Below are 64,449 nucleotides of genomic sequence, written 5' to 3' on the forward strand. Positions count from 1 at the left end.
ATGTGACACACAGTGTTTTATGTCTAAGCAGAGAATAAGGCAAAAAGGGAATAGTGGGGGATAATGCCTTATCCTTTCCTGGACACACAGGCACACGAACATACACCAACAGGTTCCTCAAACTGTCAGGTGACCTTTTTTAGGGTCCAACATTATGCAGCTATTTAGATCTCCACTTCATAAGGCAGCAAAAGATTCCACCTAAAGATAAAGCAATAACATTTTTGACTGCCCTTGGGAATATTTTCCATTTTCTCAGAGGTTTATTTTTACTACTCAGTTTCACTATTGCAGTGTTTACTACTAAGTTCCAAGATATCTTCTTTGAGCTCAACTTCTTGATCCATGAACCCTGTTAAAACAAACATTTTCCACTGCTACCTCAGTGACATGGCTGACACCAATTTGAAATGAAAAAATAACCTGGGTATCTAGCAGAGTCAAAACAGCTTTACAACAGCTTTGCAAACAGCTTTAGCAGAAAGAAAAGTACAAAGGATTATGTGTAATTCCAAAAAGTTTTGATTAAATTTGGAGTCAAGTACATGAATTGTGCTCTAGAAATTGTTTTTAGGGCATAGAATTCACCTTAAATTGAGGAAAGGCCAAGGATACATTGTTTAAATGTAATGAAACACAGAGAAGTGAGGCACACTTACAAACCAATGGCACAGGACTTTTTAAAGAATAAGCAGGCAGAATTAAAATTATCATAGAAAGGATATCCTTCACTGTGAGCTCCAGTTCCATAGGCTTACACCTAAATAATCCTGCTTAGACCCTGAATTCTGCAATTTCTTGAATACAAACTACCACAGGGGTCAGCAGGACCTGACACTAACCCAAAGTACCACCACACACCTATATACGACTGCTTAGATTTTATCCCAAGGTAATTTCCTTCCATAAGGAAAACAGTATGAAAACAATGGTACCTTCTTACTCTAGGCACACATTCCTCTTTTTTTTATTTTCATAAAGACTTATAAATACTTAAATACTTTAGGACCAAAAAATATATTTACTTTTTTTACTAAAACTCTGACAAATAGATGCGCTCCATCCCCACACAGTGGGACTATATTCCCCTTTAGGCATCACCAAATAAACTTATTCGGTGCATTTCAGTGACAAAACACCAACCATGGTGTAACAGGGGGATTTTCAAGACTCAGTTTACAGTGCTTATGTTGAAAATTATGCTTTTGATTTGTAAATGGAGCTAAGTGAGTATAGGAACTATTCAGACAGAAAACCTATGGAAGGGCCACTTTACCAAAACGTTTTTCTGACTGCAATGCCTAGGCACAAACATGCATAAAATTGCTTTCTTCCAAAATAGGAAAATGGGTCTCTTGGATTGATGCTAATAAAGAGAAAAGGGGAGCAGAAATAACTACATTTTTGTTCTGCTTAAAAATTAATGTAGCATGGAATTTAAATCCAAACCTGAGGCCTTTCAAAAATGGGCAGTAGTAACTGCCATAAGCATTAAATTAAAAAAAAAATCACACAGAACCCAGGGGCATTTTCATGTAGAAGTTATTACAGAACTGGATTTAACAATGAATTCCATCTGACTTTGAGTTAACTGTCTGAGCTGCAAGTATTGAGAGCTAGCTTTCAAATTCTTCCTTGCATATATTGCATATTTTAAAATACAGGGAAAAAAATGGTGATTTATTTCAGAGTCCTGATACTCTGGTTCCCACACAGCTGTCTAAGAACAGCCCTGATTACTCAGTGCCAGCTCTCCTTGTTTCCAGCTGCTAAATCCCATTAGAAGCAGCTAAAAATGCATTAAGCGCTTTCCTAACATTCCTTTTCCGTATAATCAATTTTTGTAGTTGTCATATGGCTAAGAGACACAAAAGCTGGATCAGCAATAAAATTAACTGCTTTCAGAGATGTGTTCAGAAAAGTTAGAACATACACAACCTTTGATTTCTGGGGTAATCAGGCACCTAATACCCATAAGGATTTTTTTCTTAAATTCTTGAGCACAGCCCTGGCTGTGCTATGATTAATTGTGAAGTTTCAGGAGCGATTAATTTCCCAGTCTCACAATCCTGCTCTCAAGCATACAACTAGCAAAGGGTAGATGAAAAATTCTGAGTGTCTGCAATTTCTGTTGGAACACTCCTGCTTTGAAAGTGGGATAAAAGTCAGGCAATTGCTGGATTACAGTCGTCTGTCAGTCCACTACAGAGAATTGCAGAGGAAAAGCATCATTTCCAAACAAAACAAAGCACTGGTTGCTTCTGAAGTGAAAAGGAGCCATGGAGCCCACTTGTATGAAGCTACACTGGTTTGCCAGGACTCACTGGAGCTGTAGTGCAAGGACTTTACAGAGGGGCAGTGACAAAGTGACTCAGATGTTGATTTGAAAAATCTGGAACCAACAATGACAGGATGAATTAAGACTGTAGCTGGAAAACACAAAAAATGCTGATGCCAGGGCCAGCACGTGTAAGTCAGGCCACAGAGACTGTCATGTGCCCACCATCAACAGCTGCAACAAGGGCTGTTTCTTACATTTTAAGTGAGACTACATATTGGCATTAACAGCACACACTTATATTTGGAAATTATGTATTTTTGCTGAGGAATATGCACTTCAGCATCTTGATAATAGTTCCAGTCAGAGGATAAGAATCAAGCTCTTTTAGATAAAACTATTGTTGCATCAAGATCCTGTTTACTTCCAGTTTTGCTTCTCCAGAAGTGTTAGTCAGGCTTGGCGTGTTTCCGATGTGGGGATCAGAATACAGGAATTCCTTAATTAACTTCACACAACCTCTGACACAGGAGCTGAGGCCTCTGCACACGGAAGATGACGTGGAGAGTCAGTAATGGCAATACAAGACACACATCCCCCCTGCATTTCCAATCCTGTGCCAGGTTACAGGGCTCTGCATCTGCTCTCATTGCTATCAGTGCAATGGTGTTTCTGTGGCTCTGAAACTGTAAAAAAGACAAAAAAAGTAAAAAAGACAAAAAAAATCTACACAAGACAGATGCTGTTTAAACAAAGAAAATACCTAAACACACACACACACACAAACCCTGAAGAACACAAATAATAGTCTTTATGATTTGTGAAAAGATGCTTTAAACCAGTTTATACTGGAGTACAAACCGAGTGCAATCTCAAGGCCCAGTGTGTGGATGAAAAATCAGTGTACACCCACTAAACCATCTGCAAGGCTCTGCCTCAACAGGAAGATTTCAGCCTCCGGAGATGTCAATTAAAAGTTCACACTGGATCAATCCATATTAATCATAACAGCCTCGAGTCCATCCTGCAAGCAGAAGGACCAAAAATATTACTTGGGCTGGCATGGGATCATGAGACATTTGGGTAGGAGCACAGCACAGCAGCGTTTTTCTGCTCACAGCTATCCTGTGCCATGTAAGAACACGCACTGGAACAGATCGTCCATGGAGAGCATGGAGTCTCCCTCACTGGAGCCATTCCAGCACCGTCTGGACACAACCCCGAGCCTGTGCTCTGTGAGGCCCTGCCTGAGCCGAGAGGCTGGGCCGGATGACCCACCGTGATCATCCGGACCCATTCTGTGAACTGTGTAACCACTGTGGCCACGCACCTCATCGCTGCTGCCAACACTCAGAAAATAACACCTCAGCTCCTGCCCAACCACGCTCAGGCTTCTCGAGGGGGGGAGCCGGGAGCGAGGGTCCCCAATCAGCTCTAGCACACAGCGCTGTGTCCTGCCCCGGCTAGGGGGAAGTTTCGTTTAAAGGCGCTGAGAAGCGCCCGCGGGCCGGGCTGGGGAAGGGACAGGAGGCAGCCCCAGCGCGGGGCCACCTCACGCCGCCCTGGCCCCGCCCCTCGGGCCCGGCCCCGCCCCTTTCCCGCCTTCCCCGCTCTTTGCCGCGCGCCTTCGCGCCCCCGCTCCCCCCTCCCCGCCGCCGCGGACTCCGCCAAGTCTCGCGAGAGCCGTGCGGTCCGGCGCGCGCGGGCCGCGCCATGTCGGACGCCGTTGGGCGCAGCCGGGGCCCCGCCCCGCCCGGCGGCCCCAGCGCCCCGCACTGAGCCCGGAAGCGCTTCCCGGCCGCGCTCTGCCCCGGGACCCGCTCCCTGCTCCAGCCGCCGCTCCCCGCGCCCGCCCGCCCGCCGGGCCACGCGCCTCTGCCTCTCCCCTTCCTCAGGAGGAGCGGGGGGGCCCCCGCAGCGCGGCCCGGGGCAGAGCCGGGGGGCGGGAATGCAGCCGCCGGAGCCGCAGCCGCAGCCGGAGCCGAGCCCCCAGCGCAGCACGGTGAGGGGGGGCGGTGGTGAGGGAGGGCTGTGGGGGTGAATCGGGGGGCGGGCAGGGCCCCCCCGCTGCCGGGGGCCAGCGAGGGAGGCTCGGGTGACACCCCCGTTCACTTCCCCATCCCGCCGGGCTGCGGGTGTCCCCCCTCCCCGTGCGGGAGCGGGCTGCAGCCGTGCCGGGGGAACAGATGGGCTGCCCCGGGGAGCAGGGGCTCTCCTGCCCTGCGTGGGCCCGGGTGTGGTGACGGGAGGCGGCTCGTGTTGATCCTGGCTCCTGTTTTGCTGCTGCACTCCCACGCACCGAACAGGGAAAACTTTGGTCTTTGTTTTTGGAGCCCTTTGCGGAGCGAGGCGGGCGGAGTGCCCGGGGATCCCGTGCGGGTGTCCCCTGAGCAGGGGCTGTGCTGCCTGCTGGGCCACTGATGCTGCTCTTGCTGCGTAAAAATAAATTAATTAATGAAAAGCAAATGGATTCACAGGTAAACGCTGCCCCTTGGACGTGACTGCAGCGCGATGCTGCTGCTGCTGCTGTGCCTTGGCTCTAGAAATAGAAGGCCCCCAAAGGTAGCAAGGCCTTCCTTGGCTGTGCTCTGTCCAGAGTCTTGGCTTCAGGTCGGGTTTGAGATCTTATCGGCTGCTTGTATTGGCTGTGAGGAAAATTAACTCGAGTTTCGTTTTCGGTGTTTTTTTAAATGTAAGTGGATATGGAGGATGGATGCAGCTCTTATTTATACCGTTCAGTGTTAGTGTAGGACTGTGCAGTCGCTGTGCTTTTCCCCTTGTTCAAACATAACTTGTAACATGATATTGGCCCTTGTTTCCCTGGCTTTGGCAAGGAGAAAACAAGGATAGGAAAGACAATTGCTTAGGTGGTTTGGGAGTATCTATACTTCAGGTTTTGGTAGAGGTTCCCTGTGTCCAAAAAAAATGGAATGGCTTAGATTTGCCATACTTGGAAAGTAATGGAAAAAATTAAAAGTAAGACACTGTGTTCAGGTAAACATGCATGAAACTGTTATGGAAGGTCTCAGTGCTAACAGGTTTGAAGACACTATTCTTCAATTCTAAATAAATCTTGAGAGTGGTCAGGTCAACCTATCCAGCTGATGTGTCAATATGTGTTTGTTATTTTTAGTGCTGGTGTTTACTGTGACAAAATTGAGTAGTATTTCTTTTATGGGCTTATGTTCTCTAGCAGGTCCACCTGATCACTAATATTTCCAGAGGACTTAGTAGAACAGAAATTTACAGGTAAAGCTTGCATGGTTAAAGGCCAGTCACTGTTCTGGTAACTTTAATTTTGTTTTCTAGCTCTGTGAAAAAAGCAATACTTTCTTCTGCCCCTCCTTAAGTATACTTGCAGTTAACATATTTCATGTAAAAAGAAATGTTAAATTCATTTCCTCTTTGTAGAGAGAGAGGAACAGGATTCTTAAAAATAAAGTATTTCACAACATTTGTTAAAGCTTGCACTTTGTCCTGCCTTATGAATGGTGTCTATTGACAGAAGCAATCTGAAGAGTGCCTTAACAACCTGTATTAATGTATATATAGAAGTCTGTTTGTCCATAAAATTACCAGCTACCAAATTTTGTGCACATTAGTAAAGAATAATAAAATCAGCATTTAAGCCTGCCTTTAATCTTGAATCTTTTGGTTTAAACACAGGTAGTCAGATGAGTATGATGTATTCTTATTATGAAATTATACTTTTATTATGTATTTTTTTTCATCTTGTGTCATAACCTTTACATATAATGATGCCAGGTAAATGTAATGAGGGAATTGTGAGATCTGTGTCCATTCTTGTTTCCTGAATCTCATTGAGGCTCCTCTTCCTTTCCATGACTTTTCATCTTGAGGAAGCCTAGACAAGTTGAATAGGTATTGTGAAAACACATCTGACATTCAGCCAGCTTTGGAGATGTCTGTGCTGGTGTCTCTGTTGAGTTGCAGAGTAACAGGAAATCCTGATGGGAAAATACTCCTTTGGAGTCATCCAGGAGAGTACATTGATGTGATTCTTTGGGTCATCTGGCAAACTCTCCTCTGTCCCCTCTCGAGAATTATGTAGGGCTTAAATGAAGGTTTTGGTTGTGCTGGTCTAGAGGCTTTCTCCTGATTTCAAACCTGCGGTGATTCATTTTGTTTGTATTTGTAAACAGCATAAGAATCCTTAAAGCATGACCTGCAGAAGTATTCTTGGTTAGGGCAAGAGTTACATGGGTATGTACTGCAGTTCATAATAAATAGGAAACCTAAAGTATTTTTTTTAATTCTTTTTCAAAGCACTTTGCCTTCAACTGGGATGATTTTCAAATCCCTACTTTCACAGCTTCAGTGTTTCAACAAAATCACCAACACAAGCAAAAGCCTTTGATTTACTTTTTTGACACCAAAGGTATTTTAGTGATGATCGAGCCATTGAGTAAATGATCAAATCTAGTAAATTTTGGGTAACATCAAGTCTGAGTGTGTGCTTAGTCATCCAACTCAACTGTGCTATGACACATTCTGCTCTGGGAGCATCTATGATGCTGCTGTTCCTCTGCTGTAGGTGCAGTGCCTGTGAGCTCACTCATAAACACAAGGAAAGTGTAACTGAAGGTGTTTGCAGTGGAAGTTATTTTTGTTATGTGGTATGGTTAAAAGGCAGGTGAAAAACAGTGTGAAACTGAGAGATTTTGTACAGAGCCTGAAACATTACCATGAGCACCTTTTGGGCTACTCTGGACTGCAAGATATGTGGTAGAAATATCTGTGACTTGTGGTTCTTGCAGTATCTTTTCCTGTCCCTGTCTTTACTCTAACAGAAAAATAAAGCTGAACTGAAAAATGTTGGTGCTACCTAGTGCACTAAACTGATATTAGGGATTTACTTTCAAATCTCTGGAAAAGTTTTCTCTTATTGTCACTTTTTTTTTTTCCATGTTGGAACTCTTGGTTCTTTCTAGAGTACAAATTTTCTCTAGGCTTATTTCCATATGGTCATAGTAGACTAAAATACTGTCCAAAAGGCAATATTGACTGTCTTGTTTTTGTGAGAGATTGAGAACTGCTTTGCAGAAGTTGCATGTGTGGTGATGTCATGGTGCCAGTTCTCACGTGTGAAACTCTCTCTTGCAAATGGAAAGATGAGTTTTGAAATACTTGTTTAGACTCGTGCAAATGTTGAAGGTGTTGGTTGAAAGCACTGCTAGAGTAGGTTCTTGTAGTCTGCCAAACCTTCAAGTGCCAAAGCTGTCCTTTGAAAGGCCTTCAAACTGGCCATGTGCTCATAATACTTGAACAAAATGCTCTCTCCAGCTCCAGGCAAGTGGTGCTAGTGTAGGTGGGTCTGTGGTACTGAATGCCCATGCTGGGTGTCTCCTGTTCTGTGTGAGGAGGGTGGTTGGTCAGTCAGCAACTTCTGTGCTGTATCTGTCAGTGTTTAAGAAGTGGCACTGTGGTATTGGAATCCAGGAGACTCACGTGCACAACTTCCAGAAGAAACACCATTGGGGTGTTTTCATTGAGTTGAGAAGCTGAAATACATGTCACAAAATTCAGTATGTAATATGGTGAGACAATGCCACAGTATTGCTGATATAGTTCAAGTTGTGCACTGAGTTCTTATTGTTTGGAATTTTTCTTGTTCTTTTCTTTTTGAAGATTATTTATACCAGATAGATCACAATGTCTGTCTCAGCTTAATGTCACTGTGGAAATAACATTTCAATATTCTTACACCCCATTGATTACTATGTTGAATGTTTCTCCCTTTTCAGGTATTGTTTTAAAGTAGCCAGCATAACACTAGAGATTAAAGATGAAAAATGCCATATCTGTTAAAGTTATATACAGTTTTGTGTTTTTAAGAAACATTTGTTCTTCAGTTTCTGGTGGGCTTTATTTTATTAAGGGTCTGAATTCAAAGCAGTGGTATTTTAAAAGCATTGAATTATCAGGTTTTGTCCTAATCTGGCTCTTCTGTAAGGAAAGTTACTCCTCTTTTCAGAGAGTTGTTTAAAGCAGGGGGCTTTGTAAGCAAATAGCAAAGGGAGAGAAAGGAGGGAGGTCATTCTGCTGTGGTGGTGCTGAGCAGCCTCGCTGTCACAGCTCAAGTACAGATGTTTTCCTACCTGCATGTGGGCTTGCTGCTGGATCATTAAGAGTGTTTTCTGGAAAACACCCTTCAGCAGATTCCGTTTGGTCAGTCTTGTTCCACACTCAAAATGAAATACTTACTTTCAAATGAAATTGCATGTCTGCTAAAGTGTATGTTAGTTTGAAAAGTGGATCAATTTATGTGAAATCATGGTTGATCTTGGGGCAAATGGAGAGTTTTTAGAAAAAGAAAACCTTTATTATCGGTATTTGTTTTGGATGTTGTGGCAGGAAAAAAACTTGAGCAATTTAATAAACTGCATTCAGTATTGACTGTTTCTTACTAGATTTGGTAAAAAGAACCACAGCAGTGCTGGTATTTTAATCTTGCAGCTTTACACTTAAGCATTTTTCTATTCCTAGGTTATATTCTGAGGTGATTTGCCCCCAAGTCTCATCTGTTTGAACTCTTCCTGGTTTACAATGCCACAGCTGCATTAGCAATTGGCTGGCAAAAGGCTTTGCTTCTGCTAGGCATGTTATTTGTCACGTTGGTATAAATCCTCAGGTGTAATTCTGTGTCTTCAGTGAGGAGTTTGTATACTTTGGCTTGACTCAAGATGTGGGCATTTTTTCTTAGCACTTGAAAGGGTTACAGATTTGTTTTGTTCTTCTTGTTGGGCATTGGATCAATGATAGTTGATGAATAGGAGATGGTTGGGTTTTGTTGCCTTTTTTTTTTTACCTAGATGTTGTGCAAGTTATGAAAGAAATATAGGACTTGGCTTTCTTGTGGATGTTCTTAAGATCAGCTGGCAGAAATAGTAAGCCAGGTACTAGGCTGTTGCATAGCATTGCTAAAGTGTACCTGCTTTTTTTTCTTGGAATTCTTATGTTAATCTTGAAAGTAATTCTTACTGTAATCCTGCTAATGCTGGATCAGAAATTACATGTCTAGATAAGACCAAGTGTTAATTTGGTACAATTTCTCTGTTGCTTCATATTTGCTCAAAATACAAATAGGTTAAATTTCTACTAGCAAGCATTACATCAAATATCATCTTCTCACTGCTGATTTGAATGTGTTAAAAACTTTTAAGTTATTTGCTGGATATCCTGCTGAAAAGTCACTTTATGTTCTTTCCTGATAAAAATCAAGTTTTAGCTGCTGGGCGATCTGGACATTTGCAAATGGGACTTCAGTAATTGCTGAGTAAGTGTTGTAGCTGAATTCAGAACATTTACACAAAATTATATTTTAAACTTTTGTCGGTGCTTTTGTACATTACCATGGATTTTTTTCAACTCATTAGTCAGTTTCAAATGGACAGCACAGGGGAACAGGTATTTTAGTCCTTTATCTATGCTTTGTTTCCTGCTGTTTGGGCAGCATCATGAAAGTGTTATAGAAATTTGCATGCTGTTCTAAGTTCATGAGCATCAATGTTCAATGCATGTGTTTCACAACAAATCTCATTGTTGGGCTGAATGCTTCATCCCTTGTGAGTAAGAACTTTCTGAATAATTGCTCAGGAATATGTTTGCAGTTTTGTACTTTGTCCTGCTCTTACACTGAAGCTGTTGCTCTTCAATGTGTACTGGTTTCAGTAGCAAGTAGTGACTGAGCATTATCCCTGTTTACATCCAGCTTCCTTCTGTGTTGGTTTGAGTTCATTGGCACTTTCTGGAACAAACATTTTTTAATTATTGTTTTCTTGGAATATCCAGTTTAAAGGAAGAGAGGTCAGACAGGGAAGAGAGAGTTTGTACCACATCTATTGCAGCTGAATTAAGTTCATAAATGGCAGAATGTAGGTTCTCTTAAATGAAATATGCCTCTTGGCTTTTGAAGCCCAGCCTTAGATGCTGTAAATGCTTCTTTTGCTTTAAAGAAAGTTCCAAGTCAAGTAAATGTTCTACCTGCCAATCCCTTTCAAGATTTGGGAGTTGAGGTAAATGAGGCTGAAGGTAGCCTTAGGCCTAAGAGAGACCTGAGTAAGATCAGCTATTTTGGTCTGTGTTTAGAAATCATGATCTACTGTATTAGAAAAAAAAAAAAAAAGGAGAGAGAGAGAGAGTCAAAAATGACTTAAGTGTTGAAATAAAGTTCCTTGATCTAGGAGTAAGAGGTCTGTAAGAGGGAAGTGGCTTCTGTAGAGGACAACTTGAAGTTTTCCAAAGAGAAGAAAGAATCCTCTCAGGAGCACTGTGCAGCAGGTCTTAATGGTCTTAGTTCCATCAGGTGAGTGACACCTTTCTGTAGCAGTGTGGACACTGAGGCATCTTCAGTGATCTCTGTTGTTGTTACTCATGGAGGCACTAGAACCAACAACACAGACGTTTCTGGTGCTGTGATAAACAGTACTTCTATTTCTGTAGGAACACTCAGTCACTTAAAAGCTGCTTTGCCTTAACTGAGACATTTTTTCTGTAAAATTGTAGCAAAAATTTATGACACTTCTCCTAAGAGCATATGTTACCCAAGATGTGATCAAGGCATGGAGGCTTGTGCTGCTTGGTTCTTATCTGTACCGTTCAGTTCTTGGGTTTTGGTTTCACAAATCCCACTGCAGTTTGTGCTCATGTCCGTCTGTTATGGAGAGGTTGAAACACAGCAGTGGTGGACTGGTGTCTCCAGTCTGATGGAGGATTCCTGTCCTGGAAACACAGGAGATGGAAGAAGAGCTCCTTCTCTAACCTTTAAAGAAATCCATATCTTCTGAAAGAGGGATTCTGCTCACTCTCCTGGTAGTTGGATGAGGTGGAGAAAACTTCTTGTTGTCATTCCTGGGCTCAGTGGAGCCATGGTCCCTGTGGGTGTCAGTTCATGGACTTGATGGCTCAGAGAACTTGCTGAAGGGGGATTGGTCATGGGGAGCTGACAGGAAAGGATCAAAAGAAATCTGACTCCCTTCTGTGAATTGAGTTTTAGAAAGATCCCCCAAAACCAAACAGTCCTTATGTGCTTTCTCCCCTACCACTGAATCCTGTTAAAATCTATACCATAGATCATTGTTTTGTCCTGCTGCCCGTAAAAGAGTTTAAAGAATGAGATTCTAAAGTCTCTAAATGCCTCATTTTTTGAAAGTTTTGAAAGGTAAGGTTTTTGTGGGCTCCAGAAGAAGAGGAAAAGAAAGAAATAGGTTTAAGTGTTAGAATTCCTATGGTTCAGGTGAGAGGAAAGTAGTTATGACACTGACATTTTTATATGCTTCTTCTTATGTTTTGATTTTGTGCTAGAACACAGATTCCAGAAGATGTGTCTTATGTGAGGAGTTGTGTCCTTGTGACAGTAGCAAATTTCTGCTTTGGGGTTACTCTGAATAACTTCTCTTGAGCATAATTCTTGGATTACTCTATCCACTTGACAATTCATGGAATATTTGAGTTTCAGCTTTGCCAGTAGCCTTACTTAGTCAGCCTTGGAGTAAGGGTTATAGGTATTTTGAATTAGTTCCTAAGTTTTACTTTCTGAACTTTTTTGCAACTGTTGGTTGTAGTGCCATCAGTAAAAATGGTTGAGTGCCACAGGCTTATGTAAGCTGCACTCATTTTTTAAGTTTAACTATTTCTGGCACGAGCTTTTTAGTCTGTTCAGAAGATGAACACTCTACATACTTAAGGGGAATGCATTTAGACTTGCTTAGGGCTTTCTTTTGTCTCCTTTCTGAGTTTGGTTTTGTTTTGGTTTTTTTTCACTGTAGTTGCTTTTATGGGGGTTGAGGGTGGTGTTTGTTTTGTTTTCCCAGCAAGTGTATGGTGTACTTAGACTTGTAGGGCCAGTTATTTCTGTTTATAGTAGAATTTGTGAATTATGTAAGCATGTTACATAATCATAAATAATCTTAATTTTCATTAAACTATAAGAAAAGTCAAGCAAGGAGAAAAACTTAATGCTTGGGGTTATTTGTTCAGTTCTACTAATGATCCTGTATTCTGTACTATAAGCATCTTAGTTGTTTGGTTTCCTGATAGCCTGTACAGTGTGGCAGAATGCCACTAGAAGACTATCCAGTAGACAAATACTCTACCAAAAAAATGGACTTTTTTTTTATATTCAGAAAGTATTTTGGTGATTATTTGAATAATGCTTTCTTAAAAAGCAGTTTTAACAGCTGTATTGCATTTGTAGTAAGCAGTATTTAATTTGGGTTCCTTTAATGGTTAATTTTACTAGCTATGAAAAAAGACTGCTTAAACATGAAATGAGTTTGCTAAGGTGCAAACCTCAAGGTTGAATTGTAATAGGTTTTTATTGCACATATATTCAAGTACATCAAATTTGTGTTAATTTTATTAAATACTCAAAGATGAGTAACTTCTGAATATATTACTGTGATTGTAAGTCTTTCTGCAGAATAACTTTTCAGGAGGGATCTGTGAGGATTGCAAACTTGTCTTTAGATGTGTGCTTCAATTTTTATATGATACTGGATCAAACTCATATCAGTTCCATGTATCTCAAAGTTCTAACATTTTTCAATCACAATATTTGTATTTTGTATAGTTTGCTCTGGTTTTTGGATTATTTTCTCTGTTCTGTGCTTCGTATTTGCTAATCCCTGACATTCATAACTAATCTGGTTTGATGGCTTTGTTTTTCCTGTGGTCAAGGCTAAGAACTTTTCCCAGTTCTTCCAAATAAAAAAGAAAATGAAGATTCAGGAAGGCAGGTTTTCAGGAAGCTGAGAACAATCAACAGTACTCCAAGCTACTTAGGTTAGGTTTCTGGCTTGCTTGAATATAGATCATCTGGATTTCAAGGAGATGCTGTTTTTTCTATCATTTAACATGGAAGATAAGACTTTTACAAATCTTACATGTTTTCAGTGTCTAAATCACTGGGTAAAGTGTGACCAACCAGAACTGTTGGTTGTGTAGTTCCTTGCACCTATGAGGTTCCTGTAACAGGAAAACTGCTAAATGGAATCAAAGAGTTCAGCCTCAGACTGTGACTTGGGCTGCTCTCTTAATGAGAAAGTCTAATTTCCAATAAGTTTTTGTGCCTTACCCGAAGGAAGAGTCTGCTCTGAGGTCTTTGTGGTCAGATCTCATCCTGACACTTTGGTCTAACACTTCTGACCCTGGCTGCTGCTTCTGTCTCAGAGTTCTGTGTCTTTCTATGACACAAGATATTGGGGGGTTTGGGGGGAGTCAGTTTGGGTGAGTATTTAGTGTTTGTAAATCAGAGTTTAGCTGTAGTGATGTCCATGTCACCATTTGGTCTCTAAATTTGTGGTGGTATGTTGGGAGGAGCAAGCATTGAAAGGAAAGGAGAAGCAAATTCTTTCTTCAGATTTATTGTGTTTTTACTGGTTTAAAATTATTATGAAACAGCCAGATGAGACTTCCTTTGTGACAATTCCTCTTGAGGAAGCACCCAGTGTGTGCTATTGGAGTGCATTTTATTGTGATAAATACTTGCCTAGACAAAGATTCCTCCCCCCACCACCACCCCAGCTTATTTCCTGAAGTTAAAGGCTTTCTGTGCCTAATACTCACCTGTTTAAACTTTTTAATGTTTTTTCAGAGTTCAACAGCAGTATCAAAACCTCCTCTCTTTTGCTGGGGTTGCTGTTTCCTTGGTGTTTTGAGCTGTGACTCTGTATGCTGGACAAAAAGAAATTTAAAAATTATGAATTTGGATGTTCAGTATTGCTTTTCCCTTGTAACTGCATATTTCTGTGTCTCTGCATAGAAGGGAATGAGATTGCAGCCCCCATATTCCCAGTTAAAGTTTGTAAGAAGCTTGGTATTTGAGGGTGGTATGTTTGTAATGTTTGGTGTGGTTTTTTTCCTTCTGTTAATTATTTTGCACTTTTGATGTTTTTTCTCTCTCCCTTTATTTTTTTTTCTGGAAGTAACATTCAATGGCATCTTAGTAGTTCTAATATTACAAAATTCTCTGCTAAGTTATCTTTGTATTGACTTCCAGACCAGTATAGGATATGTTTGTTACATAGTTTTCATTAGAGATACATTTGTCTTATGCTATGAATTTAAAAACTGCTTTTAAAATGTAAAATACATTCGGCAGTTCTGTTTTATTTAGGTAAAAGCAGTTGTATGAAAAATTTTGTAAATTAGGAACACGTACTTTTGATTTCTAGTAATGAGATTTCCTTCAAATATTTGGTTCTTATTTGAAAATAATAATTTGAATTTTAGAAGTTCTTTTTTGTAATAAATAATGCAGATTGAGAATTTTAAATAGAATTTTATCATTCTAATATGATGTTTTCATGATGTCACTGAAAATTTCTAAAAAATAAATAGTGAGTAGAAAGTCAGTACTACTGTGTTTGAACCTGTAGGGGTTAATCATGCACCTCTTTGGGGTTTTTTATGTGTTTGTATTTATTCTGGACTGGATTCAGTTGAATTGAAGATGTATAACTACAGAAGGAATGTCTTTACTCTTACAGGTACTCGGAAATGTGTTATTATAAAGGCACTTTCTCATTTGCTGTTTTGTGTGTGGACTGTGTGCAGTTCATGAATGTCTCAAATACATAGAAAGTTGCTCTTATCAAACTGAATGGTTGGGTGTGGAAATCTGACAAATAATCCAAGTAATAGAGATTATTGTGTATCTGAGGAAGTATGTACAGAGCTGAATGTGCATTGTCTTCTGCAAATGTTTAAATTTCTGTGAAATTTACTTTTAATCCATTTGAAAATTAGACAAAATAATAAGATACTTGAATTAAGAGTAACTCCATAGGCTAAACGGTGCAGACAGTAATGGAGAATTAGTGGGTGTTGAGTATCCAAAGTCTTGTGTATTCCCTGTCTGGAGCCTTTCTTGGAAGGTGGCTAAAACAGGGAATCTGTAAGGTTGGATGAGATAGTATTATAATGTAAATCTGGTAACTGGAGGTTCTTTTGATTGTGGTTCTCAGGTAAATATTGTTTTTTAAAAAAAAATTTCATCATTTTTCAGCCAATAAAACCCCCGGACTTTAAATAGTACTGAGTTTGGTTCACTATAATGGAAAACTGGTGGTATGCAATAGTTGTGAAAATAAGCACCAATTATTATTGTATTGTCTGGGATTTTTTAAAGCATGAATTACCTTTGCTTTTTTAAAGCTGATGCTGAATCAAAGAACATGCTTCTCTGAGGTACCTAATTACTTAATTTGCATATTCCTCCAGCAGTTAGAAGGAACAGAAAATCTGCATATGATTTATAGAGAGACTTAACAGGTCTGTTGTGGTATTGCTCAGCTCATCTGGCCATTCACATACTGAACATGGAGCTTTGCTTTCCATCCTGTGGGGGAGGAATGACTCAGAACAAAATCAAATAAGGCTTGTGCTTAAACAGCACTAAAAATGTCAAAGGTTTTCATCTCCTTACTTCTTCTGTCTCCTCTCAAAGCAGAGAGAACCCAAAGCTTACACTTGAGTCTGGGCTGTGTAAATGCTTAGAGCTGAGTTTGTTTGCAGTAATGTTGTGAGAATTCTGAAGGAGTCATTGGGCTGTTTGGTGAAGCAGAGGGTGTGACTTGTGCTGGGATTTTGGAATCAAGGCATCAGATTACAATGTTATTTTAATATAAGCTGGTTAGGGGGTTTTTTATTCAGAAATGTACAAATTTCTCACTTTGTGCTCCTTTGTCCAGGGCTGGCATTTCGTGTCACTTACTGCCTCAGGGGAATGCTCTGGTGGCAGTTGTGCTTGGCTGGCCAGGGGGGACAGCAAGTTATTTTAAACTTTAGGTTTTTCTACTGTCTAACCTCCTGTTGGATGTAAGACTGCATTGTATTTGTGGGAAGATATGACCTTGAGTTTTTTCTTATTTTCCCCTCTGTGTTTTCTGTACATGATTCCCCTGGAGTTAAAAACAAAAAAACTGGTTTGAAAAGGTTGAAATTCTTAGTTAGTAATTGAAGAGCTGGGCGTGTTCCACATTGTTGCTTTCTACAAACCATATGGACACTCCCACTTCTTTCCAGTAAAGAAGCTGGGAGATTGGTTAATGCCACATCTCTTCCTTTGCTGCAGTATCCAAGCAAAGGAAACGACTGTGACATATCAGGTGAAAGAAAGGTTTTTGTGTTCTTGTAGTGCATCTGCTCAAGTTGTTGAGTGGGTGTCAGTTCCAATATTCTGTTCTGATGGAGGTGAAGAGCCCTGAGCACAGCACAAATACCAGAGCAAGCTCAGGGTAGTGTAGAGAATGTTTCAACACTTCTTTAGCTATTGCTTTACTGAGGTACCCTCAAAACTCCATAAGTCCTGAGAGAAGAGCAAGGTCTATTAAAACAAAGAATGGCATGGATTTTGGAGGCTGCACCTACCCTGAGCTGCTGGACAGCATCTTTTTGGTTTTGAGTGAAATAATCCAAACCTCTTCAAAAGAATGAGTTAGTAACTATTTTAGGTTGAAGCTGCCTTTGAGCCCTAGTGGTTTTTTCTTCTTCTTCTAAAGCAGGATTATGAGCATAGCTTCCTAAAAGGGAAATGAAATCACTGCAGTTTATCCTACCAACCTTAATGGAGTACAGTAAGGCAGATCAGAGTGGAAATGATTTGGCTTTAGAGAGATGCTGATTGCTTAAAGTGTTTAACTTGCATGTGTAACTTATATTAGGAAGGATATTTGTCATGTAGAATAAAAATAAGGTATTGTAAAAATACCTTGAAATGATACCCTTGAAATGGTGAATAGGGACTTTTGGGTGAAATGCTTTGAAGAGTCAAGTACTACTTATTCCTGAAGGTTCCAGAACATGGGCCTCATTCATTTTGTCTCATATTCAGATTTATACCTTTTTTTTCAGTATCTCTATCTGTGACATTTATTTGTAACTTCACCATCAGCCAGCTGTGCAGTGTCAGCTGTGGAAAGACTGCCTAGTAGTCAAAGACCTCTTTCCCTCTACTTTGTATCCTACAAGGCTGATTCTATAAAGCCAAAGGATTGTTCAACATGTTCTTGATGTAGGTTGCAGTCACAGGCTGTGTGAAAGAGCATCCACCTCCATCATCACAAAATGCTCAGCTGTATGTAAAAAGTTACATGTGCTCCAGCCAGGAGTTGTGTCAATCTCATCACTTGGATTTGAAATTTTCTGGCCTGGTGTAGACCAAGAAAAATAAACAAATGTTATGACAGATGACCTGAATACTGCCAACCTGCCTTTGCAGGCAGTGTCATTGAGTTGAGTAACTAAGGTCCAGACTGCAAACACAGCTTTGGTTAACCTACCAAGGTCATGAGTTAAAGCCTTTGAGAGAGAGCTAATGTGTGGGTTTTAGGAGGAGTTTGTGCTTCTGTGTAACTATAGCTGACCTATGAGTGATTATAATTCATTCATCTTCCAATTTAATTTTAGAAAAATAAAGGAAATTAGAATAAATGTTGGAAAAAAGTCTGTTCAATATTGTACCCAGAGTGCACAGAAGAGCATGAAAGTTATTTGACAGTATGAAGACTGCTGCATTATTAGAATAGAATATTCTAGCCATAAGTATTGATTGTTTTTTCAAATGTACAGTCTTTGGATACTGAGTTGGGAACAGAAGAATTTACCAAGTAGCTATTAGATTTTTAATTTGGCAGAAGCAATGAATACAAGAAAAATAAATAATAAAAATATATTAACAAACATATATACAAACGTACACACACATGTATACATATAGTGAAAAGGTGTCACTGCCCATGGCACTGGGTTTGGATCTAGGTAATCTTTAAAATCTCTTCTGACCCAACCCATTCTGTGACTCTACCAGAAATTAATTTTGGTCATGAAAAGGTTTAATGTAGGTGGCTGCAATTTTTCAGCTGTTATCTGTAGTTTCTCAGGTGTTACACCCACCTGGTTTGGAACTCTCTGTAGGAAGAGGATACTCTAAAGCTTTCATTAAGTAAAGATACTGGATACACTTCAAGGTCTGAAGCTGTACAAGAATTTTGGCAGGACTGCATTTTAGGATGAACAACTGTATTCATATTTTAGTCTTTCCATTATCTCTTTTGGCTTATTCCATTTCTGGCCAAGCTGATAGAACAAGTGAATCTGAAATATCAAGGCTTCCTTACAGAGATTTGCTGTTCAAGCAATTCCATAGACAGGACAGCTACAGCTTTATCTGAGTGTTGATTAAACACTACCTTACATACCAATGCTTCCTGTTCCAACAGATGTAACATATGGAAAGCTTATGGAAAGAGGGGAAACAGCTTTCCTTTCACCAGAGTTCTCTTTTTTCATTTTTTGTATCCCATTAGTATTTTTAATAGGTAATGTTGAAGTTAATGTAGAAAGAAAGCATTTCAAAATGTCTGCATTGTGTAGTATCTATGGCACATCCCCCCAGAAAGTCCATCTGGGGCTAAGATGAGATAAAATAATGTTAATAGAAGATGATTGTGGTCTGATGTTGCAGAAGCCGTCTGTTGTAGAAGCAGCAATGTAATTTTAAGGTATTCTTCCCTCTCTGCCCCAAAAGCAAAAGAAAGAAAAAAAAGAAGAAAAATATGTAAAAAGCATAATCTAGGGTGTAAATGACATCTCTATATATACATATAGAGCTCATACACGTACATGTCTGTACGTAATTATGTTGTTGGCTGATTATTTTTTATTTTACAGCCCAAGGATATTGGGCACAGCAGTTTCTGACTGTGGCACATGGTCGAGCACCTCTACATGTACAGGTGTGATCATGGATAACCTCAATGTGTCAATGTGTTATACTGCAGTAAACATAAGTAACATTAATAGAACATGGTATGTAACCTCTTTATTATGTGACTGTCTTGCAACACTCCCATGAGCAGGTGTTCATGCAAAGACTTGTCAGAAGATACCACAGAATCAGCAAGGTCCATGTTAGATTTCCTTATGTTAACAAGTTCTGGAATGATAGAAAAGACAGGCATGCTGTGTAACTTGTTCATTGTATTTTATAGCAATTATTCATGTCAAAGAAATTTACACAGTCAGGCCACCAAACTTTAATTCTAAACTTTAGAAATGGAAGTTGATGTTTTCTGCTGTAGTGTGTATGGTTCATATTTTTCTGTCCTGCTGTTCTGTATTGACTCCTGTCCATTGCTTTTTTTCTCTGTCAACTTTCTCCCTTTTTGTTCCTGTTTATATGTGCTTGTCTGCTTCCCCCCTCAGTTTCATGTGTGAAGAGTCATGTCCTCCATCAGTTTGTGTTTGCTGGGGATCCTGGCAGGTGGTTCTGTCATCCCCTCATTCTGCTTCTTTCCAATCTAGGGGTTTTCTTCTAGTTTCAATGGCCAAGGTGAGGAGAGGCTGGTGGTCATCAGGCCAGACAGTGCTGAGTGTTTTGCTTCCCAGTGCCATTTTCTCCTTTCTGAACTGGCCATGCTGGGTGTAGAAAGGTAGGGAATAAAGTGTGCAGGCAGTCTGCAATTGCTGGTGCTTTTTGCAGAGTTGTCACTTATATGGGCTCTTAATAAACTTACACAGGTCACTTGACTTGAAATTAGTGGTAGTTACAGTCTCTCCTGTTTCTGCAGGAAAAGGAATACTTCTACTTTATGGTGTAAATATACTTTGTGATCATTTTCTCAATGATGCAGAAAAATGTAAATGTTTAAGACAAGGTGTGTTGTAGAAAGCTTTGATTCAGTGTATTGAATTTAGAGTATTTTCAAGATTTGTCATAGAAGAATTAATCAGAGACTTAACAGAGAAACTTGACTGCTCTGTTTATTTTAAACTGTTGTTTGCAACACTACTATGGCAAACGATCACAAAAGTCTTATGGGTATTTCAGAAGCAGGAAACCTGATATTCAAACAGTTGATTTAGAACTTATGGCCTCTTCTTTCTGCCTTGGTAGTTGCTTAATTCTAATACTTCAAGTTTTAATTAAAATAGATGAAATTTTCTGTGGTAGCATAAGCAATTAGGTTTTATTTTTCAAATTTTATGTTATTATAACTCGTCCTATTACTGGATTGCAGCATGATTGACTAAGTGAATTCAGATTTTGTAGTTACTGCACAGCTTCAGCTCACCCTGAGAGGATGGCCAAGCTTTTTTCATAAAATTGTTTTCCGAGCCACCCAAGTAAAAAAAACTGGTTAAAAATTCAAATAGTTTAGCCCAGAATGTGTGAAGTGCATTGGTGTGCCTTTTATAGAAGTATCTGCAGGCTTAGACAATCAGTGTGTTGCTTTTACTCTGCAAATGAAGCCTCTTTCAGATTAATTGATAACAATTGGTTTGTTTAGAGCAGTTATTTTTAATAGGGAGAAGCCCAAGTCAAAGTGAAAAAGTAAAGAAAAGTGAGGGGCACATTTAGGCTGACTTTGTGACTAGCCATTGAAACATGTAACAGCTGATTTATGTGTGTAGGTAACACCAAAATTTTACAAGCTCAGTGTGAGTAATCCAGATTTGGTGGGTTTGTTGTTTGGGTTTTCTTAAAATGATTTCTCTCTTGAGACTTTTTGCAGCTTCTGGCTTTAGTGAATTCTTACTGATCTGAAGTCCTGCAAAAGTACTTGCAGTGATTAATTTTGTAGAAGTGTCTTGTGGAGAGACTTGTATTTTGACTTGTAAATATACCTTAGGAACAAAGCCTGTTCCGAATGTTTTACAGGTGAATTCAGTACTTAGCAATGAATTTGTCATGCAGGAGTAGGAGTTAATGCTGAGAATCACCTTGTGTAGGAGCTAGTAAGCATCTCAGCCTGGAACAATATTGAATTCCTGTTGTGCTTGTCAAGATTCAGACTGGTGTTCTGCAGATAACTCAGTGTCCATAACAATAGTTGGAGACATTGCTTCTTTGAGAAGTATGAATCTCAAACTTCTGAGAAGGAGGCTCACTTTCTCAAACAGATTGTGTATGAAATGATATTCTAGTACTTTTGCACTTTGTTAGCTCGGTTCTCTCCTGTATAAACCTCAGCTTCTAGTAGTTGCTAAACTTGGAAATATGAATAGCAGACTGTACTTAAAAATGAAGAAAAGGCTGAAGTTTGTGATCCATGGATTTACAGTAGATTTTCTCTAATGCTTTATAGTATGCAATCAGTTTCACATTTTCTTGTATCCTTTCTGGCTCGTTTTGTTTCTCAGAACAGGATATCATTACCAGAAACTTTTTGCATCATCATAAAACTGCTTTTATCAGGGCCAACACAGAAGTTGATGAATTAAGAAATCTGACAGTGTACTCTTCCCTGCAGGATTTTTCCCTGCCACAGCCTCATTTCACAGGTGTTCAGTCAGAAATCATAGGGCATATGTCCTTGTAAGAAAGGCAGTTCATTGTTCTCACAGCTTTGGGTACTAAGTTGTGATACTTGTGCTACTTCAGAGTTATCTCTGAGCTGTACAGACTCACTTGCATTTGCAACTTGTAGTTGTGCCTCATGTTCTGCAGGGCCCTTCTGGAAGCTGGTGTTGGTGGCATGGGAGCATCATTCCTGAGCTGTCCCCCTGCCTTGGAAACTTTCTCTTCTGTAACTTTGCTCTGTAGTGAGAGCTGCTTCTACTTGCTCGCTGGAGTGAGAGAACCATCAGTTCCTTCAAAGAATTCACTACTGTGATGCAGCTTCTCAGTGTATGAGAGGCTTAGAGGAAAGATTAGGGGAGACTTTTTGCCAAGGTCTTCATGACAGGATGAGGGGCAATGGTTTTAAATGGGAATACAGTAGGTTGAGATTGGACATAAGGAAGACATTTCTGATGAGGGTGATGAGACCCTGGAACAGTCTGCCCAAGCAGGTGATGCTCTGTTGTTAGCAGTGTTCTGGGTCATGCTGGACAGGGGTTTGAGCAGCCTGATCCAGTGCCCCCTCAGCTGGGCTTTGGAACTGGGATGACCTTTCAGGGTCTCATCACAACCAGATTGTGCTGTGACTTACTTAGCAGAGGAATTACTGGCCAAGAACCTCTTAGCTACTTGCCAAAAGGAGTATAATTGTTCCAGTTAAGTAGTCTTCTCGTTATAATTCAGTTTTTACTATTTCCCAGTGTAATGTAGTTATTAAAAGTAAACTCTACTTTGTGGAGGTTTGACTTGTATATGGGATTGGGATGAGTTTCACCCCTTTTGCTTCCAATGCAATTAAATAAATTATGTCTCTGTATAAATGTTTAGTTGGAAAATTCAAGCTTTGGATCCCTCATTGCAAGGACTTTGAGGTGCTGGAGCATGTCCAGAGAAGGGCAATGGAGATGATGAAGGGTCTGGAACGCAATTCTCCTCAGGAGCAGCTGTGGGAGCCAGGTTTAGCCTGGCCAAAGAGAGATGGAGGCCTCAGGGGTGACCTTATTGCTTGTTTCAACTGCCTGTTGTAAGGAGGTTGTAACCAGGTGGGGGTCTGTCTCTTCTCCCAGATAAGTAGAGGTAGAACAAAGGAAACTGGCCTCAAGTTGTGCCAGGGGAGGTTCAGGTTGGATATCAAGAAAAATTTCTTCTCTGAAAGAGTGGTTAAACATGGGAACAGGCTGCCCAGGGAAGGGTGGAGTCACCATCCCTGGAAGTGTTCAGAAAATGGGTAGACATGGCATTCAGTGATATGGTTTAGTGGGCATGGTGGTATTCAGTCAGAGGTTACACTTGGTGATCTTGAAAATCTTTTCCAACCTTAATGACTCTGTGATGTAGCTGGAAGAGGGAAAACAGTAACTGTTTTCTGTTTCCACCCCCTACATCTCTGCTGATGCACTGGTTAAATGTTTCCAAAGGCCAGGATACTGTCCATGTACTGAACACTAGTTCATTTCAATGTTGATGGCCCATAAGGATGGCAGAGTGTAATTAAAGAAGGGAAAGCAAAGCAAATGCCAAGGCACACAAAACAACACAAAGCACATACTTAAGAGGGAGCAGTGATTGATAATGATTTTTTGAATTTTTGTGTCAGCCTGTGTAATTAACATGCTTGTGCACAGGTTACAGATTAAACCTTTTTACGCTTCAGTCATGTTTCTAGGCAGTGTCACTGTTCATCCAGAAATGGGTTTCTGTCCAGGTTTCTGTTACCTCAGAGGTATAGATTGTTTTTGTGTGATACAGACACACAACAGTGTATCACAATATTACTCATTTATAGAGTCTGTGGAAAGAGTTTCAAACATGGATGAAACTGAACATTTAAGTTTAAACTATTGAGAAAAAAAAACTCCTAACAAGTGAAGGAATGATTTTGTTGCTCTACACTCCTTTTTTGTCTGAGATGATAATATTCTAATCATGCTGACTTTAATGATTAACGTTCCATTTCAGTACTCAGCTGTTCTAGGCCATCACATGACACATCTGGGTAACTGTTGTATGGATAAATGGGCAGGGATATGGAATTGTCAGGAGAGCTTGTATAACTTTACCAAAAGAGATCAATTGGTCAACAGTGATAGCTTGTCCCCTTTATTTTTAGTTTCATTCTGCTGTATACCTCTTTTTTGTGCTTCACATTGCCTTCCTACCATCCAGGGGTTTTATGGTCTTTTCCACAAGTGAATGACTGTTCATCAGAAGACAGCTTGCCAAACCATGAAGCTGTGGTTTTACTGACACAGCCAGTCATTCAGAACAGTGTCAGCAGCATGCTCAGCTCAGCTTTAAACGTTGACTGCTTGTATTTTGCTTTGTTGAACTTTATAAGTCTGTGTGAACTGACAAAATGTCTTTAAGTTCTGTTGTGTCCTTCCTACTGTGTGAAGCAATACAGTCCCAAAGATGTGGGATGTATAACCTTGTAAATAAAGAAAACTTCTCTTAACAAATAGGCATTCTAATTTCTGAGGTGGAAAAGTTGTGCCTAGCTATATATAATCCTAAAAATTATTTTAGCTGGACAGTTGCAGGGAAAAATAATCTTTAGGGTTTCTCTTATATCATGTTTATACAGTGAGTGTGTGAATGAAGATGGTTGTGAGGAAAAATTGCTCTTGGCACTGTTAAAACACTTTAGTTTCTTGTATTTCTGAGATTTTAAGGTCTTCTAGCTAGCACGTTTTTGTGACGGTGTCACATTACCATAAAGTCATTTGCCTGCCTTTGCTGCAAGAGCAATCCAGCGTTTTAGCTGGATTGATGTAAGTGTTGTAATATTTGTGGGATGAGTTAATTGTTTTTGCTTATTTGAATGGTTAAATAAATGCAAACTTAGTGTACAAATCTGTTGTCTTATTTTTCAGTATTGGAATTAATAGGTTGTGATGATTTTTAACAATTGCAGCTAATGTAATTTTCTACTGCAGGCAGGCACCTTTGAATTTAAGGTAACAATGGTTCTAGAGGCTGCTCAGGGATTAGAGGTGGGATTACATGATTGCATCCGCAGCCAGGTCAGATGCTGAGCATGTTTACAAGGCTATAATTGATGCCTATTAAATAATAGCTATGTGTGGGATGGGATGTTAAAAATCACGTTTTTACATAGTTAATCCTTTGTGTGAGGCAACTCAGTTTGAATTTTTAACTTTAACCTTAAGTGACATGGTTCTATAGAAGCTGATTTACAAAAATGTTGCTCTTTAACAGCTTTTCTGCTTGCAGTCACTGTAGGAAGCACCACAATAATTATATACCTTAATATCTGCTTGAGTACAGAAATACAGAAGTGGAATTGGAATGTGATGATGCAGTAATGGCTGAAATCATACTTATTTGTTAAAACAACAGTAGTAGCTAAAGCCCCAGAGATACTAATACTCAGTCTAATAAAGTGCTTTCTAAATATGTTGTCTGAGCTAATTAGTCTCGTCTTCTCATGTGTTACTGTTGGCAAGCAGTGCATGGACAGTATCCTGGCCTTTGGAAACATTTAACCAGTGTGTCAGCAGAGATGTAGGGGCCGGAATCATATCACTCACTAGTGATAAAGAGCTGCTGCCTGTAATCAGTTGGTCTGACACAGTGCTCACAAAGAGTTTTTGTAGAGCATAGTGTTAGTATTACTTGGATGGTGAGCAAGTGATGGGGAGTTTGAAGTGTGGTTTCAGTTCTGACCTGGTATCTGGTGGTAGCACTGGGGCTCAGCTGACAGGCAGCTTTCTTGCAGTGCCACAGCATGGTCTGTGCTAACTCCAGTATTGACAGCACTTGGTAAAATCCCCATTCTGATTTACTGCTGTTTATACAAGAACAGCTTCTGCTTTTGTTACAAATCTGCTTCAGGTGAAGGTGTCCTCTTGTCCACGGCTTCAACAGATCAGATGGGTAACATGTGCTGAAAGGAGGGAGGTGGTGTGGTGTTCTTGGTCCTGTGTCCTTTTCCCCTTTTTACCTTTTCATTTTCCTTTACACAATGGTGTGGTGTTCAGTGGCTATGCATTGTGCAGAGAAAGCTTGTTAAACTAGTAAAAAGTGTTTGGTTTGGTTTTTAAACTGCTTTAACAGGTCAGATTAGTACAGTTGAGTTGACTGAGGGTGAGAAGAAAGGTGGAGAAAGCTGTTCAGTTTTATGTGAGTTGTAACTATCAGGGAGGCTGTGAGGGTGGTGAAGGAAGGGTCTGGAGGAGCAGCTGAGGGCTCTGGGCTTGCTTAGCCTGGAGGAGACTGAGGGGAGACCTCGCTGCAGTTCCAGCTTCCTCCTGAGGGGAACAGGAGGGGCAGGCACTGATCTCTGCTCTGTGTGACAGTGACAGGACCCGAGGGAGTGGCCTGAAGTTGACTCAGGGAGGTTTAGGTTGGGTATCAGGAAAAGGTTCCTCACCCAGAGGGTGGCTGGGCACTGGGACAGGGAAATGGTCACAGCACCAAGCCTGGCAGAGTTCAAGAAGTGTCTGGACAGGGCTCTCAGGCACAGTATGATTCTTGGGGCTGTCCTGTGCAGGGCAAGGAGCTGGACTTTGATATTCTTTGTGGGCAGCTTCTGACCCCAGTATATTTATGATTCTGTAAGCTGATTTTTTATTTTTGTGTTCTGCCTCTTGATTTTTTTCTTCTTGCATTTCAATGCCCAACTATTGTTATAAAACACTTAACAATTAAATGTAAATTATTAAGGCCTAAGAAATTGTCTTCCAGGTAGCCTGTTTTCTGGAAGTTCACTCAGGAATTAATTGTTCCATACATAGTAATTGTATAAGTGCACATCAGTATGTAAGTTATACATTTTCAGATAGTATTGATTGACATAATTAGTATTTATTGACATAATTTAGTTTCAATTGGATCTCATTCCTGGTGATTTAGGTGTCTTTATTTTAATTGATTTAGTGCTTCAGAATGACAGTAGCAGAATAGATTTCCTTCTCTACTTATTTGAACAGATCTTGGGGAGGATCAAGACTATAGTAGTTCTGCTTTTTTATTTTTTCTTTCAGAAAAGAGGCATCAGTTGACTGATGGAACTGTTGGTTGTTTTCTTAACTCATCATATACACAAATGGCTTAAGGAAAAGATTAAATGTATATATCATATGGACATGTAAAAGGTGTGAAAAGGCAAATTATTCTATTTCTTTAGGACTTGAGTCATGGTTTGCTTAATCCCTGAGATTCATTCAGTGGCTCCTGAGGTCAGCTCTGCTTGTTAACCCAGCAGGACCAATTCTGTGACAAGATGCTGTGGTTTTGCCATTAGAACTGCTGTGTATTTAGCGCTGTTAATTTATTCCATCTTCATGAGATACTTTCCATCTAGAGTTTGCATACTCTCACCTCTTTCCTGAAAGCTGCAGATGAAACATCTTGTTTTCATTTTGACTTTATGTTAGTTTTTGATGCATTGAACTTTCAGTAATTACAAGGCTGGTCATGTAAGGCACCTCAGTGTGTCCCTTAGCCTGTGAATGCTGTGGGAGAAAGTCTTTGAAGGATTGCTTTCCTAGCGTGTTGTGGCTCAGCAGGAGTTCTTGTCTAAGCATCTCAGCTGTGTAGCCTTTGCTGTAAGCCCTTGGCTCTCTGAATAACTTGGTTCTCTGCCTGCCGTGTGCTGTGGAGCAACATGGGAAGTGGGTATTGTATTCCAGCCAGTTCGTGCCTGCTTAGAGTGGAAAATGTGCAGCCAGTTGTAGTCAGGTCAAGTAGAATAAGCTGAACAAAATGCTGGACAATAAGTAGGACAAAAGGCTGGGTTTATACATAATGACAATTGTAAATTTTGTGGTATTGGCTAGGGAAAAGAAAAACCAACAAGTCTTCACAGTAGCTTAGCAATGTAATCCAAGGACTTCAGAATTACTGTGTGTTTGTTCGTGCTCCCCAATAGTTATTTTGAGTCTCTTGTAGGCTTTTTAAGGCTATCTGTGTAAAGTGTAAAGGCTGGAAGCTTCAACTCCTCAAAATAAAATTGGAACTTTGTTACCCATTGTGTTTAGAAGTTTGATAAAATGCGTAGTTGGCCAGTAACTGCCAGTTACTTTGTGTTATACCTCTACTCACCACACATATTTGGGAAATGTTAGAAAACAAAAAGTTAACTTCTGTTATTTTAAAACTGTAGTAGAAAAACATTGAATTTGTTGATGGTGGGTCTTCAGTTCACGTTACATTTACAGTCACCCATGTTACGTTTAAACTTTTATTTTAAGAGAGAAATTATGCAAAGGCTCTTGCCCATGCAAATGAATTTTTTTTAATTATTAACTTCTGTTTCAGATGCCATCATTTATTATTCCACAGAGGTTTTAACTGCAATTTATTCTGTTAGGGTACTCCTTCATTACTGCATTTCAGCTTTTGCCTCCTGGGATAAGGAGAGTTGTCTAGAAACACATAGAGCTTGATTGCTGTCAAGTTTTCTTTGAGTATTCTTGTGATGTTCTGCCTTTCAGAGTATAATGTTTGTTCGTCATTTACAAAAAAAATTAGGTTTATAAAATATCCCCTATTGTGAGTGTAGATAGGACTTTTCTGCTGGAAACTGCATTTCCTTTTAAAAAAAGCATTCCTGCAGTGAACAGAAATGAGTTGTGATGTACGTGCAAGTTTATTGGGATATTTTTCTAAGTCGCTGGAAGATAATTCACATATCTCACTGTTCTTTAGACTTGTCTCATTTATCTTGAAAAAGTGTATGACATGGCAGATGTGATAGTGGGTGCTGGAATAATGAGATGGGACAGAGAGGGACCCTTTCTATGAGCACAGGTGGTGTTCAGTGAATGCTGATGGCAGCTGAGAGCTGTTCACATGCAGAGCCACACATCATGGACTGGACTTGACTCCTGCTTTTTTTACCCCTAAAACTTTAACCAAAGATGTTTTTTACCCTAAACCTGACACTACTTTTCTTTGAAGATACATACTCTGTTTTCTTGCCTATGAAAATAAAGAAACTTTCAGAGGAAACTGTTGGAATTTTAATGCCTAGAGGTGTGTGTGCATTTGCTGGTCTGTTGTGCTGCTGGAGGCTGCTGGAAGTTGAAATAACAAATGAAAAGCTGACTGAGTACCTGTGCCATGTGCCACCCCCAGCTGCACTGAGGTCAAGATAAGCATGATTTAAACTTGGGACTTTGGGTAGATAAGGTATTATTAAACACCAGCTCTGCTGATATCTGATTTTCATTTTCTTTTTGAACACAGCAGTGCATTCTCTACAGTTAGGAATTCCACTGAGCAGTAGTGTTGGAAAGGTTTTTGAAGCTTAGCAGCGATAGATGTGTAACAGGGGCTGTGTCAAGCAGCACCTCATGCAAAGTTTTTGTGAATCTTTCCTTAGACATCATCTGCCTTTTGGTTACTGCTGTGATCATGAGTCACAAGCGCAAAAAGCATTTGTTGACTCGGACTGTGTTTGCCTTCCAGTAGTCCTTGGGTATTGAAGTTCGAGTAGAATATTTTTGTTGTTGAATACAAGAATTTTGGTTAGTATGAATGTAACAGGTACTTCACAAAAATCTTACGTAGATGCTTCTCTAAACCTGCAAAGGGCTCTTTAAATTCTGTGTAATTCTTATTCAGTTTCCCAAAAATTGCTTCCAACTTCTTGGATTTGTAGTGATGTAAAGACAAAAGAGTTTGAGCCCTGTTAATAGAGTAGCTACTTTGTTTTATTTCTATATTGTAAATAAGATATCTGTAATTGGTAATAACTTCATTCTTTTTTGCAGACTGTTCAGAATTTAATTGGGAGTAAATATATAACAGTTCTATTTTATGCAGGTCACAGTAATTAAAGTCACACATGGTGCTACAGTGGGACTGAGTAAAGACCTGAACTAGCACATTCCAGTGCAATGCCATATAGACATACCTGTGGTATGTTAAGTGTTTTACTATTACTATTTGAGATTATTCATTTATTATTTATGATTATTCCCACCCTCTCGTGTTTAAGCCGTTATCTCTCTTGGTAGTTCAAAAGCATTACCGTAGTTTTTCTACACAAGCAGTTTGGGAAGGACAAAGAGTTGTGATGGCTTAAAAGATGGTGTTTTCTTTCTTACAGAAAATGCCAGAAGCCTCAGAAGACCACAATCACTGGAAGGCCTGTTGACTTCCGTTCTCTGGTGATCTGAACATCATCCATCTGGCATGGCGCAGGGCAGCCAGCAGCTCGACGTGCAGGTACTCCACGACCTCCGGCAGCGCTTCCCTGAGATACCTGAGGGCGTGGTGTCTCAGTGCATGCTCCAGGTATGGTGAACACTCTGTGTGGTTTATTTGGGCACAAACTATGAGTTCAGTATGAAAACCCTTTTTAGTAGTACATGTGGAGCATAGATTTTCATTCTCCTGGTTTTATTTTGAAAGGTTGGAAGACTCCACTACTTGCGTTTCTGTCTTGTCTTTTAGGTACAAAAATTCTGTCATTCTTCACTTAGGTTTATGGAGGTTATTTTGCACTGATGTTTTTTCCTTGTCTGTGTGACCTGTGACTGTATGCATATGGATAATAAAGAAAGAGGCTAATAGGATGTTAATTGATGATGGCTACATAAATAATATACATATACTGGAGTAGGTTTTAGTAAACACTCATCCTTCCAAGATAAGGATCTGGACTTAGCAATCTGACTGTTTTCCCCCTTCATGGTATCTTTTTCTCATGGCTCTCCAGAGGTTTAGTTGTACTTCTATCTTTCTAGGTCAGGTGGTGGTTCTCCTCTCTGCACTCCTTTTCCTTTCCATTTCATCCTTCCACCCTCATCTCAAATCAGAAATTGGAAGTGATAATAAGTCACCACATGTAATAAGTAGTGGTCATCTGGGAATACCTTCAGTTAATGGGAGGAATCAGGAACGGAATAGAAACTTGCAAGGTCTGGTTTGGCCTTGTGTGGCCATGGCTGAGTTTGGAAGGCTGTACTTGCCTCCTGCCTGTCCCTGGCAGGTGAATAGGTTTACTTAGAATAGGGATTGTATTTTTTGCATTTTGTCTTCTAAACCATACAAATAAAAATTAATTGCTTTCAGACAAATGTAAAGCAGGGGAAGTCCTTCAGTTTAAAGCTTTACTTATCATGGCAGTCATATCTTCTGTACTGTTAAGTACACAAGCCTTTTGATAAACTGTGTTTGTCATAGACATTTTTAAACTGATCAAATTAAAGAATCCATAACACTGCAGAAGCATATGGTGTTCTGTCTATTATATGGCATTCTGGATAGCTAGTTAACTTTGCACAGCAAATACTTGTTATGTTTTAAAGTATAGATTTTGCTTCCAAACCCACTTTCTATTTTAAAGATGTGTAGCTGATTTCTAATAGCCATTTGCAATAAATGCTCTAGATTTAAATCAGTTTGGAATTTTAGACCTGTCAAAAATTGAGGGTCCTTTGAAATGAGAAATACATTCCATACCCTGGAATGTATTCCATAAAATCAAATCAGAGCCTGTCCTGTGTGTGTTCTCTTTACCTGCACCCTGACCAAGTGACCTACGGAAACTGAAAGCTCTGTTCATGAAGTTCTGTTTAGATGGCAGGTGGCTGATGGTAGTGGTTCACTTTTTTTTGAGACTGCTGCCTTGGCATTGTGGTGCTGATTGTTACTACAAGGTCTTGTTTCCTCATATTCTGGTCTTAAATTTTTAGTGCTATGTCTGGACATTCCCAGTGATCAATGATGTCCAGAAGAAGAGCTCAGCATGAAGGGAGGTTGTCAGAGAGAAGTGTCTGTAGAGTGAGAGCTGTTCCTATTTAAGTGCTGCACTCTTCTGTCATGTTTAGTAGTAACTCTTCATATGAGAAGATACAGAATATGCAAGCTCATCTGATAGTGAAATCATATAAAATTTTGGGAAAATCATCTTCACTCTGGTATTAAGACTGACTAGGTACAGTCCATGAAAAAAGAAATGTAATATGACTTCTCAGCCAGTGGCTATTGAAAATTGTATTGCAAGGCAATATGTGTATATATGTAATATATGCATACAAATTTATATAGTGATAGTGATTAAAATAGAAGTGCAGTCATTATTAATGTCCATTCCTTAGAATGGTAATTTTAGCCCACTTAGGAAGGCAGGGGTGTATGTGCACGTATAAATATGTACACACTTGCTGTGGAAGGAGGTGCTCTCTGTCACAAAAGGTACCAGTCTTGGGTCATGTTTTACAAAGTTAGGGTGCTAAGGGCCAAATTCATTTGAACTTAAAGTGAAATTTCTTTTCTTTAGCTACTATTGAAATTAAAATCTGAACCACAGTTGATGGAGGCTGTTACATGATAAAGTGGGGAGAAAAATAAATTCACCATCTGGAACACTTTCTAGTGATTTTACTCGTTTGGAAAAGCTATCATTTATGTTGTTCTTTTTACAGACTACATTAAGCTAAAATTAGTGGAGAGGGCAAGACGGGAAACGGAATTCCCCATATATTTCTCATTTGATTCATAATTTATTGTCTGTATAGTTTCAACTGCCAGCACCACAGAACAAATCAAACATTTTAAGGGGTTATTTGGTTTCTCACTGATGTATGAATAAACCTTTTTTAGCGTTAAGCTTGAAGTTCTTGAAGGCAGTTTAAATTTGGTTGGAATTGTAATGTTCTTTATGGAATCCCCAAGACTTCTTCAAGCAATACTTTGACTTCATTGTTAAGGTATTAAATACTGTTCTACCAATAAAAGCAGGTTTAAAATGTTGGGGTTTTAAACTTCTGGGTGAAGAGAAATAGTCAGGTAAACAGTAAACTGAAAGTGAAAGCAGTAAACACTCAGATAAACATTGAAATGTTATCTGCATTTTTGTTTTGTATTTTCTGAGTTCGCAATTTTGATCTAGTTTATTTTGATTTGTGTTGTTACTTGTAGTTAACAAGTAATTAATTGTACAGACTTGTTCCTTGAAGAACATGCAGAGAGTTGTAACCATTGCTTTCCTAAAACTGGACTTGTGGTTTTTTTGATATGTCATAGTGTAACTAGTGTTACCAGAGCATTTTGCCAGATGCAATGTGAGCTATGTTTTAATCTCATACCATGTAGTAAGTATCATCTTTATTTCACAATACCTGTGTATGAAACGTTACCCTAGCTGTGTCCAGGCTGGGCCTGGTTGTGGCCTCAGCTGAATGTTGAACACGGAGTGCTGGCTCTTTCTGTGCTCTGTGACAGTAATAGGTGTCTGTGACAGTAATAGGTGTCTGTTCTTGCTCCTAGAACAACAATAACCTCGATGCCTGTTGTCGAGCCCTCGCACAGGAGAGCAGCAAGTATTTGTATATGGAGTACCACAGCCCTGATGACACCAGAATGAATAGAAATAGCCTTTTGCACATTAATCTGGGTATTCATCCTCATACCAGCTATCACGCGGGGGATGGAGCTCAACTTAATGGTGGTCGTACACTGGTACACAGCTCAAGCGATGGACACATTGACCCGCAGCGCACGGCAGGTAAACAGCTCATTTGCTTAGTCCAGGAACCACATTCTGCTCCCGCCGTCGTGGCAGCTTCTCCTAGTTACAATCCATTTTTCGTGAATGACCAGAATAGAAATGCAGCTACTCCTCCTCCACAGCCACCTCCACAGCCATCTTCCATACAACCAGGAATGAACACGTCTGCTATGCAAGGCCCTCCCACGTATATGCACATACCTCGGTACAGTACAAATCCCATTACTGTTACAGTATCACAAAACCTCCCCTCTGGACAGAGCGTACCCAGAGCTCTACAAATTCTTCCACAGATTCCAAGCAATCTTTATGGGACTCCTGGCTCTATTTATATTAGACAAACATCTCAAAGTTCTTCAGGACGACAGACTCCTCAGAATACACAGTGGCATTCATCGCCACAGGGCCCAGTTCCACATTATACTCCTCGTCCTCTACCTGTATATCCACATCAACAGAACTACCAACCTTCTCAGTATTCTCCAAAACAACCCCAGATCCCTCAGTCGGCTTTTCGATCTCCACCCGCATCCCAGTGTCCCTCTCCCTTCGGCTCTCCTCAACACCAAGTTCAGCCTCCTCAGTTGAGTCACCAGAGCTCACATGTTTTCATGCCTCCTAGTCCTTCCACTGTCCCACCCCATCCATATCAGCAAGCATCCCAGACTTTTCAAAAGCAAGGTGGTCACTCTGTATCGTACCTTCCTCCTTTTGCTGGACCTAGTTTATCCAAAGGTTCCATGAATAAAATAGAAATTACAGTTGAGCCACCGCAAAGACCCGGGACTGCAATGAACAGAAGCCCTTCACCTATAAGTAATCAACCATCACAACGAAACCAGCACCCGCTGTATGCAGCTACTACTCCTCCTTCAAGCTCTCCATCCAGAGGTATGTCAGGACAACCCAAACCTCCATTTAGTGTTAATCCAGTATATATTACCTACACTCAACCAGCTGGACCTGCAGGTGCACCAACACAGTCTCCTCGGGTAATGGTATCTCAGCCAAACCCAACCATTTTTAAAATCACAGTAGGTCGAGCACCGACTGAGAATCTTTTAAATTTAGTGGACCAAGAAGAGCGTTCTGCAGCACCAGAACCTATTCAGCCTATTTCTGTAATCCCAGGATGTGGAGGAGAAAAAGGAAGCCATAAGTATCAGAGAAGTTCTAGTTCTGGATCAGACGACTATGCTTACACTCAAGGTAAATGTTTCACCCTGCAAATTGTGGTTGTTGTAAAATCCATTTTCAGTTTGATTTTGCTGCTTAGTGAAAATTTTTAAACCTGTACAGAAAAAATAGAAACTGTGTCAAAAATCAGACAGTTTTTTCTGATTTCTTTTTAAGTACTGCCAAATTTCACTCTAATACATAAACAATTTCTAAGGGTCCTAACCTTGCTGTTCTTCTCATGTTAGGGGACTTTCTTAAAACACTGCAGTTAACAATGATAAATAGTTTGTTCATGTACTGTGTGTCAGTTTTGTCAATTCTGCATTGAAGAACTGGGTCATAAATTTACATGTGGATTTTTATATTGTTTTGTATTTGTTCCATATTCAAGTATTTTAGAACACCTGGCTTCTGCATTTGGTTTAGATTGAAGAATATTAAGTTAAAGAGAAGAGAGAGAGATAAGAATGCAGCTAAAAAACCTTTGTCAATACAAGTATTTTTTTAAAGGTAATAAAATAATTATTTTGTAGAACTTAAATCAAAAGTTCACTTCTTCCACTTAGAGTTTTCAAAGAGGAAGAGGAGATTGGGAGACAAATTTTAGGATGTGTGTTCTGTTGCACAGGGATAAAACATAGTTTTAATATATAAATGAAGAATTTGGTAAGTCAGTAAAGAAAAAAAAATGTAAAGTTAACCCTGAGCTGAAAACTACTTTTCTTGGAGTAATCTGCTGTGTAGATTTGAAACATTTAAAATTGAGCAAGTGAAACAATCTGCAAGCATTCAAACCAGTGATTTGGATAATGACAGAATGATTACCTGCAACAGGTATTTTCTGGATTTGTGTTTGGAAAGAAGAGTCTATTCCTCTGTTGTTCCTTCTAGCCTTTGTTTTACTTCAGAGAGCTGAAGTGAGAGCTTATAGTGCTGCTCTGTAGTTCTTGATTTCTTATTTCACCTACTGCCTTTTGAGCTCTTCTAACTCATCAGCAAAGCTGTTTTGTACCTCGTAGACCAAATTAGAAATTCTGTAGACCCAATTCTTCAGTAAAAATGAATGTCAGTAGGTCTGTAACTGAGGCCTTGTGCTTTGTTTGGTAGTGTTGCTATTACAGCTTCAGTAGAGGTTGTCATTTATGTGAGAAAAATGCAAGTAGCTTCATCTAGCTGTGAAAAACATGTTCTGAAATGTAAGACCTGGTTTTGCCTTTGTGCCTTCCACTAGATTTGTGTCTCTGAAAAGCAAACCAAATAAAACTAATTAGCATATGCTTTTGGGGGTGTTTGCATTTGTGGCAATACCTACCAGAGTTTTTTTTAATTGCTGCACTCTGAAGACTTGATAGAAATAAATTGTAGAAGAATAAACATTTTATTCTTTACTACCATAAAGGAGTCCTAGAAAAGAGTATATTTAACAGCTTAATTTAGGGAACAATTTTCTTTAATTTTTGCTGGAATGTGAGCCATTGTAAAAAGTGTAACCAGAAATTCATTCTACTTTCTGTACTTTGCTTCTTTATAATATGAGTCATATTTGATGAGTTTTACTAGTGTACAATGTGAAGCTCTGAAATGTAGTCACACCATCTTTAGTTGAAGAGATCACACAGAGACAGGGTATGGTAACAATAGTGGAAAATCATTCAGTCTGATATCTGTACTTTTTTTCTTAATTCTGCTTGCATGACTTATGCTACTTGAAAAAGTAGAGAACAGTTCTGTTCAATAATTTTGGTGCCTGTAGTGTAAAAACACCTGGTGTTATTCTTGGCTAGGCTCTTTGGTGTTTATTCATTGGCCATGAATTGGTGAATCCATACAAAATCCAAATTAGAGTGCTACATTTTTGTGTGGAATGCTGATACCTGCTTCTAACAGGTTGGGGTGTTCTTCTTTTGCAGTAAGTTGCCATGTTGTTACTTATTTTTCTAATTCTTTTTAGCTCATATGCTAATACTCTTGAATAGTATGTGCTTTTCCTTTGCCTTTGTTGGATGGAATGAAGAAAAGGGCAAGTTCTGGCTGTGACTTTTCATGAAGTATCATTTTGCAGGTTCTACAGCTTCCTTCCTTTGAGCATTGTTATATGAGCAACATGTTTGTCTGAATATACACATATCAAATGTCTTTTTTTCTCTGTCCTAGCAGACTTCAATCAGGTAAAACCAGCCTGATCAGAAAGGATTAAGCATCACACTGACTTGGCCAGCTTTGCACCATGATGAAATACTGAGAAATACTCTTCTTTATGAAGCTGAATATTATCTTCTAGCTAGTCAAAATTCTTTTCTTTGATTCTCTGGGAGCCCAACAGCAGTTTGTGACTGAGAGTCATAAATTTCAGTACCATGATGAAAATGAGGGAGTGACTCAACAGCAGAGAGAGGTTGGAGATATCGATCTGTTATAAAATTAAGATCTGAAGCACCTGAGCTGACTCAACTATTTATTTTCTGGATTCTGTAGTTTATTTTGTTGAAGATCCATAGTTTTGCCTCTGAACCCTTAGGAACTTACAGTATTGAGGATTACAATATTTCCTGAAAAGCTAAAACTACTTAGAAGTCATACCACAGTTTATAATAGTAATGAAAAAAAACAAATTTGGGACTGACATTTGGCTAATGTCTCAGGGCTGGTGTGTCAGCTGCTGTTGAGCTGCAGGTATGAAGTGTGTGTTACCTCCTGATCTTACCTCTGGTATATTTTTTTTTGTCAGTAGAGTATTAATATAACTAGGTTGCTGTTTCATCCTGAGAAGCTGTCTCCTTGTACAGGTGCCTTTGTATTTTTGAGACAAGAAAGACCAAATGCAAAAAAAGAAGCTTTGACCAAAATGGTAATAACAACTTCAAGTTACTGTATAAAATGTGTTTTTATTCTGGAAGAACTTTGTTCTAAATTGTAGTTCATTTGGCATGAAAGCATCTTCACACTGATATTTGGCTGCATGTCTGCAATCACCTTTTTTTTTCCAGAAGGGTCACTCATGAATCTTATGCATATGTTAAGAATTCAGTGTTCAGGTTTTTATGTGCTAGTAACTATTTCTTCTGTGTAAAACATTAGCCTTGCTGTTACATCAACGAGCAAGGATGGAGAGATTAGCAAAGGAGCTGAAGCTTGAGAAGGAAGAGCTTGAACGCCTGAAGACTGAAGTCAATGGCATGGAGCACGATCTGATGCAGAGGCGGCTTCGGAGAGTCAGCTGTACAACTGCAATTCCCACAGTAAGCAAGTTGTTAGTATTTTAATTCAACATACACATTTATTTTTTGTGTTTTGATTAAACCCAGGTACTGTTCAAAAATACTTTCTGAGTATAAAATCTTCAGTCTTTGGTGACACTTCAAGTACTTGACTTGTCATGAGCTAATTCTTGTAGTTGATGAAATGGATATGTGTGCAGTTTTCTTGGTGTTCCCAACAAAACTTCAGAAGGTTGTATGCATGCACTTTTGTGGACCACAGAACTGCATATACTTGGTTCCTTAACAACCAATAAAAGTATGTCCAAGTCTATTCAATAAGCCTTGGCCATGTAGAGCTTGGTGTTCATGCTGGAAGGTTTACCTTTTGTTTTTAAAAAGCTATTTTATTGTTTGAGTAGTTGCTTCTCATAGACAGTATTTCTCTTTTGGTATGTGCAGGATGTGCCAAATAACTTTTCAGTGGCAGTGTTGCCTGAAATAGTTGAAACTCTCCTTTTTTCATTGTTGATTCTTCTTATCTCTGTGACTTCCACCTGCAAGTGACTCTAGCCCAAACATGTGTGTGGCTCTGATAAGGGAATTCATCTGGCTGAAAAATAGCTTCCACTGTGTGTAGTTGTTAAGCAGATCAGCTGAGACTTACTGGCTGTATTGACACAAACAATGCACACAGGTGTAGGCTGGAAGGCACAGAAGGGCTGTTGGCTGCTTTGCTGTGGCTGTTCTATGTCTCACCTGTTTCAGGGCAGCATTTGGCACAGATGAACCTGGGAGAAGTTCAGAGGCACTGAGTGTGCCAGGATGAGGTTAGGAAAGCCAGAGACCAACTGGAGGTGAATCTGGCACAGGATTTCAAAGACCAAAAGAAAGGTTTCTGTTACTGCCTAGGTGACAGCAGGAAGACCACTGAAAATGTGGGCTCAGCAAGTTGGGGGGCATGGTTATGTAGGACATGGAAGAGGCTTGAGATACTGAATGAACTTCTTGGTTCAGTCTTCACAGTCCATCAGGAATCCCAGGTCCCAGAGACCCTGGGAAAAGTGTGAAGCAAAGAAGGTACACCCTTAATGGAAGAGAATCAGGTCAGGGAATGCTTAGGCAAAGCAGTCATACACAAGGTCATAATCCTGGATGAGATACCTGTGGGTGCTGAGGGAGCTGGCAGGTGTCATTGCAAGGCCACTCCAGGTACTCTTTGGTTCATTAATGGTGGTTGGGAAAGTTCCCAAAGGCTAGAGGAGGGCAAATATCACTGATGTCTGCAAGAAGGGGAGGACCCAGGGAACTGCAGGTTGGTCACTTTGATCCTTGGGAAGGTGATTGAGCAGCTAATGCTACTAACCATTTCCAGGCACATGAAGGACAAGAAAGTGGTCAGCAGCAGTTACATAGATTCACCCAGGGGGAGCCAAGCTTGGCCAGTCTGGTAAACTTCTAGGATGCAAAGCCCTAGATGATCTCCAGAGGTTCCTTGCAACCTTGAATATTCTGTGATTTTGTGACTGTGATGCTGGAATGTATTCTAGGATAAAATGTGTTAGTGATTGATGCTGCTAGTATTAAGAAAGCTTTCCATTCCAGTAACTTAGGGTTTCTTAATGATATGCAAATATATGCACTTAAATAACTGATTATGCTGTTAAAATAATTGCAGTCCTTCATCATTGAATGATTTAAATATACTGAGCTAAAAGGTTTGGCTTCTTGGAGCTCCTTGGGTTGATGCAAATGAATAAACTTTTGACCTCATTCTGTTATAAGCAAGTAATAGTTAATGTGGGCTGCAGTTTGTATTCTGTTTTTTATTATCTTGATGCAGACTCAAGTAGCAAGTCATCCATTTATACAGAGTTAAGTAATGTATGTGGTTTTATAAACTTGAGCTTAGCTATGTCATCTTACTAATGAATTTTAATATTAAGTAACTTGTCTGTTTTCCTCCTCACATACCAATAGAACAATGTTTTTTGAGGGCAAGTGAGTTAGGAATAGTAGGCCAGACACTTGGACTTCTTTCAGTGCCTTATCTATACTCAGTTTTTAGTAAAGCTGTTAACAAAGATATAGCAATGTTATTTCTATTTCAAATAAGATGTTGACTTTCCCACAATTACTATTTTGGGATGTTTCTTTCTAGCCTGAGGAAATGACCAGATTGAGAAGCCTCAACAGACAACTCCAAATAAATGTTGACTGTACACTGAAAGAAGTTGATCTCCTTCAATCTAGAGGTACTGAATTGATACTTTTAAAGAAACATCATTTGGATGTGGTCACAAATGTGAGTCTGCTGGAGGTTAGGGAAATTCTGCAGGGGCTCTGGACAGGTTGGACCAATGGGCTGAGGCCAATTTTATGAGGTTCAAAAAGTGTCATAACAACTCCAGGCAGAGCTACAGGCTGGGGGAAGAGTGGCTGGAAAGGTGCCTGGAGGAGAAGGAGCTGGGGGTGCTGGTCAGCAGCAGCTGGACATGATCCAGGTGTGCCCAGGGGCCCAGGGAGGCCAAAGGCACCTGGCCTGGATCAGCAATAGTGTGGCAGCAGGACCAGGGCAGGGATTGCCCCCTGTGCTCAGCACTGGTGAGGCCACACCTCAAATCCTGTGTCCAGTTTTGGGCCTCTCACTACAGGAAAGGCATTGAGGGGCTGGAGTGAGTGCAGAGAAGGGCAGCAGAGCTGGGGAAGGGTCTGGAGAGTCAGCCATAGGAGGAATGGCTGAGGCAGCTGTGAGTGCTTAGCCTGGAGAAAAGGAGGCTCAGGGGGACCTCCTTGCTCTTTACAATAATGTGAAAGGAGGCTGTGGTGAGGTGGAGTCTCTTCTTCCAGGTAACGAGTGACAGATGAGAGGAAATCACCTCAAGTTGCACCAGAGCAGGTTTAGATTGGATATTAGGGAAAATGTCTCCAGGGCAAGAGTTGCCAAGCATTGGAACAGGCTGTCTAAGGAAGTGGTGGAGTTGCTGTCCCTGGAGGTACTTAAAAAACCTATAGATGCAGCTCCTGGGGACATGGGTTAGTGATGGACTTGGCAGTGCTGGGGTAGCAGTTGGACTCAGTGATCTTTGAGGTCTTCTCCAACCTAAATGATCCTATGGTTCTAATATGGCACATGCTTAAATGTGAATATTTGGAGTTCTTAGAATTCAATTTGTATTAGCAGTGACAACTTACCTCTAAAAGGTGGGTGTTTTTTCAGTTGCAAGGTAATAAACTTGGCTTGCTAATACTTCTGTTGGCCAAGTTAAATTCCATTAGTGACAAAGTAGTGACATAAAATGACTTTGCCAAGAGCCCATTAAAAAAATTACTCCTTTGTGAAGATCCTTCACTTAAAATTTTAACTTCTTGCTGACAAAGGCTATGGCCAAGTAATATGGAACTTAACAATGAGTTGCAACCAAGAGGCTGACAAACAGAAATTTACTAGGGTTTTTAAAAGTCTTTTTTTTACAGAAACTTGTCTTAAATAGAATCAAAAAGATTAGGATATGCAGTCCTTTTTTATTAAGGAAGTATCCTGTAGGAAGATATACATTTCACATATTTTCACAGCAATGCAAAATGTTGAGCTGGAGTTGATTTTTCAATATGGGATTGCCCTGCTAAAAATTACTATGATTGACAGAAAACTAAAAATATGGGACAAAACTTGTGAAAAATCTAAGATACAATGTCATAATAAGATGATGTATAAAATAAGAAGCCTTTGGATGTTCATGTCACTGGCATAGGCATTTAAATAACCTTCACCTTACACTTTCTTTTTCTTTTCTGACAGGAAACTTTGATCCGAAAGCCACATGTAACTTCTATGATAACATAGAGCCTGGTCCTGTTGTGCCACCAAAGCCATATAAAAAAGGTAGGTCAACAAACAGGCATTATCAACAAATCTGCATTGAGTGAGTTTTTTTTTTCTTTTTAAACAATCCCTGTGGTGACAGGAAGCAGCTCTAGTTATTTAACTTTTCTGTCTATAATTCAAACCAGAACATTTTTCTGTAAGTGCAGTAATCCTGGTTAGAACTTGTTTTCCTCAGGCAGATTGTTGTGAATGGATGTTCTGGTAATACCACCTTGATTATAAATAGTTATTCCCTACTAGAAAAAAGAGCTGAAATAGCCAGTGTGGGATCCTATGCTCTGATACAGAAAAAGTGGCAATCTTTTCCCTGAAAATGTTATGTGTGATAAGATTTGTAACATTGTGTCTGCTCTTGCTGTAACTAGCATGCACTGCACTTGTTAGTGGAAAGGAAGCAGCTCTTCTGAATCGGTAATCCTGCAGTCTCCCTGACACTCCAAAGTTTGTAAATGAGTTCTGGTTGCTGATAACACCCCACAAAGGTTTCTGTAGGTGAATTTTGAATTCATATTAGGAAATTTTCCCCCTTTTTTGAAGCAAGTGTTTTACCCCTCAATGTAATAAAATTATTACTGTGTGGAAATGTAGAAGAAAGAGGAGGCCTAGAACTGCTGCTTGTGGCTCAAAGAAAAGATAATACTGGGAGGAGTTTCCTGCATTAGGTGGTTGTGTCCAGGAAAGTGGTAGCCCCAGGTGAGCCTTGGTGTGCCTGGCTGGAGTCACCTTAAATTGCAGTGATCATGCTGTTGATTCAGGAGTTGTTAACTTTGTGGTGCTTGAAGACATTCTCTTAATTACACTACCATATTTAATGTATTATTTCAAAGCAAAACAATGTGCAAAACTCACATGAAATGAGTTATTTGATTTGGCAGTTAGGAGGATAGTGCCTTGTAAGGATTTGTACAGCGAGCTTCCAGGTTTTGTCTGCCAGTTTATTAGAGATCAGTTGTAGGGCTGCTGTACTGTATTCAGAGCTTGGATTGTTACATGGAGGCATCATTTTTTGTTGTTGTTGTTAAATAATAAATATTGTTTAATATTGAGCTGTTGAAGGCGTGGGCAGCCAGACGGGTGTGGGCAGACAAGGGTGTGCTCTGTGCTGCCATCTGGCCAGTCAGTGGAACGCAGTGAGTGCCCACACTGTGCCTGCCTTACCAGGAATTTGTTGAGGTCAAGCACTGCTGATGTGGCTGTGCAGCTTCTGGCCAGGAGACTGCATCTAAGCCAAGAGATTACTTTTATTTCCTTTGTTTGTCTCTGAGACTTCAGTACTGTCTGCACTAAGGTGGTCATCAGGGTCTGCTGCATTTCTTAGCAGGTGAGGCAGCAACTGCAAATTACTTTGTGTGCACTTACAAATTGCAAGCCTTTGTTAGACATGAGTTCACTGATGTTTAGCAGCTGGGTATCCTAGCCATACCTTCTAGGTATGTGTTAATAAATATTAACATTTTCTAACGTGTTTCCACATCCTGGGAGTATTCCTTAGTTATAGTAGATAACCTGAGGCGTTGAGGTGGTGTCAGGAGACATGGAAAACTGAGTGTTTCTGTGGGTTAAGGCCTATTGTGTGATTTTATGTATGTACGGATTTTATGAGTGAAAACAGACTTAAATGCTGATTCATGTACATATATCCCTGCTTCAAAGGCATGAGGAGGAATTGTCTTGTTTTGCAATAGGCCTGTCATTTTATTTTTAGATTGTATTCTTTTTCAGCCTGAATTAATGCTAGAAATAATATATGGTTTTTTTCAGATTGCTTGAAGCAACTGAGTTAGAAGTAGTTTTCCCCTTCAGGTGAAGCAGGGTTATTGTAGTTAAATATTTGGAAATAGACTGCTGTGTGTAAACCTTAACAGGATGGTGCTGCAGTGCCAGTAACAAACTTGTATGCTTTAAGCTATTAAACCTTTAGCAGTATTAGTGACCTACCAGGGATGACTTCTGTTCTTGGTTTTAAGGTGTTACAGTTAAGTGGCTCTTTACAGAAGTGAAATACTTCAAATATTCAGATTTCACAAACTGAATTAGAAGTGCTTTAGGAAGAGGTTTCCATGTTCATTTTAAGATAGACTGTTTAATTAGGTGACCTTTCAGTAGTGTGGTCTTGACTATTGATCTTTCTCTTCTGAAATAAAATGTTTTCTTTTGGCTTTTCTCTAGATCATCAAAACAGCTCCAAACAGACTCCACGGACTCAGCCAAGAGATGAAGACTTTGAAGGGGCCCCATGGAATTGTGGTAGCTGCACCTTTCTAAATCACCCAGCACTAAATCGCTGTGAACAGTGTGAAATGCCACGATACACCTGAAATTCAGGAGAGGGCTGCACTGGGTTGAACACAGGCTCTCAAGCCAACAGCTGTAAGAGAAGGAAACATGGGGAACCTTTCAGTCCACCTGCCCGGCCTTTGCCAGTCAACAATCTTCATACTGCAAGGGGTGGGGGTAATGTGCTAGGATGTTTCTGCTTCTGCTGCACTAGAAAATAAATAAATTAAGGGTTAAATTCCTTCCCATTGTAGTGAGCAAAGCAGAAAAAGAAACCTGAAAATGTAAAAGGATTAATTTTGAGAAGAATGTATGCAGGAAAGCAAATAACTACTGGTGTTTATTCCTGTGGTTATAGTTACTGCTTAGTGGCTCTAAAAACAACCAACCCAAAACTACTGGTTTTTTAAAGAAAATTATAGGACTCTTAGTAATGGTGTGAAGTGTTACACTTAACCAGAAAAACTGAAGAGCCAGAGCTGACTTAACCCGGCCACAGCTAGCTGGAAAACAAAGGCTCCCTGTGCTTCTAGATTGTAAGCTACTGAAAAAGAAGACAGGTAAATGCAATGATAAATTTTGCGATGTATAAAAAAACAAGGAGAAGGGTATTTGCAATTGCTGCTTTTTTTCAGGGTAACTTATGTCTACAAAAAATTGCTGTTTGAAATAGTGACCTGAGGTGACTAAGTGAGGGACGGTGTGAGTGTTTCAGAGAGTGTAATCAGAGGTAATTTTTTACAATCCCGTTTGCTTGTACAGTGCCCACCTGGCTGTGTCAACACTGGTAATAAACCGAGAATGAATTCTACCACGTTGCAGATGAAAATCCTGCTGCATGCTTTCATTGGGCCGTCGTGTTTCCAAGCTCAAAGGATGCTTTTCTACACAACCTTCTGAGCCTGTGCTGTGCAGCAGCACAGTGAGATATGCCAAACACAGGCTACTCCAAATTCCATTTGGAAGACTTGGGCTCAGCCGTGGTTGTGTTTGAGAAGAGTTTATACCCAGTTCCTTAGGCCTTTTCAGCTTCCAATTTGTGAAGAATTCATGGTGTTTACAGCACAGAAGGTACTTTGTGCCCCAGATCAAAGTTAGCTGAAAAATGATTAATCAGCTCTTCAGTAAAGGTTTATTTGCACATTATTAATAAACCAGCCTGTACAAAATAGCAGATGCCAGATCCTGAAGAATTACACACTGCATTCTTTCTATTTTGGTCAGGAAATATTTGTCATAGGTTAAAGAACACAAGACTTAAAATTGAAAATCCTACTGGTACTTACCTGCCTATGATACACTGTATTCTAAAGGTGATGTTCAGTCTGTCTGGATGCTTCAGGCTGCTGGAATAAAGCACTCGATACTTTGAGATCGACCTTGGGTTTGGGCAGCTGAATGACTCTGTGACACAACTGTGTGCCTGAGTAGGGTGTTCTGTGTACTGGTCAGAGGCTGGTACAGTGCATTTGAGTTTTTATGGTATAACTTCATCACAATTCAGAGATGCAGCCAAGCACTTCAGCTGAATTATGGTAATTGACTTGGTAAAGCAAAATTTGCTATTAACTTTACCATGAAGGTTTGAAACTACTTCATTTTAAGCTGTTCTTAGCTCATGGCAGCCACATCCATATTGTCAATTACCACAGTTCACTTGATGTGTGATAACATGCTAAGCTGTGGTAGAACAATCATATGTCTGAATCCTTATTTAAAATAAAGCAGCATTTGCAAGGGGTGGGTGGAGAAAAACTCATCTTGACTGCATTGCTCAATCTGGTGTCTTCTTTCCCCACAGTTTATAAAGACAACAGTGAGAACCAAACTGTTGATCTTAGATGAGGAACCAATATTTTATCTGGCATTTTTCAATATGTTCTTGCACTAAATCTTCAGGATAAATTAAAATAAGCTAAGAGATCTCCAGCAATCAGTGTGCACCACTAAAGAGCAGAACTAAGTCAAAGGCATCAGAGATAGTTTTCCTTCCTTCCCAGTGATTTACACTGCTGTGAGGGGAGCTCATCACATGTGGAAAGGGGGTAAGAAAGTTACTGCCAGTTACTGTCAGCTGAAATTAAAAGCCAGGTATTAATTTTGTGCATGTCAGTGGACAGTTTGTCAAAACTGAGAACCAGGAAACAGATGAGCAGAAGCATTGCTGTTATCAGCTGTATAACTAATGACTCCAAACAATACCAGTAACTTCATGGCTTTTCTATCCTGATGCCTTTGCCATTGTATTATTTCAATTTTCTGTTCCTTTGTACTTCTGGTGAGGTTCTAGAAGCATTTGTTTTTGCTGGAATTACAAAAAAGATAGCAACTGAAGTGACAGTCAGCAAATGAGAGTAGGGGTGTCATGCAAAAACACAGTTGTGCCATTTTCAGACAGAATAGATGCTACTTTCAAAGGAGGAGGTGCAAATAATGCATTCAGTCCAAAAATGCCCTGAACTGCAATAACCTTACATGGAGACTTGCAAATCTTAGTCCCAGCTTCACCAGAGGAAGAGAAGGAGGGTTGCCACCACAGCAAGATACTCATTGGAAGAGTGAGTGAGCACCATTCAATTGAAAAATGAATCCTTTGTACCAATGACTTTACTCAGTTTTTTCAATTACTCTCATTTGTTGCTTGTACAAACAAAGAAAGAAAACCACCACACCCTTCTGTTGTATTCTTTTACTTGTAAATGCCCATACTCAAACATTAATAGTAAAGACTTGACATGGTGCTTGAATATTTCTAGTTTGTTAGAATGTAATTGTATTTTGAATATTGGAAGATCCATTTTCCTTCTGAAAGCAGGTGATGCCATTCAAACCCCAACTGAATTGTAGATTATACCAAAAAGATTGGTTTATGGAATATTTATTGAATGCACATAAAACCCTAATGTCAGCTGGCAACAAAATGCACTGTATTGTATAAAACTTGTGTGTGTGTGAGTGAGAGAGAGAATGTTGGGATGCTGATGCTGTTGATTTAATGCACTACTTGTATTTTCTTTTTTCCTTAATGACTGAGCTTTCCCTCAACCATGCTACTAGATTGGTAGAGTTTGTAACTGACTTGGACATTCAGTTATTCAAAATGATCTCATTGTTCATTGAAATTTTATAAAGCTTATTTTATATTTACTGTGCTATTAAGATGAATTCCCTTTAATTATAGGATACTACTGTAGTTCTTTAAAAGTTTATTTAGAGTGGGGCTTGTGGAAAATTATTCAGAACATAGTAAACCAAAAGAAATCCTGAACTTTGGATCTACTTTTAATTTGGTGTAATTATTAGTCTTGTTTGGGTGAAGAGGAAGGGGGTGGGAAAGGAAAAGGAAAGGAAGTACTTTGTAAAATGTAGTCTTAGATCAGATTGAATTGTGTATCTGTGTGTCTGTTGTATGTGTGTGTTTCCCTTGAAAAATGGGAGGTGTGGTGAAAAGGTGTAATAATTCTTAAAAGAGCTGGTCTCAGTACTTTCTGATTATGATATACTACTGAATCATGTTTGTTTTTATTTTTAAACCCAGCTTTTCTCTCAATTACTTTTATCTCTCCCAGCTATACATCTCTCACTTCAATTTCTAAATACTTTTTCAATTTCTAAATACTTCTACATTTAATATTGATTGTAAAATCCCTTGAAACTGAATTAGAAATACTTGAGTTGAAATGGGGACAAAATAAAAACAATAAAGAATGTTTTAAAAAAGAATGTGAGAATATTAAATATGTTAAAAAAAAAACAAGCTTGTCATCAGGATGATAGTTCTTTTAAAATCCAGTGGTGTACCCTAGAATGTGAGCATGACTATCCTGATGAGAAGTGGATGGTTGGACATAAAGAATTCAACAGCCAATTTGGTACCACAGAATTGATGTGCTCTGTACTGCAGTGACTCCAAATCCCACGAGGAAGGAAGACATGCACAGATATCACATCTCACAGTCAGTACTGTCTCTGTGTGCAGCTGCATTTGTTTTTGTTTCAAAAAGTCAATCTTACATGAACCCAGACATGACTGAGTTTTGCCACATTTCTTCAGTTGGGGCTTTCATTGCTGTATATGTCCATAAATGCAAATATTTTTCTTGGAATAATCAGAAATCAATGGAGTTAATGCAATATTATAATCCTGGATTTCCAGTATCTTTGAAACCAATTTTAAAAAACTGTGTTCTTGAAACTTATTTATTTATGGTGGCACCAGTGTATCTAATCCATACTTCCTGCTGTGTGAAACCCTGTTAAATTTTTTCATTAAAAAAAGGAAGACACGATCTTGTTTAATCCTGTATATATGGTGTCTACATTCTAGATTTGTGTATGCTGTGAATGAACTTATTACTAAGAGATGAAATTGTATAAAAGCATTCAGAGGCTATGCATGCATGGTACCTCCAGAAAGTGCATACTCCAAGTTGCAGATTCCTGCAAAAATAAATTAATAAAACTAAGCAAACATCACATCCTGCATTTGTTCTTGTATGTAGTAGGAAACATTTTTAAAGTACAGCCTTTTTTGGCCTTCATAGCCTGATTGTTTCTGGTCTCCCACTTGGACCTGTAGCTGTAGCAAGTTTGTTTCAGGGCTTTTGGGGTTTTTGTTTTGGTGATCATAAGGTACAATGAGGTATTTGCTGAATATTGAACTGGGGTCCAAATCCTGTTCCCATGCATGTGAATGAGCAGGAATCCCATTTAGATGATGGATATTGTGTGCAGCTTCTGGTGTGGAAGCAGGACATAGCATGTTCAGGGTGTGAGCTGGGCCTCAGCACCTCTCCCTTGCCTTGGACAGAAGGTTGTTCCCAGAGCAGCTTTGCTGCTGCAGCCCCTCGGGGCTGGGGCCGGGTGGTGCCTGCAGTACCCAGTGCCTCTGCTGCCTTAACCACAGGAAAGGCACTGCTCTGGCAGAGGGGGGAGAGGTGGAAGTGCACAAATGTGGGTGCAGGCACTTTGTAGGGCCGTGTTCTCCGTGGCATCAGCTCAGGAGCTCCGGAGCTCTGCCCCTGCTGGGTTCTGGTCGCATGCACTGAAGGTCCTTCAGCGCCTTCCTGCTCTCAAACCTGCTGCTCTTCACTCAGGAAACACAGGTAAGAACTTCATTCTGCATTCCTTTTGCTAAGTTGACTTTATCACAGTGTCAGGAGACATTTGTATTTTAATTAGCATTTGATTTTTTTCACTTTAGAAATCATTGCAGTTGAAACAGATTAAAAATAAAGAACATAGAAAAGTTGAGATACCTGTAAAGTATATTGTGCTAACGGAGACCACGCAGAGCCAAAAGACACCAGTCTAATAAGGTCACCATTTTTTTTGTTTGTTTCCCTGAAGTCATGAGGAGGCAGATCTGCCTGAATTGCATAAAACTGGTTGATTAATTCCTCAGGATAACTTGGTTTTGGCAGCTGTGAACAGTGTCTCAAACCTGTGGTTCTTTGAGATAGTTTGTCCTGTGGTCTGGTAAATATTCCTGGAATGCAGTGCTGCTGCTTCTACTGAGGACAGTCCATGCTGTGATGGGCAGGTGCTGTGTGTTCTCTATTGCACCATCTCTGCTTGTAAATGCATTTTTTAAGGAGGTGGTTGATACCTGGTTTTGTCTGAATGGTTGGACTCAAAGTGTTACATACTCAGTGAGCTGCCTGAATTTTTATGGAAACCTTGTGAAGCTGGTAAAGAAGGGGCTTTGTTAATTTTTAGCTGGAGGGTCTGTGATTGTCACGTGTTCTAGTTTGACAGTAAAGCCAGGCCAGACCTGTAAAAGCCTTTTTCAGGGGTGCCACTCTGCTTCAGAAAATACTCTGTTTCTCTAGAAAACAGTAATGTATTGAGTTAAACAAAAACGAAACAACAGCAACAACAAAACTCTGCAGGTAATTTTCTAGGTAGGCAAGACTTACAACCTATTTGCTGCTTTTGCAAGCTTCATTTTGAAAATACAGATTCATTGTTCCTTCTTCCTTCTTGAAGTTAGCAAAATCTCTCTTGCCCGGTTTACTTAAAAATAAAGTCAACATGGTTCCATTACTGCTTTAGAAACTAAGCCACAAAGCCTGGGAATTAAAGATGTGCAATGTAGGTGCTGCTTTGCTTTTGACTAAAGGCTTCTTATTTTTTTGGAAGAGTTTTAGGAAAAGAAGTTTAGGGAAAATATGGACTACTTCAGGAAAAAAGCTGCTAGGTGGGGAAAGTTTTCATGGTTTTGAATGTGATATTTTGATTCCAGACTGGTACAGCCCAACAGTGTGTTCTGCAATTGGTGCCAAGTTCTGGCGTTGGTTGCAGTGATGGAATTGTCACAGCTCAAACATTTATCCCAAATTCTCAGTGGCTCTCTGCTGGATTGTTCTAAAGTAACCCAAACCAGTCTTGCACATTTCAGGCTTGGGGGATTATGTTTTATTTCACCTGAAATTATTACTCTCTACTTTTGAGCCATTGAGTTAAATCCAATGTTTTTACAAGACAGAAGTTGCTTTTGGCAGTGCCTGTGTGCTGGGGAGTGCCTGGTGACTGCCCACAGTCAGATCCGCGTGGAGGAGTCCCCTGAGCCCCAGGGATGGGGAGAGTGACACAAACACAGGTGTGTTTGCAGGTGAGTGATGGGAGTAAGCAGGGTCTGAGAAAACTTTGTAGAGAAGAACTTGTGCTTTATGAGAGCTGGTGAATCCTTCCCTCTTATTAAGTTTCTGTTTGTGCCTTGCTTTGCTTCATGGTGAGATCTTTGGTGGTGGAGAGTCTTGGGTGACTTTCATCACCACAGATCCTGAAGCCTCCTGGCTTGGTTGCTGTTCCAGGTAACTGATTTTACATTTCCCCCTAACCTCCCTTTGTCTCAAAACTGATTGTTCATAACCCAAACAGACATCCTTTTATCTTTTTTGATGCCAGGACATCCTCGCTGGGTGTGTTTGTGTGCTCCCACCTGGGCAGGATCCACTGTGAGGATCATCCATGGCAGCACAGCAATAGCAGGGAGTTACACTAAAATATGGTGTTGTATTTGCAGGGTGCCCCATGGCAGGAAGGAATGATGAATCTGACTCCATGTTCTCAGAAGGTTAATTTATTATTTTATGATGCTATATTATATTTAAGAATGCTATGCTAAACTATACTAAAGACTACAGAAAGGATACTTACAGAAGGCTAAAAATAATGAAAACTCGTGACGCTCTCCAGAGCCCCGACAGCCTGACCCTGATTGGCCAGTGAGTCAAAACAACTCACACCAGAAACCAATGAAACAACCACCCCTTGGTAAACAATCTCCAAACACATTCCAAAGCAGCAAAACATAGGAGAAGCAAATCAGATAATTATTGTTTTCCTTTTCCTCTGAGGCTTCTCAGCTTCCCAGGAGAAAAATCCTTAGCGAAGGGATTTTTCCAGAAAATATGAATGCCACAATATGGCTACACTATTTCAGTATTCTGGGTGAGACTCAAATCATCTGTGCACCAAGGAGGGAAATGCAGATGTTTTCATGAGCTATAAAAACCACCAAGTGTGTGGAATTCCCACGTGCTGGTGCTTGGCTTTAAAAATGAAAGCGAGTTTATTGCAGCAATGAATGCAGAGTGTGTAAATGTTTCCCAGTAGTTTTCAAAGCTGTTCCTTAAAACTGGAAGTGAAAGATAACCACTTTGCTCTTTTTCCAGCTCACAAATTCTACTGGCATCACATTTGTTCTAAAAAGGAAACTGTTTTGAAAGAAATTCTCTGCCCTGATAAATGAAGGACGTCTTCCATATCCAGAGGAATAACTTACAGTCTCCCAGATACTAATGTTGTCTTGTCTGGGTTTTTCTAGCTTCTGCAGAGGTTCAGATCGTTGTAAGCTCATGTTCTTTTCCAGCTATCACATTTTTCCACCCACCTTTGCCAGTTGCAGGCAAGGGCCTCTCCAGGCTCCTGTGGGTCACTACCCTGGGACAGGCACACACCCACACACACACACACACGTGTGACCTAGATGTGTGTGATACACCTGCCATGCCACTTTCTTGTGGGAAGGGGTCAACACTTGTGCTGTGCCATTAGGATTCAGAAATCCCAGCACCCTCAAGCATGAGCTCCTCTCATGGTCCTGGTCACTTCTCAGAGCATTTGCTTCTCTGCCTCTGATCTTGGGGCAGCCAATCTGAGCTACTCCTTTTGAAACTGTGCAGATTTAAGAGTTTAGTGACAGAATTTGTGAAGAACTACAGCCAGTTGCTATTTTTATTGATAATATTCAGTATTCAGGTGTGAGAAAAATAAAGTGATAGTGAGGAACATCAAGAGAAAGATGTGTTGGTGCTTTGGTGTAGTTATTTACATTAAATACTGTGTTCAGGACATTGGGATGAACTTCTGCTGGTAGTGGTTATCTTTCCAGGTGGGAGACAATCAGTTCCCTGGAGCTGCTGGCCCCCCCTTGATGCAGCCCAGGACACCATTTGTTTTCTGGGTTACAAGGGCCCATGGCTGGCCCAAGGCCAGCCTCTGCTCCAGCAGCTCTCCCAAGCCCTTTCCTGCAGCTCTTCCCCCAGCCTGAGCTGCTGCCTGGGGTTGCCCAGGCCAGGTGCAGCACCAGCCCTTGGTCCTGTTAAACTGCATGAGATTCCCATGGTGCCACTTCTCAAGCTTGTCCAGGTCCCTCTGGATGCTCTCCTGTCCTTTGGGTTTGTCACCTGCATTACTCAGCTTGGTGTCATCTGCAAGCATGCTGGGGAGGGCACTTGATCACCAAGTTTGCCATTATTGTCACTGTGCCCTTGTTGCCCTCTTCTCAAAAGCCATGAAAAAGGGTCAGATAAAATATAAATCATACTTTCAATATTATTTTGTAATAAATAAATAGACATTAAACAGCCTAATTATCTCTCTGATTTCCTCTTTCCTACTCAAGGGGGTGCACAGCACAATGCAGCTCATTAGCTCAGGGATGATTCTCAGGAATGCACCAACATAAACATTCTACCAGGTAGTATATTCAGTTTGCCACCATTTCAAATATCAAGAATGAGAAGTCTGCAGCAGATAAAGCCCCTTCATGTGCTGTATGGAGAGATATAATCTAGATTAAGGCCCTAAATGTTGCACCTTCACTGAAAACCCTAGTGATTTTTTCTTTTTTCTTATTTTTTAATTTTTTTTTATAAGGTAAGGCTGCCAGATGTGCTTCACTAATTCTGAAAGGTGCACTAGTACATTAAATCTATATGATTTGGTTTTGCTCATCAGCTTTGACAGGAGAAGATGCTGGTAAAATCTAAAACTCCTTCAAGACAAACTTAGTTTTCAGGTCACATTTATTCCCACACTGCAGTAGTTCAGGATTTCTGACAGGTTAATCCCAAAGTCCTTTTCTAAGATTTCAGCCATTCCCTACAGAGAACAACAGTATTACTTGAGCACTGAAACAGTGCCCTGATCCTCCCAGGAGGAGAAATGGGAGGAGTAGGAGGCAAAATCTCCAGCTCTGTGGCCATGGGAGCAGTTAAAACCTGCTCTGCATCCGTCAGTTTTATCATCCCTGACAGATTTTGAAAGCAAAACCAATATGAATTAGTCTCAATTTACATTGGTTCCATGCATGGGCCTCTCCAAGGTAATTTGTTCTTTTGTTTCTCTCTTTCCAATATCTGGAGTTTTGCATTGTTCCACTGCTGTTGAATTACTGAACTTAACAAAGGAAAAAGTTCCTCACAAAGGGAGTATCCATGACATGAACCACAAGATGGATACTCATATCTGTTTTGGTTTTCTTTACATCTGATAAAAAGATATTGATAGTTTTACCTGATCTTTACCTGCCCTGCTAGCAGGATGTTTGGGAGGGTAGATGTGTGTGTACACAAATATAAAATAATTCAGTTTGCTGGTTGCTTGGAGCTGCTCCCAGAGGGGCTGATCCCTTGCATACACTGAGTTGATCACCTCAGAGCTGAGCAGGTTAAAGCAAATCGTTCTGGGCATTGTCCAAAGCCTGTGAAACACTGACAGCCCTGGGGCATCCATCACCTCTCCGGGAAGCCTGGTCCAGGCTTGGCCACCCTTTCAGTAAAGAAATGCCTGCTAACACCCATCTAAATCTCCTCTAAATCTCCTCTAGTGCAGTTTGGAACCATTTCCACTGACATGTCAGTGTCCACAGTGAGCTACAGGACCTAAAAACTGTCAGTAAAAGATTTCTTGAATTGCAAGAGTCCAGATATTTACCTGGACAAATTTAAAGGAATTGAAGCCCTAGAGATGAACTCATACAATCTGCTCTGCAGCATCCCCTGGTTCCTGAAGGTGTCTAAAACCAGTCAGCATTTCTGCTTGTGCCCAAACACTTAATCCTACATCCAAATAAACCAGAATGGCCTGGAAAAAATGGTAAAGGGTGGTGTGAGTGCCTAGAGAGACCTGATCTTTGCAATGTTTGTGTAACAGCCTGAAAGCCAGGGAAAGGAGGATAGAGCAACTGCACTCCTTAACTTCTTGTTCAGTTCTAACTGCAGAGAAACCAACTTTTTGCCTCCTGGGAATTAATTGACTTCTGGTGCTTACAATGTGTAGATTGTTTGTGTTCTCAGCATCTGAGACTGCAGTGGGCATTGATCTGTGAGCCATGCCAGGCCACAGCTAAGGCAGTCACCAATTTTTGCTTGTAACACCAAGGCTGCCACTCAGCCAAAGCTTTCCCTTCCAAATCCTGGCAAAACCACACAATACAAGGGTAAATTTCTGAAATATGACAAAGTGCACCTTGATCATGTCATGGAATAAATTTATATTCAGAGACAGGCATTGTATCTGTAGCTATGGGGCTCCCAGGGTGATGTCTTGTCTTTCTAGGGGCTCAGTGGTCAGTTTTACTGAGTTTCATGAAGATCCACATGCACAGCCCTGTGCAGAGCAAACCTGCTGATATCATCAGTCCTTTGCTAGAGGCAGTGAAATTACCAAGTACAAACCTGCTGAGCACCCTGCTCTGGAGGTCAGCCCTGCTGCTGTGTCACTTGTTAAAGCTGAGATAAGCCATAAGCCAGAGAGATGCCTGGAAAGCTTTTCTTTCCCTCTCTCCCAAGCAGACTCATCAAACAGTTCCATTAATCCTGAGCTGGGATAATGAAGCACTTTCCTGACAAAACAAGGGAAGGGAAGCTATTTTTGAGCAGTTCAGCAGCTGACCTTCAGGAGGACAGCCCTGGAGCCAGCACATTCCCACAATATCCTCTGCCAGCAGCAGAGCATTGCTGCTGCCCCCTGAAGGGGTGAACCACAGGAACAAGCACTGCCCTGGCCCAGTGTCACCCACCAGGAGCTGAGCCCAAACCTGTCACACCCTGGTGTGTGTGACCCCAGCCAGGGCATTGGCCACCCTGCCAGCAAACACCAGCACTGCTTTCCTGGTCACTCCTAGGCACCAGCATTAATACTGCACAGTCTTCATCTCAGTGCCAGCCACTGGGCAGCTGCTGGAGGGAATCATTGGGAACAAGTCATGGTTCATGGTTAAAAACACCTGCATCAACTTCTAGGTGCTGTTAGAAAAATCTGCTTTAACAAATGCCAATATAGTGTGAATTAACTACTTTATAGAATTACACAATCATAAAATATCCTGAGCTGGAAGGGACCTACAAGGGTCATCCAAGTCCAGTTCCTTATGATTTACATATGTTAACTGGTTAAAGAAAAGGTTCAGTATACATAATACAAGCCTTGAAAATATAGGAAATCAGCCTTTCCTACATCAAAACTAGAAACAAACAAATTACCATTATTAATGTACTGAGGAAGAAGAAACCATGGCCCCTTCTGTGGACAGATAAAATATGCCTAGCTGGTCATTACCATTTTTCTTGAAATTAAAATAGGTAAATGGAAAGTCTTAATAAATCCAGAAGAGCAAGGTAAAAGATGTTTGCCTTCAGTCCATTCAAACTGAATTATCCCCCACAATGGATATGAACCAGCTCAGCCAAAACCAGCTGTGAAATTGCTGGGGCTGAGCCTGTGTAGAGCAGCCCCAACTGAATATTACTTTATTAGTGCATGAGTTTATGCTCACAAGAAATCATGTCTTCAGTGTCAAGCTTGCAATAGCATTTTTCACACTGAAACAGAGCCTCTGGCACAAAATTGATTTCATTAAAATTCTTAGGGTAAGGTACAAGGAGGTTTCAAAACCAAGCTTACAAAGGAAAATAAAAAATCTGCCTCCCTCCAAAACTTCTGCAAGAATCCAGTTTGCCACAGGTATGCCCTCTGTATTACTGCCCCAAATTAGAGCCTTGGGGTAAATAAAACAATCTCACAGGTTTTAATCGTATTCTATTAAAAATAGAAATTAGAAAAAATAGAAAAAAAATTCTTTTTTTGTCTCATGTTATCTGAAGCTATCTGAATTTAGGGTACTCATGTAATTCTGCCTGACACAATGTAGAACACAAGCAAAACATTTACTGAGAGCTGCCTAGTGCTGATTTGGATGTGTGACAACTCCTAAGATGCTTTACAGGAATATTTATGAGAATGCAAGGAGCAGAGTGGCCAGCAGTCAGGGTTCCATGTGCATTCCTGGAATATCTGAACTGCAGCACTTAGAGAGATTACAACACAGAGTAAAAGGGTATTAGCCTGGAACACACAGGTCTATTTATTTATAGAAGCCAATTTTATTAGGAGGAAAATATGGAATAAATCAGCTCTAATATTAATGCAAGTTCTGATTTTCAGCACTAAAGCACCTTTTCAATAATGGAAATTCAGGGAAGGTATTAATGGAAAAAATCTCTTTGGTTCCTGTGCTCAGTTCTCTTTTCAATAAGAAAAAGAGTTTTTGTCTATGCCTTCTACACATTTCAGTGCTTCCTTTTCATTCTATTTGTTACTTGTTTTGACAGCTTGCACTGTGTGCATTAAGAAAGGCAGCAAAATTTGGTGCCAAAACACAGAGGTTACTTTATCTTGTAACCACAATGACAAGACATTTAGAGCAAGACTGAATGTCATCAATGTAAATAGCAAATACCTACAAGTCCATTTATTCCCCCTTTCATCCTGAAAGGAATAATTACTGTTTAAAGCTCTCTACCTGAAGACCTATAATCTTTAGAAAAAAAAATCAACAGAAATAATCACATCTTTCAAAATGGAGAAGAAATGAAACTGTACAACCTAAATTTTCCCCACTTTGTCTGGCAAAACCTGTCAATAATACAAGAGGAAGCAGTTGTCTGATTAAAAGAGCAAAAGAAGCATTTTTTTTCACAAAGAGAAAAAATCATCAGAGCAGATTCTATGTAAATTACAGACATTAGACACTGGAAGAATATAAAAGATGCTGGGGTTGAGTTTCAGGTTCACTGTAACTCTCTTTTACTGCAGCTCACAGAATTATTAAAGCAGACTCTCATCAAAAAGCCCTTGTCAAATAATCCCTCTCTGCAGGGAAAGTTTGAAATTATTTTTTTCAAAGAAAACCTGAATACCAACTCTATTAACTGGGGCATCAAAACCTGAAATAAAAACAACTGAATAAATTATAGACACCATGCTATTTTTAACATCCCCATCATCTTTTACCTGCAAAAAAGAAGAACCAAATTGGCAAGGGTGTTGGGGAATTGGAGTTTTATTTCTTTTCTTTTTTCTAATCTTCACAAGTCCCCAGAATGACACAGAATGAATTTAACCAGTTTAGCCCTGCTTTACTCAGAGGATCCAGGTGCAGCCAAGCACAGTTGGGGTCTGACCCACTCTGGTGCTGCTCAGACCCTCACAGCACATTCCCCTTAATCTCATGCACAGAGTCAGCTTTTCCAGGACATTTATTATGAACTGGCATGGTGTTAATTCATCACTCCCGAAACAACTCCTGGTTTTTACCCCAACACAATCACTTGATCTCTGTTGAGAGAAAAGGTTTATCTGGAGCAGTTTGTCATGCTCTTGGTAGGCTATTAGAGGAAAAACTGAAATGAAATTGTAAAGCATAACGAGATAGAAGGCTTAACTTGGAGATTTCCTTGTTCTTTATGTCCTACTGTATGTTTAATATTCAAAGAAAATGTCTTCCTCATGAAGCAATAGAAGAAAAAGAAAGGGCTAAGAAAAAGTACTCATAAAGCAGAGAGGGCACAGAAATTAGATACTGAAAAAGGGAGAGAGTTGTTTGTTTTTTTCCAAGCACTTAAGTTTAAACTGTAATTAAACAGAAGGCTGGCTGGCAAGCTAATAAAGAGAAGTTGTAAAATAAACATTGCACAACGGGCATTTTGGCTACTGCTGCTACAACAGGGCTGCACATTGTCCTTTGGCAGGAGGATCCAAGCCCTGAAAACCTCACACAAATGCAGAGCTTTGCAAGTTTCCTCAGGGGAGGGGGACATTTTTAACCATGGGGACAGTATTTGTTTTCTTTTACAGAGCCCCTGGTTAGTCCAGAGTTTATTTATACAAAGTCCAACATGTAAATGCCATGGGTTGTACATAGAGTTGTATTAAAGAGGGTCACAAACCTGCTGTGGTGCAATGCTGGGTAATCATTAACCAATGAAAAGCCAAAGTAAATTAATAAATTATTTGTTAGGCCTGAGAAATAATCTTCTTTTGGAACAGAAAGGATGATGTATGAACCCTCACACACAGCAACAGGAACATCAGGCTTGTTGTCTGACAGCCAGGACTGCTCTCCCTTGCATGCTACAAGGAACTAATGGTTTTCCAAAAATAAATGTTCACTGTGATCTTGAGTGACAAATATGTAGCTTTTGAGGGTGATAAAAGTCCTCAGCTTTTCAGGGCTCTTCTCTGATTCAGTAATGACCTGCTTGTGCCTTTCAAAGGATAAACATAGCATAAAAATCAATACTGAGATACAGAAATTTTTGGTACCCTTCCCACTATTGATTAAACTCTTTTCAGAATTTAAGGGAATGAAACATTTATTACTTTTTCAAGCTTTTTGTTTTTATTCCCTGAGAAATTCTTACTCCAGTTTTGCCATCCTGCCCTTGCATTTACTGGTTTCCCTTTGCTTCAGGCCCCTCTGTTTTTCAAAGAGCCACTGATGATGTGAGATACACCCTGAGATTTCCCTACCTCTATTTGATCTGTCTATTTTTACCAGGTCTCCTGAAAGGACTGGAGGGGTGCTGCACTGATCTGCATATTCATTGTTCTCATTCATCAAGGAACTCTCCTGTCCCTCCTGGGGAGAAGGACTAAGCATGCAAATTGTTCAAAGCTGATTTTTTATTCTGGAAACACACACCTTCTTCTTTCTCACCGAAGCTGATGATAATGGTAAAACACAGTTAAAATCCTTTTCTGAATGAGGACATTTCCCTGGATCAGAGCTATTACATCCAGCACTTTGTCCTGGGTATTATTTTTTTTTTCATTTGCCTGTCCTTAAAGAAAAAAATGCACTGTCAGGGAAAACTGAAATCCTTTAGTGTCCTTCAGCTAAAAGATGGGGAAAGCACAAGATGAAATACAACAAAAGTAATGACTAGACATCTTTTGATAAATATCTTACAGATATTTATCTTAAATAATGATTAAATTATAAATAAAATAAACTATTCCATTATAGGTTTTTTTATGAGATTCTTAAGCTATCAAATGGCATCAATAATTTTGTTTAGTTTCAAAAGCAAATTTCAGATAGAGATGCAGTAGCAGATAGCAACAAACAGATCCCTTTGATTTAAACTCCAGCTTCATTCCATAGAAAAGATGCATCAAAGTTTCAGTGCTGGAGGAAAGGAGTTTATAAATTGTCAGGAAATCATTGATGTACCTTGTAGAATTTAAAGTCATGGAATCATAGAGTTGTTTAGGTTGGAAGGGGCCTTAAAGGGCATCCATTTCCAGCTGCCCTGCCCTGGCAGAGATGCTACTCACCATCCCAGTTTGCTCAGGGCCCCATCCAGCCTGGCCTGGGGCACTGCCAGGGATGGGGCACCCACAGCCTCTCTGGGCAGCTCTGCCAGTGCCTCACCACCCTCACAGGGAACAATTTCTTCCTAACATCTGCTCTAAACCTGCCTTTTTTCACTTTAAAACCATTGCCATTTGTCCTGTTGCTCTGTCCCCATATAAAAAGTTCCTCCCCCTCTTTTTGATAAGCCCACTTAAGATACTAGAATACCACTGAAATCTCCCTGATCCTTTTCTTCCCCAGGCTGAAAAGATAATAACTTTCTTCCTCTTAAAATCGAAGTAAAACTTTTCCTGAGTTGCATTTACTAAGAACAAAACAAGAAAAGGTTTTCCCTTAGCAAGGTAATACAAGAACAGAACGATTGTCCAGTAAATGCAGAATTTGTAGCATTGTTAGAGGCTCGTGCTTGGGCAGGAGCAGGGTGAATCCTGTGGCACCACTGCTGTGGGAGGTCCATGTCAGGCAGAAAGGGTGACTGGGGTGAGGGACTGGCAGCTTCTTCTTCACTTCAGTCCATCATCATCCTCCCACCAGCAGCCTCACCTGAAGCAAAGGGGCAAGGGGGTGCACACACAGCCTCACCAGGGACACCCCAGCCTGCTGAAGCCTGCAGGAGGACTGGTGATGCCAGCCAGTGGGAAGTGCCACCAGGGTCAGCCCTGCCCAGCAGATCCCCAGTCCCACCAGCCAGGAGTGACAGAAAAAAAACAAAAACCACAAAGCAATTCTTGTGCCCGTGGTGACTGCACAGGATTTTCTGGGAACAGAGCTACTGAAACCTCCAGTGGATTACTTTCATCACCTCTGCTTCCCCTCTCTGCACTTCATCTCTTGTTTCATGTGCTGGGTTACAACTGGGGTGTAACCAGACCATGGCTCCTACTCCCACTGCATTATCCCTGATGGCTCCCAATGGCATTCCCAGGAACTGCCCAGGGCACCCTGGGCTGCAAGCAGGTGTCAGATATGGGGAAGGGGCAAACCCTGCAAGCAGGTGTCAGATAAGGGAAAGGGGCAGACCCTGTGGCAGGGGTCAGATAAGGGGAAGGGGCAGACCCTGTGGCAGGGCAGTTTCTTTGTCTGCACAAATTTCTCCAGCTGTGACAGCTCCCCCCAGCCTGAGGGGTTTGTCTCTGCCCCAATGGCCCCAGTGGGCAGCTGTAAGCACGGAGGCCATCAGGGAGCCCCCAAAATATCCTGTGAGTCAGAGGATTACATCATTCCACTGTGAAATTCCCTGTCCTGGGGGAGATACTGAACCTTCCTGCCTGAATTTGGCCATGTGTAATCTGGGCACTTTGGGGACTTGGAACAGCCACCACTGGGCAGATCCAGAGGAGGACCAGACCTTCCACAAGAGCACCACTGTTTTTGACAAGGTGTTTGTGTGGGGTCCATTTCTCCCACTGGTTTACTTTTAAACCAGCATATTTAGTTATGGGAAGGAGAATAAAGATGTTCTTGGGCACTGCCAAACTGCTCTTACTAGTGAGGAAAATAAGGGGAAAACATCCTGTCTTGATCCCAATTCATAGAGTTGATAACTGCTGGGGCAAACATTTCATTAGAGCTACTCAGGGCCCAGTCAAAACCCAGGCATGGGCTCACATCCCCAAAACTTACTCCCACTTATCCCTCATTCCCCCAAAACCTATTCCCACTTACCCCTCATTCCCATTTATCCCCAATTTCTCTAATGAAGCTTCAGTATTTGAAAAATGAGCAAAGAAGTTATTCAGGTGTAAATTGGGTTATTCATGACAAAGAAGACCTGAGCAAACCCCAAAGACATTTAGGGACCAAGTCAATGGCCCACTATAAAATATTTATCCCAAAGGAGTTACACAAACATCACTTGGGTGATTTTAAATGACTATTCAGGGCTTGGAATAGAAATGTTCTCAGCAGAAGTTTTTTTCTAACCAGCAATTAAATTCTGGGGTTTTAACTGCATTTGGGGTATTTTAGACAAGCTTTGCTCATTAGCCCCATCAGGAGCAGCAGGAAGAGAATGAGGGTTTTGAAACAAAAATGATAATGCAAGGAAAAGCACACTGGCTCAAAAGTTAATCTGGAGCTGATGGCTCATCACAGTTAGTAGGTAATAGATCTGTGACAGAATATAAATAATACAAGTCCCACCATGCAGTCTGGAAAGCACAATAATTGCCAGGAGTTTGTGTATTCATCCACCTACTCACATTTTGATTTTAGAATAATTTGCGAACTTCTTGCATTCTAACAAGGAACTGCTGTATTCACTTTCCTGTGCCCCCACCAGAATAAAAACATCAAACTACAATTTTCCAATGACTCATCATGTTACTGATGAAATCCTAAAAAGCAGAAAATACCATTTAATTTTAAAAGGGAGTCAAAAATAAAAGTCACCTGTTTGATGTATTAAAACTGTATGAAGCACTATAACTGTAAGATTTTCTTTCAACACTTCATAAAGGGAGGGAATGGAAAAATAATAAACTTCAAGTATGTAGTATATGGTAGAGATAATTCATGCTATTTATGTATAAAATATTGTAAAATCCAAGCTATGTCTTTGACCACCCTGGCTGAGAGCAGAGTCTAATTTTTATTCAATTAGTTCCTGGACAATGTTAAGATAATATCAAGTCTGTTAAGGTATGAATGGAACCTTCCTGGGCCATGATTGCTGACTTCCCTGGCATGTCAGGGCCACTCACAGGGACCTGCACCTGGGAGATTGCACCCACCACACTCAAGCACCGGTGCCACTCTGCTGCATGTGAATGCAGGCTCTGCCAAAGGGTTCAGACGGCCATCCAGACACCTGGACTCACTTTTGTCTGTTCCTGCACATGCATGGCCCCGGTCCAAATGTGAAGGGACACAAAGGAACATTTGGTCACCCCTGCCTCAGGCAGAATAAACTGTATATAAGCTGGCTGCATGGAGCACTCAGGATGGCCCACCGGGGAGACGCTGGCACTTTGTGGGTCTGATCCAGGTTCACCCAGCGCCGCCGCCCGGGGCTGACGCTGCCTTGGCTGTGGTGGTTTTTTCCTCCAAATTCTATTTTGTTAATAATCTAATAAAGCATTGCTAAATTTTCTTATAAATTTGGTTTCCGATTTGATCATTTATAACAAAGTAGAATAATCCTGACACACTCACACTACATCACAGATAAAAAGGAAAGTTATGTAAAGAGAGGATAATCCCTTGATACCCAACAGACCTTCTATCTGAGAGTTGTCTTCCAAAGTCCAATTTGAGGACATAAACATGCTGCCAAGTCCAACAACACAAACACTACATGATTTGAAAACTATATTTATCTTCTCCTTGAAGCTTGAAAAGAGGTGAAAAGGAGAAACTATAAAATACATACATATACACTATAAAATTCATACATATATGTTATAAATGATCAAATCGGAAACCAAATTTATAAGAAAATTTAGCAATGCTTTATTAGATCGTTAACAAAATAGAATTTCAATAAAAAAACCACCACAGCCAAGGCAGCGTCAGCCCCGGGCGGCGGCGCTGGGTGAACCTGGATCAGACCCACAAAGTGCCAGCGTCTCCCCGGTGGGCCATCCTGAGTGCTCCATGCAGCCAGCTTATATACAGTTTATTCTGCCTGAGGCAGGGGTGACCAAATGTTCCTTTGTGTCCCTTCACATTTGGACCGGGGCCATGCATGTGCAGGAACAGACAAAAGTGAGTCCAGGTGTCTGGATGGCTGTCTGAACCCTTTGGCAGAGCCTGCATTCACATGCAGCAGAGTGGCACCGGTGCTTGAGTGTGGTGGGTGCAATCTCCCAGGTGCAGGTCCCTGTGAGTGGCCCTGACATGCCAGGGAAGGCAGCAATCATGGCCTGGGAAGGTTCCATTCATACGTTAACAGACTTGATATTATCTTAACATTGTCCAGGAACTAATTGAATAAAAATTAGACTCTGCTCCCAGCCAGGTGGTCAAAGACATAGCTTGGATTTTACAATATTTTATACATAAATAGCATGAATTATCTCTACCATATACTACAATATACACATAACTCTACCTGCAACTGATACCTTTAATCCAGAACTCTAAGCACTGAGAAACTAGTATTAAAATAATTAAAGTTAACAAGGGTAATCCCCTTAAGTGGAAAAGTGATCCCTAGGGAAGGAGAAAGTAGAACAGCAAAACCTCAGTGGCTGACAAACCAGTTGTAGTCCCCTGGAGGAAGGGAATAAACCCTTTATCCTGCCTGTGTTCCTTGGGATATGCACCTGCCTCATTTGGTAACTGCTCCATCCCTGGGGCAGTGGTGAGACCCCCTGGCTTTCCTCACCAATTAAAGGCTGGCAGTAACAGAGGAACTGGTGGCAATGAAGAAATCCACCCCCATCCCTCTGGGACGAGCCATTTATTAATTGAGAGCTTTACCTTCAGCCACAGCTGCATCACTGAAACCTGGTTGGGGCACAGCTGTAAATAATTAAGTTCCACGGGCTGTGACTCATTTATTGATCTCCCAGGAGTGCCCCCAGGGCTTTTCCCAATGCATAAAACAAAGGGCAGCAGGGTCTGCTATTGCCAAAGGAATGAGCAGTAATCAGGAGAAAAGCACATATCAGGTGGAGGAGTATGGAAGGGAACAGGAAAGTTCATCTTTAATATAAGACTGAACAGTAATATCCAGATAACACTGGATCCTGGCCATGGGAGGGAACAAATAGACACAGGCTGACAATTATTCTGTTTTATGACCTTTTCCAGACATATCCTTAATGATGGCATTTTGTCTCTGACTGGAACTAACCCTGCAAAATCTGGGCTTCAGCTATTGCACTGCC

At 40.4% G+C, this 64,449-nt stretch overlaps 1 protein-coding gene across 3 annotated transcripts; it reads left to right on the forward strand.

The window, feature by feature from the left end:
- Nucleotides 1-3,959: 3,959 nt before the first annotated feature.
- On the forward strand, nt 3,960-48,144 carry TAB3 (TGF-beta activated kinase 1 (MAP3K7) binding protein 3). 3 transcript variants are annotated; one of them, XM_054628184.2, is made up of 8 exons: nt 3,962-4,280; nt 29,719-29,906; nt 32,886-34,017; nt 34,162-34,335; nt 37,384-37,544; nt 39,664-39,757; nt 41,305-41,388; nt 43,561-48,144. In XM_054628184.2, exons 2-8 carry the CDS (start codon nt 29,805-29,807, stop codon nt 43,707-43,709), a joined length of 1,896 nt encoding a protein of 631 aa, XP_054484159.1. In that variant the 5' UTR covers nt 3,962-4,280; nt 29,719-29,804; the 3' UTR covers nt 43,710-48,144. The 3 variants fall into 3 exon arrangements, 2 of the variants coding, with proteins under 2 accessions (XP_054484159.1, XP_054484158.1); XM_054628183.2 differs by having other exon boundaries at nt 32,886-34,335; XR_008533845.2 differs by lacking the exon at nt 43,561-48,144 and having other exon boundaries at nt 3,960-4,280; nt 32,886-34,335; nt 37,384-37,555.
- Nucleotides 48,145-64,449: the final 16,305 nt, after the last annotated feature.

Source organism: Agelaius phoeniceus, chromosome 2 (assembly GCF_051311805.1).
Source record: "Agelaius phoeniceus isolate bAgePho1 chromosome 2, bAgePho1.hap1, whole genome shotgun sequence".
Classification (NCBI taxonomy): domain Eukaryota; kingdom Metazoa; phylum Chordata; class Aves; order Passeriformes; family Icteridae; genus Agelaius; species Agelaius phoeniceus.

What these genes read in the sequence shown, in the direction of transcription:
- TAB3 (XM_054628183.2), top strand. Translation starts at nt 29,805, where the DNA reads ATGGCGCAGGGCAGCCAGCAGCTCGACGTGCAGGTACTCCACGACCTC. An exon ending in TGATCTCCTTCAATCTAGAG is followed by an intron (nt 39,758 to 41,304) that starts GTACTGAATTGA and finishes CTTTTCTGACAG; the next exon opens with GAAACTTTGATCCGAAAGCC. An exon ending in ACCAAAGCCATATAAAAAAG is followed by an intron (nt 41,389 to 43,560) that starts GTAGGTCAACAA and finishes GCTTTTCTCTAG; the next exon opens with ATCATCAAAACAGCTCCAAA.